At 40.5% G+C, this 72,089-nt stretch overlaps 2 protein-coding genes across 4 annotated transcripts; both read right to left on the bottom strand.

The window, feature by feature from the left end:
- Nucleotides 1-5,135: 5,135 nt before the first annotated feature.
- ctbp1 (C-terminal binding protein 1) lies at nucleotides 5,136-22,442 on the bottom strand. Of its 3 annotated transcripts, none has more exons than XM_062523927.1 (9): nucleotides 22,176-22,442; nucleotides 17,787-17,941; nucleotides 13,934-14,078; nucleotides 13,016-13,222; nucleotides 12,393-12,607; nucleotides 11,817-11,947; nucleotides 11,455-11,576; nucleotides 7,983-8,097; nucleotides 5,136-6,588 (listed from the first exon to the last, which is right to left on the bottom strand). In XM_062523927.1, the coding sequence occupies exons 1-9, from the start codon at nucleotides 22,213-22,215 to the stop codon at nucleotides 6,369-6,371; spliced, it is 1,350 nt and encodes a 449-aa protein (XP_062379911.1). In that variant the 5' UTR covers nucleotides 22,216-22,442; the 3' UTR covers nucleotides 5,136-6,368. The 3 variants fall into 3 exon arrangements, with proteins under 3 accessions (XP_062379911.1, XP_062379912.1, XP_062379910.1); XM_062523928.1 differs by having other exon boundaries at nucleotides 5,136-6,555; nucleotides 11,455-11,582; nucleotides 22,176-22,439; XM_062523926.1 differs by having other exon boundaries at nucleotides 11,455-11,582; nucleotides 22,176-22,438.
- Nucleotides 22,443-24,240: 1,798 nt separating this feature from the next.
- brcc3 (BRCA1/BRCA2-containing complex, subunit 3) lies at nucleotides 24,241-35,291 on the bottom strand. The gene is made up of 8 exons (XM_062524948.1): nucleotides 35,088-35,291; nucleotides 33,019-33,139; nucleotides 32,827-32,913; nucleotides 32,642-32,730; nucleotides 32,509-32,564; nucleotides 31,049-31,180; nucleotides 25,053-25,096; nucleotides 24,241-24,815 (listed from the first exon to the last, which is right to left on the bottom strand). Exons 1-8 carry the CDS (start codon nucleotides 35,190-35,192, stop codon nucleotides 24,667-24,669), a joined length of 783 nt encoding a protein of 260 aa, XP_062380932.1. The 5' UTR covers nucleotides 35,193-35,291; the 3' UTR covers nucleotides 24,241-24,666.
- Between the last annotated feature and the right edge of the window lie 36,798 nt (nucleotides 35,292-72,089).

Below are 72,089 nucleotides of genomic sequence, written 5' to 3' on the forward strand. Positions count from 1 at the left end.
TGTGGGGGTTATCTGTTTTCAACTCTGGGGACCTGTTTTGTTGTGGGTATCTTATGTCTGGCTTTTTTATCATATATTTATTTGTTATACTGTATGTATTATATTGTGTACTGGAACTTACTTACTTAATATTTATCTTCCACTGTATATTTTGGTATGATTTTTTTTCATTTGGTATTGGTGGGCTGTCTCTTTAATGCCTCAAGGACAAGCGTGTGGACACAAACTTTCCTACCAAAGTGACTGAGTTTCAGCTGTCATTTGGTTGACAACTATACAGTAGATTGAGTAAGCAAATCAAGCAAATCGATTTTTGATTTTCATTTTTGGGTTGATCTGGACATGTTTTGAATTATTGACTTGCTGGATGATCCAATCATGACCCACTTTTGAGTGTCTTGGCAGAGGCAGGCAGATTTCAATTTTTTAGTTCATGACACCATGCAAAATAACGAGGTTCCCAGGCCCTTTGGAGGAAAAACAGTCTCACAACATCACAGACCCTCCACCTTACTTAACTGTAAGCATGGGATTCTGGAGTGTTTGTTGCCAAAAAGCTCATTTCATCAGACCACAGAGCAGAACTCCAGCCAAAGTCCTGGTAGCATCTGGCAAACTCCAGCCACTTACATTTGTAATTAAATGACAGGAAAGGTTTTTCCCCTGGCATGCCTTCTAAATAATCTATTAGCATGGAAGTCGTGTCTGATAAGGTTTTTTTTTTTAGACTTGCTGGTAAAAAATACAGACTTGCTGGTAATACATACTCTCAACAGTTGCCAATTGCAGCTAATGAAAGTAGTTCTATCAATCATTCTCAAGATGTTAAAATGTTTGGTCGAAGTTTAAACTGTTTCTGAGGTGGCGACTGATGTCTGGCCTGGTGCCACCAGTTGATAGCTTTAGTTGATAGTAAAGTTGATAATAGAGATGTGATATACTGTAGGATCTGGAGGCAAATTCTCTTTTCAAAGGGCTAGGGTTAGAAACAGGTGACACTATTGGGTATTCATAATGAAAGAGCTACCTGATGGCCTGTTGAACTGTTCAGAAGCGTTCCAGAAGTGACATTTGTAAAACATGCACTTTGTGTATATTCGGAGCAAAGCAGAGCATAGAAGCGTTTATAGAAGCGCATAGAAGGAGTATCGGATCCATCAACACATTACACAGATGGATGTTGTGGAAATCAGGATCAAAGATTGAAAGAGACATGAGCCACCATTTATAATGTGAAAAGTTAAAATAAACAAAACTATATAGACACTGAATCTAAGCAGTTCTGAGAGCCAACTGATTTAGTCACAGTGTATAGCATTGAAGTTGAAACTGAATGTGAGTTGGAATAATATAACAGTGAAAACAACAATGAAAGCTAAAGTAAGTAAGTAGAATCCTGTTCTACAGTATTTTCCCAACTCAGGTGGCCAATAATAAGATTTTAAGTAAGTAAACTTAGTGTAGGTACCCTCATGAACTCCTGAACTCTTGTGAGTTTCCTCATTTATTTCACTGTCATGCAGTTCAGGAAAAAATATTTATGGATACTGTGGCAATGTTTCAAAGTCATTGACTTCTGACATGAAAAAAGGACAACTTTGTGCAATTAATACTTATTTACTGTAACATAGCCTCTAATGGGGCTTATAAAGATATAAACAAGTTGTTCCTTTCATTTGTGTATTGTTTTATTCATTTTCCCTCTCTTAACACCTAAATCATGTTACCATATTCTGTGGGTATAGTGAACACTGCCAGGCTTTTCCATTAATTCAGGAAAGGGATGTCTGGAAATTCTGGCGTTGGATAGAGTCTGTGGTTGAGAAATTCCATTGTGGGAGAGAGGCCGCTATTGAAAGCTGACTGCTTCCAAAGATCACACTAGCAAAGGAAATTCAAAGATGCTACAGAAAGTAATAATAACTGATGCATAAACCATAATCTGTGTATCAAAAATAACATCACATGCTCAATTAGGGGAAGTCAGAATGCAAATAACTAGTCTAAACTGTACAGTATGTGCTCTTTTTCATATATGGGTCAAGGTAGTTCTCTTTAATTGTCCTCAGACAAACGCCCAAATAGCATTTGGATAGCTACACTGACTACAATGCAGGAATTTCTTTTGTCACGTAAAGAATATGCGTAAAGTGCCAATCGAGCGGTGCTTGCAAATGGTAGCCTACAATATGCCACTAACATACATAATGTGGAAAAGTATTTTTCAACTCTTAAAGAGCACTCAACAGCTTGTGGGATAACTCATCACATTTACCACTGATAAAAAAAATGGATAGTTGGCTAAACTGATGTATTGTATATCTGCCATTCACATCATGGCCCTATATCATTTGAAATTTGAAATAACAGTTGCAAAAATCTAGTTACCATCAAAATATTCTAAAAAGCAGTCAAACCTACATGCAGAGGCTTTCATTGCTTTCAGAATCCAATGATCATGCTCTAATTTTCAGATATATCATAACATGAGATTTGTAGCCTACAACATTAATATTTTCCATATGGTTAACTGAGCCCATATATAACCTTTTGGTTATGTAACCTCTTCAATATCTAATCTGATTTTTCCTACAATTATTTCAGTTCAGTCCACGGTGACTGTGACAGCAACGTGTGGTTACCTTGCAGTGTTAAAGACTATTATGCCATCATGTGGTATCAGAGAGTATCACAGGTACTGCAGTGGCAAGCAAATGTTTGGACCCTTGCTGTTGTATAGGTTAGTGAGTAAGGAGCAGGAGCCATATAAAATGAATAATGACAACATAGCAGATGAATTGCAGGGCTTGTAACACATATACAAGAATAACTGATGAGTTGTGCCACGTAATAAAATGCTAAACTTTATGATTCTATCACTTCATCTGAAGAAGGGTTAGTTAAACAATACAAAAATGTGTAGATCCAGATCAGGATGTTAAGGTCTAATCATCATAAGCAAATTATTTTCATGTGACATAGGCCAAATGTCTAAACAGTACATTCTCACCTTAATTGATTAGACTAGATATTTTATTTTTACACACAAAAATGTTGATGTTATCATTTGGTACAGTAAGAAGGTTCAATTCCAGAGTGAAACAGGTACTGTAACAGGCATTACAGTAGGCAATGCGGGCGTTTTAACCTCAACCCGCTAACATTCTCATTGGGGTTCTCTCACTCCGAGGCTGTCAATCACCTACAAGTGCACTTGTCAACTATGCCTCAGTATAATGCTACAGCAGAGAGTGTGGTGGGATATTACAGTGGTAAACATGCCCCTGTCAACTTTTTTTAAAACATATTGCTGGCATCAAAATTAAAACTAACGTATATTTTCCATGAAATAGTACAAAATATATATATTTATTTTCAACATTTCATATGTCGTCTATGTCCATTTTCCTGCTTAATATGGGTTTACAAGACTTGTAAATTATCACATTCTGTTTATATTTGCATTTTACACAATGTCCCAACTTTTTCTGATTTGGGGTTGTATCTAACCTTTGTTCTCTGCAGGAGAATGCAAGACGTTAACCCTCTCTGCTTTATTTACGTTTGATTCCGGCTCTTTTTGGCTGCTTCAGAATGTTTGAAAGAAGAGGAATATTTTGCAAACAATAACTTTACACTCAGCATGCAAGTATTTCCCATCAGGATTGGTGATTGGAGGTTTCTGGTCAGTGATGTCACCTAAAGATGGATTCTTATTGGTTAACATCTCGTGTTCTCCTTCAGGTTAAATACATAGCCTTAGGTTTGTATAATCCTGTTGAATCCTAAAATGAAAATCCTCTCACATTTTTTGATGCGACAAATAGAAATGGCAGCCTCTGGTGGTCAAAAATAGTCCAAACTGTGACAAGATGAGACATAAACATTAACGTTTTATAGATAATAGATCATTTAAATGATATTGTACCTCCATATTTCCAAACAAAAACATTCATATCCTTAAAAGGGATGATTTCAGATTATCATAATTAAAGAATATATTCATGTGGAATCCAGCCTTTAATAAGTAGATTTTTAAGCCACATTTTCTGATGCTATTTATTTTGATAACTTGAGAGTAGCCTAGATACATTTTGCATTATATTTATACTGTGTTATGTATACACCAGACTGTTCTATGTGGAAATATTCTTCCATTTTAATTGTTGAAAATGTGCTTGATATTTTAGTTCTGGTGCCATGTTTACTTAGTCTGGTTTTCACCATACTAAACTCAATCTTTTAGAAATTAGTCTGGCAAGGCTGCGCTTTGTTTCTACTGCACTTTGCGTTGCTTAAGTTTCGTTTTCAGCACGTCACCAGCCAATAGCGTGCCAGGACTGGAGTATGGCCGTTTCTGATTAGAGCCAAAGGTTCTGGCAGTAAACAGCGAAAATAGATCTGTTAGTTTCCAGCCTGAGCTGCCGGGCGAAATTCTAATTCCCCGAATGTTCAGGCAGGGTTCACCCAGCCTAATAGTTACTCAGTTTACAGGCCACTTTATGCTACCTTGAATCACCTAAGGCCTTGAAACTGCATCCGTCCCACAATTATTTGTTTTGCAGCAGAAAAAACAAGTATTATTTGTATTGAATGGCCACAATATGTTTATTTAAAAATAATGGGTATGGGTACAAGTAGCTGTACAAGATTCCCCATCACACAGAAAGACACACACACACACGCGCACGCGCGCACACACACACACACACACACACACACACATACACAATCACACACACACTGTAAAAGTGATTTTAACTTAATATTACTCCATTTGTCTAATAGCCTACTTGAGATCTCCCCATTATATTGTTCAATTAATCTTCATGTGAATATGAAGTGTGGAAACTATAGCCATAGCCTTAAAAGCGAATAGATGTCTGAGACCTTGGCAAAAGGTTATCTTAGAGCTCAAATCTCTTGGTGATGTCCAAACATTTACATACTCCTTTCCCTTTTTCACTAACATTTTACAAAACAAAGATCAGCAATCAGCTCATGTCACTAAACCACAGAAACATTTTGACAAGTGATGCTTTGGACTTTTACATCCCACTGTGTATTAGGTGTCATCTCTCTAACTTCAAGTTGTAATTGATTTCATTTGAAAGTTCATAATTACACACAAAACATTTTCACTGATGTTTTATTTATTTTTTTAAAATAATTCATACAAATGCATACGGTCACAAACACCTCTTTTTGGAGTTTGTTTAACAAAAAATAATATTTCATATTTGTGTGTGTTTGTGTTTATCTGAATGTGTTTGTATGTCTGTATATGTATATACAGATAGATTGATAGATAGATAGATAGACAGATAGATAGACATGTATTGCTAGCCTACCACGTTACCAGGAAGATATCAATGTAGGCAATATAGTCTGCTGCCACTATTGTTTGCAGCAAAATGCTATTTATTTAACATGTAACAATAAATTCACACATGGACAGGCAAGCATGAAGTTGGCTTTGCACAATACTTTTTTTTTTTATCAATGATGTATCATTTCACAGAGAAAAGAATACATGCTCCTTTACGTGAATAAATTCACATTATGAATATTTTTCACTCAATACTAACAAATCACAACACTCTAAATGGCTTCGGGGCCGGGGAATTATTTTCCTGAGAAGATGTGCAAAAACTGCCTCATTTGGGCCTTGCTGGGGAACATTAAAATATACAGTATAAAGACCCATCCACACTGTCAATTACACCTATAATATAAACATAACATAACCTATAAATGTAAAAACAAAAAAACAATAGTTTTAAATACAGCTCCACTTCATAAAAACGTCAATGGGTCACACCCCACACTACAACGAGAGCAACATGAATGATATTGTTGGGGATCACTTTCAAAGAAAGTGTGTTAATGACAGCTCATAACACGAAGGACATTTTTTAGGCTTGCTTCTTTGTTGGTTTATGTGGACGCTGATATAGTTACAGTTGCAGTTACCATCATAGTTATCATTGTCAGTGTGGCTGGGCCTTAAAATATATATTTTTTCAACGTTACTAGAACCAATAGTTGGAATTATTCAAAATAAATGTTTCAACTGTATGTAAACCAGGGTACATTCATGTTATGTAATTTTGTTGAACAAGAATCCAAGCGACACAACAGATAAAAAATGCCCACTGTACTCAGACAAACTACAAAGTAGGGTTCTTTTACAGAGACTATTTTCTTTTCACTCTGAATCCGAACAATTCTCATTTTTAGGTGATGAAACAAAACAAGTCACTATTAGACCAAGGTAATTCCATGGTAAATGTTGCCAGTTGTTCAAGTTCATGACTTTGTCCTCTTCTTTAAGACAAATAGTCAAACAAGCAGCTTTAGCAGAGAAGCTACAGCTGCTCATTGGGGTGCTGTTCTCTGTCAGGCTCAGATTTGCCTGTATTTCCGGGCGATGGGGCATGTGGTGGATGCGTCATTGTTGGCAAGCTGTGTGTGATGGGCACAGTGCTCGGAACAATTCCCTCAATGGGTGGAGGCAGCCCTCCAGAGGCAAGGCTTCCTACACCAGGCGGATACCTAAGATTGACAATATAGCTTTGAGGAGCAAAGCTTTCAGAGAAAAGGGTTACATGACAAGGATCCACACGTTTGTATTGGAAGTGAATACTGTATACAACATGGCAACGGATCATGCATTTTTTTTTTTACCAAAAATATACACATGACGATGCAGGGAGCTGAACACCTATGTGACAAGTAATTTTCCAATTCCAATCAGTGATGCTTACTAATAGATCACATGAATATAAAAAAATATAGTGAGTTTGTGTAGATAGATATGATACACAGACTTATTTAGTTTTTAGAAGTCAATACATGTAATATTAATCCACAAAACGTTGTGTACTTACATGAATTTACTGGCCTCATGATCCAATATTAAACAATTGTAGTGTGAAAATGTAAGTCAAAATCATCCCTGCTGTAACTGGTCTGAACTACTTTCACAACAATGGCTACAATCAATCATGCATCTCAAGGAGCTGCTGATCAGTCCTGCACAACAGTTTACTCATTTCTCCAGACAACCTTCTTGCAAGAAAATCCAAATTCACCGAGCAGAACCACTTCAGCAATAGCCTGGTAATACCAGAATCACAACTTTCTCCCACTTGGAGAAGAGTCTGGCTTCTCAGTCATGACTTAGAAATGTTTCCAACATTGTCAGGGACGCACAGTAGACTTGCGTTAACTTTGGAATCATTGGTCCAGCCTAACCAATCACATTGAGCAGGGATTTCTAACATTACTTCCTACTTCAGCTAACCTTTCTAAACTAATAATAAACCATATCAGCACTCAGGAAACGATGTATGCAGGCCTACCTTTACTATACATAAATCTACACATTACTCCGACTGCAATTTATAGGCATTGCTACTACTGTTTACCACAGCCATTTTTGATTTCCAAACTATAGCATCATCCCCTCTGGTCGCTGATTGGCCCGTCACCCTTTGTGCCCAGGGGGAAGGTTAGAGTTGTGTGGTAGACTAGAAGCTCACTGAAAGAAGATTCTAGGTGGGCATAGCCAGGCTACTGAAGTAATGAAGAATGGCCCAAAATTCTTCCCAACTATTATAATGGTGCCTTGTTATGCAACCTGGAAATATGTGATTGAAACGATTGTGTTTACCTAGTACAAATTAAGAGGTTGGAGTCTCTTTGGATTAAATCGTCCACTAAATCCCTGTCACTGCATTGGAAGGAGAGGTTCACATACTTTTACACACTATGGTAGTTCAATTTTGACTCATTTGGTCAAAGAAATAAATCCAAAATATCCAATCTTCTGGAGATTTTAGATTATATTTATTTTAGATTTTCAGAAATTTTGAGTATTAAGGGGTCCGGTTCACACATTTTCTAACACAACTGTATGTGTAATACCATACCCATTAGTGTTACAAACCAATATGCCTGTGGTTATTTGAGAGTATTACCTGTATGCTCCATTCAGTTCTGGATGGATTGTAGAAGGATCAATGCTTGCCCAGTGTGTAGTTTGGTTCAGAAATTCTTTGTTAACACAGTTCTTCAGGCTGTCCGGAATGCGACCTACAAGACAAAAACATAAGTGTAATTTTAGGACGAAAACATACGATTTTTACAAGGATCGTCGCTAGACGTTGCTGAGCACTGTCGAGAGGGAAAAAATGACCAACATCAGTACTACCCAACTGGAGTTGCTGCAGAGTTTTGTTGTGTAAGGGCCCTGTTCATGTTACACAGAACTTTTGACAACATTTTGAGCAAAAAGGCACATTTAGATTATGCCCCCAGACCTTGCATTGTAGCTCATTGGGGAGCACTAGCCATTAGCTGCAGCTACTCCAGTTCAGAAGCACCGATTTTGGTCGTTTTTTCCCCCCTATCGACAGTCTAGTGATCAAGATCCATATAAAAATTGTCCAGATTTCTCCTTTAAGAGAAAACAATATAGCCTACAGTGTGATTGAACTTTTTAAGGAAAATTTTTTGGACTGATTTTTATAGAATGGATTCTGCAACTGGTCATAATAGCTACTATGCACCTGTAATTTGCAACAGCGTAAGACAAACACACACCAGCAGCACTGATCTGACTTGCAACATGCAAAGTAGACTGTACATTACCTATAGCCTGGGTATAGGCCTACCCATGCTGCCTTGTGCACGATTTCATTTGCCTCAGCTGGGATAGCAAAACGATGATGACGTCTGAGCAACACACCGAAGCTTGTATTTTGGTTAAGAACCAAATCAGCTTTTATTCAAATCTATACACCTATCACTAGTGAGAAATGTAAGGTTCATTTATCAAATGTTATTTTGAAGTATTAAAACGCTCTACATACAGTCATCTAGTATAGTCTATTGATATGACTGGCTAGCTTATGAGCTACGCACAGATGCATTTGTTAGGCATCCATAGTACCCAATAAACGGCTTTGGGCATTTGTAAATCATGCCTCAAATACAAGAAAATTAATGTTTGGTTCCCAGATCATCTCACTGAGATGTGGTGGCGATAGCCAGGCTACATAACCTAAGGAGAATTTAATAAAGGCAGATACTACTTGCACCCGGGTGGAAATAATGAACATTACTATTTACACCATCCAGGCAGTGTTAAGGCACTGTTGACTTAAAGGGACACTTCACCGATTAACATTAAAGCTGCCGTCGGCAAGCCTTCAAAATTCCGAGTCTAAATTCGGAAAATTCAAACTGATACAACTTTCAGGTCCCTCCCCCAACCTCTCCAAGCTCCAAACTGCCCCCCAAACCCCTCCCCCTCTGTAGACGAGGTTGTTTACGTGAGCAGCAGAGTAGCAGCGGTTGGATAGCAGCGTTCACACGCTGTGACTGACAGGTAGCGATTCCTCTCCCCTAACGTGATTGGTTGAACAAAACCGGGAGCGCTCGATTTTTCCAAGCACGATTATAGGCTTGAGAGGGAGCTAGAAAATTCGCGATTTTTCCTAAACAGCCTATTTATGATGTAAAATGATGATTTTTACATCATTGAAAGCAGGAAGTCCAACATTGAAATCCGTATTTCTCCCATTTCAATGCAAGCTGAGGGAATGATGCACGACCATTCAAAAACATGACTGGTTTTCTAAAGATACAAAGCTTAATGCTAATCGGTGAAGTGTCTCTTTAAAGGCACTAATACTACTCCTAACCCTAACCCTAACCTTAACCCATGCCTAACCCCAGCGCCTTCCAGGCAGCACTGCCTTGAAGACAACGTTGGGGGCTCAAAACACCAAGAAACCTTTCTACTCACAACTACTGAAGCCTACTTCTACTTAACTGTACTCATAACTGAAATAAAACTAGTCAATTTTTGACAGGTTCAAAAAGCACAAACTCTTATTTGCCGCGAGGTAACGTCATCTAAGAAAAAAGAAGAAGTAGTTCTTTGGCAAGCAAAAAAAGACATCTCTTCAACTGAGATTTGAACTTTAGACCCTGGATTGACAACCCGATCGCTTATCCGCTGCACTGTACTAATGTTTGAATGACTTGTTGTGGTTGCTAGGTAACGGTAAACAAACTAAAAGATCGTATTTTTTTATTTTGCTTACAAACGGATGGCTTTACCCGTTCACTGAACAAAGTTTATGGAAATTTAGGACCACTTTCCCATCTAAAATATTGTCCATTCCACTATTTACACCCGGGTGCAAATAATCACTCCGTTTAATAAATTACCAAAACCATTCCACTATTCCAAAATTCTAAAAGTAAACATGGATGTGTCCACACACGGATAGGAGGTCATGTATTAATTACGTCCTTCAATATACAGTGGGTATAGTAAGTATGCACACCCATGCTAAAGTTGACTAAAAAGAGGAATATAAAATCATCTTTTGAGAATTGATTGTAATACCTTAATTCAAAAAATGAGTAAAAATTAAACCGCTAAGGACATTCATTTTCTTTGTGATTGAAGAATGTATCGTAAATAGATAAATGTTCTCACTTAAATACAGGTTGCATAAGTATTTGACCCCTATGTTAAATTCCCATAGGAGCAGGAGGATTTTTTATTTTTAAAGGCCAGCTATTTCATGGATCCAGGATATTATGCATCCTGATAAAGTTCCCTTGGCCTTTGGAATTAAAATAGCCCCACATCATCACATACCCTTCACCATAGCTAGAGATTGGCATGGTGCTTTTTCCAGTTAGCCTATTAGCCTGTTTGATGCTCATTGAGCTCAATGAGCATCAAACAGGCTAATAGGCTAACTGGAAAAAGGTATTGTATTTAAGGAAGGTACTGTATTTAAGGAAGAACATTTATCTATTTACGATACATTCTTCAATCACGTAGAAAATTAGTGTCCTTAGCGGTTTGATTTTTACTCATTTTTTGAATTAAGGCATTACAATCAATTCTCAAAAGATGATTTTATATTCCTCTTTTTAGTCAACTTTAGCATGGGTGTGCATACTTACTATACCCACTGTATGTTCCTTTTGTGTGTGTGCTTGTGTTTGTGTATGGAAAACATACTAATGGACAACAAAACCTGTCAGCTACTGTAGTAAATATTTGTATTGAATTCATCTGTCATGAAACCCCTAGTCTAGTCTTTAGTTGGTCAGTATCACTTTGTTTAATAATGTACATGTTTTAGGTAGGCCGTATAGTCGGAGGGTTTGTCCATGTGAACCTCCAAGAAGATATAAAGGATGAATGAATGAGTATGTATCACCATTCACCATCGCTATGGGAGGGTTTTGCGCATGTGTATCACCAAATATATATATAAGCTATTTTTCACTTTCTGTTTTAAACTGAAACTGATGTCTACAGGTATAATAACAAGTATGACTGACTCAGTGGCTGTAGAAGGGAGAGGAAACAAAATGTCATCACACCCCAAAAAACTCTTTTTTTAAGGCGCTGGTTACCTGTAATTGCTCTGCGGATCTCTCTAGCTGCCTCTTCTCTCATCTCTATGGATGCCTGCTCGCTGTACCAGGCTGCATGGGGTGTGCAGATCAGATTTGGGGCATCCTTCAGTGGACCTTGACTGAAGCTGAGAAAGTGATGCTTACTGAATATAGTGGCTTACAAATACTTTTGGACTAAGATGAGGAAAATATATAGTGAGTATTAATAAACCAAGCTGAAAAACTACTAAACAAATTCAGTAATTACACAATTTGGAACACAATAAAACAAATGCCTTTATATACATTACGATTTGAGACGCAAAAGCAAAGCAATGCAATCATGTCATGACATACATATGATATGCATGTACACTCACCTGAAGGGCTCCGTCTCGTGGACATCAAGGGCTGCTCCACGTATCCTTCCCTCCTTTAGGGCTTGAGCCAAGGCCTTCTCATCCACTAATCCCCCCCTTGCCGTGTTCACCAGGAATGCACCCTGTCGCATCTAAACCACAGATAACAGATTTGATTGTGCATGCAGATAGGTGACCTCTGTTACTGTTGACTAGATAAGCTGACTATTCACACAGACACCGTAGTAGTAGTAGCAGTAGCAGTAGTAATTAGCTGCAATAAAGCTCTGATGGGGGAGAGTTTTCATCCTGAAATCCTGAGATATACGTAGATAGGGTAGAGTGCCCTAATGTGAGACACTTTTTGCTTTTCGGTTATATTAGGCTACAATGTGAAGGCAGCACATTAAATCCACATCTAATTTTGATCGCAGGACCCTACAGTTTTAGCTTTCCCATAGTTTCACTGACATTCATTAGTTTGAGGCAGAGTCCCAGCCACTGGAGCTTCGGTGCCCCACATTAGGCAGTGTCCCACATGAACACAATTAAGCATAAGTCATTTTATATTGTTCAGTTTGACACCACTTCCAATACCTGCTTGATGGTGAAGTCATTGATGAGATGATGGTTGTGCTCATTCAGACTGCAGTGGAGTGTGACGCAGTCACTATGGAAAAGAAGATCTTGGAGGGTGTTTACTCTTTGTAAGCCCAGGGCTCTTTCTATCCCATCTAAAAGGTATGGGTCATAGAAAATCACATTGAATCCAAAGGCCTTGGCTCTCAGTGCAACTGCCTGACCAACACGACCTGAAGAAAAGATTAATAGAAAATCAGGAATTGAATTGAATAAGTGAAATCATGAATTTGGATTAGTATGTTACATTCAGCTTACAGTGTTTATTATTCATGTTGCTTCTAATACATTCCAGTTCCTCCTTTACAGAGCATTGTATTAAAGACTTGAGGCAAGGAGTGATTGTCACATATTAGGTTTCATCTCACACTGTAACACAGCACAGCCTCCTCACTAAGAGTATTTCAGTTCAGCTGCCTCCTAGCTCCTATATTCAGTCTGCCGGTTTGTGGGTTGAAAAACAGAAATCACCAGCATGAAATTGTCTTATACATAAGTAATGTTAACATATGAACCTTAAGTCCTTTTATGGTCTGGAACTTGAATTTAAAGTGACACTTTATGCTCTTTTTTGTACTGACCAAGACCAATAATTCCTAGTGTCTCTCCCCGGATCCGCGCAGCTCCTGACGCCACCTCCCGGATTTGCTCTACACTCTGGACCCGAGAACCCTCCCGCAGAGTCTGATGCAACCATGTGGTTCGTCTGTATAGGTTCAGGATGTGACAGAGGGTGGAGTCAGCTGTCTCCTCTACAGATGCAGCTGGCATGTTACATACGGCAATACCTGTGTAACGAAAAAAAATAATATAGTTGACTGACTCTCAGTTATGACTGACACTCAATTAATTACAAATCATCACACCAATACTGATGATATTCTACATTAAGAGTAAAAGGATTCACCTGACCCTTATGAGAGAGGAAATTGCATTATTGGACATGTGGTACAATCTTGCAGTCCTATAATCTTGAATCAACAACCGTCCATAGCAGAGATAAGTAACTTGAGAAATATGTGTATGCATATCTGCTGTGTCGAAAACTTAATTCAGGGTTTCTAAAGATTACAAGTGACAACTGCCCTTGATATGTCAATTTCATTTTCAACTTTATTACATTTTAAAATAATGACAGAATAGAATATATACTTTTTTTGATCCCGTGAGGGAAATTCAGTTCCCTGCATTTAACCGAATTAGTGAACACAGCAGTGAGCTGCCTGCCCAACCAGCGGCGCTCGGGGAGCAGTGAGGGGTTAGGTGCCTTGCTCAAGAGCACTTCAGCTGTGGTGGACTGGTCGGGGATCGAACCGGCAACCCTCCGGACACATGGATACCTTTTATGTACATTTCTGCCAAGAGGACAGACGGTAAGATCTACAAGATCTCAAATTAAATAATTAGAATATTCAGCATATTCAGCATATTCTCCATGGGCAATCCTGCACCTTGTCCTAATGCAGTAATTAAAGAAACGTGTGACAAGGCTCATTTACCTAGGTCTCCTGCAGACTTGATATCAATGTTGTCAAAGCCACTTCCTATGCGGACAATAATTCGAAGTCCTTTGAATTTCTCAAGGTCCTCTCTCATGAGTGTGATGGTATGATACATTAAGGCACCCACAGCCTCATTGAGTACCTGCAAAAGAGGAAGACAAACACAGGCGTGTCACACATTTGCAGACAGCATATCTATTACTTTATCTGTTGAAATCCACAATGTACAGTAGGAGCACAACTTTAATTAAGTGTAAGAAAAAGGAGAAAAAAATCCTCCACGACCAAGGCACTCCACAAGTTTAAAAGCCCCAGCCGCTACGCGTGGGCATTTTGAGGTCCTTGTTGGACATGTCTAGTTTGAAATAAAGACATTTTAAACTTGTGGTGTGCCTTGGTCGTGGTTTCTCCTTTTTCTTACACAAGCTATTTACCTTGGACCAAAGAGCACCCAACAACAAGCAGCATCAAAAGAACAAAGAGAACTGAGCACGCCACTGACCCTGAACAACTTTAATTAACTATTAACAATTCTCATAGGTTGTTCTCTGATGTTAACATAGAAGGCATACAACTTTGGTCCGTCAAAAATATGCTCTTCTGTCATTTTACAAGTCCATTTACAACCACATAATTAGACTGTGGTATAAACAACCCATTTTAGCAGATATCTAGTGCCCCCTCCTGGTTTTCTGGCAGCCACATGAATGATTAATTACTTAGCAGCCAATAACTACTCACAACAGGCTTCTACCTGAATATTCAACTTGATAATGACATTATGTTCCATTGCCCGTTTACTAGAGGGACAGGCCCATAGAGCCCTTAGGCCTAAATATTGAGCCGCAAATGTTAGAACCAGGAATATGAGGAGGAATCAGATACTGAGGAAGAACAAGTCCCTCAGAGACTGGAATAAGTTGGCTTATCTCCCTCAACAATGGAATTCTCTTCTCTGATTGGCTAATGGGGTGGCCATTAACTTCGTATAACCTGCTACCTTCGAAGTAGTTCCCGTATCACACTTGAATATTAATTCGCCAAACTCGTTGCGAAGTTTAAATGAACTGTCACGTTGCATCCAAGCTGAAATACAGACGTGCAGAACCATAGTAACATTGTAGCATATGACGGAGGTGGATTGTAGCTAGTTGGATGCCATGTAGGCTATAAAAGTAGCGATCTTTCAAAGTTAAAGTTAATCAGAATCCTGGGAAATGCCCGCTTGACAACGGCAGAGATAGAACTAACGACTGGCTTTTGGCCGTAGCAACCAGCCATTTAGAACTAACGACTGGCTTTTGGCCATAGCAACTATCCATTTAGAACTAGTAACGGCAGTTTTGTCCTGCAAGTAGAAAGTTGATATGTGGCGGAAAGTAGTCCCACAGTCAAGACCGTTTTAGCGATGTTAACGGACGCAACGGTGGAATAAAACTATGTTCTAAATATACAGGTTATGAATACAAACGGGAGATAAGCGGGATAACGGCCTTCGAGGTCGACCGGTTCGATGGAAATAATGGCACGGCGGAGGTAACTCCGTCTCCGTGCTTCGCACGTCGCCGGAGTTCTAGACCTCCACCTAGCCATTATTTCCATCGAACCGGTCACCTCGTCGGCCGTTATCCCTTACTTATTATATGGCTCTCTAGAATGTTGAGGGAGCTCCCATTCACTTTGAATGGGCCTCTCAACGTTCTACCGGTCCGTTATTTAAGCAATATAGCACGAGTGGGAGTGGGTTGTTGCTGGATATTCCCACGGGTGTTGTTCGGCCGTAGCCTCGAGGCCGGAGGCCGAGTGGCGCAGGCAACAACACCCGTGGGAATATCCAGCAACAACCCACGACCACGAGTGCTATATTGCTTTTATACAACAATTCTACCACTTGTTTTTTGCGCTAATTTCCCATTATAATGTAAACGTTTAAATCGCTAAAACTGTCTTGTTTGTAGAACTACTTCTCTCCGCCACAAATTTCGATTACTTGCAGGACAAACTGCCGTTACTAGTTCTAAATGGATGGTTGCTATGGCCAAAGGCCAGTCGTTAGTTCTAAAAGCACGTTGCTATGGCCAAAAGCCAGTCGTTAGTTCTATCTCTCCCGTTGTCAAGTTAGCTCGCATTGCGTCTGGTTAGGACATGCTTTTAGCTTTGAAACGTCACTATTTTGCTTAGCCTACATGCCATCCAACTAGCTAATATCCACCTCCGTCATATTCTACGTTCTGAGCGTCTGTATTTCAGCTTGGATGCAACGTGACAGTTCGTTTTACACTTCACAACTTGACATTGTATCGCGGAGTGATTCATTATTAGCTGTGAAAAGTCTGAGTGGATTATCGTGGGATATTTCAACTCATGGAACGTCTCTCGGCCAATCAGAAACAAAGAAACAGCTTCTTAGAACCCAATTGTTGTATAAATCTGCATATTGACCGCTCCGAAGGTATAATGACCGCTGCCAATGGCAACGGGTTCACTCCGCTAGTTGTTGCGGAAGTCACGACACGGTAGCCAAGTCATTGCTAAAGACACATTGAGATAAGTTGATTTTCTCGTTTTGGCAAGTAGCCATATAATAAGCGCGATAATGTATAGAACGCCGGTCATTATCTGAAAATAATTCCCTTCAGTACGAAGCAAAACCCCTCCGCTGCGCGTCGGGGTTCTGTCCGTCCTGTCGGGAATTATTTTCCGATAATGACCGGCGTTCTATACATTATCCCTTACATAACCATACCACTTTGGATGCTCACCCTTAACAGTAGCCTAGCCTACAACTCTCACAAGCAAGAATAATAATAATCTACAAAAAAATGTAAAATTCTTTACTGTCCAACAACCTGGGCCAATAGTTCCATATGGAGTGAGAACACAAAACTGCTCCTTTACAATCACTGCATTATGTGCAATGCAACGTCCCCCCCTATTAAAAAAATAATCAAAAAAACAGTTTGCTTTGTTTTCTTAGCTTAGCATGTGTCAAGCATGCTATTGGGTGTTATATTTACTGCCTATGGGTTAAGAGCACACTAAGGGTTATCCACACTACCCACACTTGTTGACTGTGCATGCTGTTAATGTTTTTCAAGAATCAAAATTATGCGTAGGCCTATTAATGCTTACTAAGTCTACAGGTTGCCATTAGCCATTGTTTACTGTATCTAACCTAGCAAGTAGCAACAGTAACATAAGAAGGCAGGACTTCCTGTAGCTGACCTTTGTGGGCTGGTGTATGTGAATTTTGGGGTCTGTATACCAAAAGTGCAGTCCCCATGTGTTATGTAACATTGGCTCTTTGTTCATTTCAAGTTGTGGGATTTGCATGTGAAAGAAGTGACAATGGGATTTTAAGTTTACTATGTACAAATATTTAAAATATGTAGAATATTTCATAGCCTGCCTGACACAGCGATAGCCTATAGGCTATGGCAGAGGCAAAACATGGCAAGGGGTCCTTCAGGGACAATCTCCCTTGATATTCTGATATGAGTTGACCAAATGTGGTGACAACATATAGTATCAAAACACACAAGTGTAGAAAACAATCTTGCTCATACCATAGAAGATATTTTTAATCTTTTCATGAATATTTTTATCTTTTCATGAAAAGTCACATATTGGGTCCTACTGTAGGTCCCCTATACCCAAATCACAAATATGCCAATCTTATGGAGAAATCCCAAATATCAGGTTCTGATATTTCACATTACATCACATTGCAGTATATCAGAGCACATTAATACACAGATGTGATTTACAATGTAAAAAAATGAACATGACAAAGTTGTTGTAAAATGCTATACTCAAGATATTTAAAAATATGATATAGTCTGTATTTTACCTTTTCATGGATCTCCTGGGTAGACTGCGCATCACAAAAGGCCACTGTGGCTACATCCTTTAAGATGGGCATCTCAATGGTGCAGTCCCGCCCATCTAGCAGGGCCACTAGTGGTCGTGGGTGCATTGGTCCATTCATTATAGGGGGTCTAATACCTATACAGAGAGAGAAGGGAAACTGAACTCAGTTGACAGTCTACAATACATCTAGAATCTTTCATTTCTCATTTAAGGTTCTTTAGCGAACATTCTCATTCAGGCGACACATAAACATAGAAATAATGGGTGAGATACAGCCAATTGGGCTGTAAATATTGTACAGCAACTTAAACTACTGTACATGAACTGTTAAATGTTGTAATGGCAGATGATCTCATCACAAGGACTGGGAGTATCATCAGTTTATATACATTGGGAATTAAACCTTAAGTGGAGCTGTGTACCAGTAGTTTACTTTTTGTCTAGTTTATAACACTCAAAAATTACCTACAAATGGAAACAGATAGTGAAGAAACAACTGTTATGACATAGTGTTAGACTGCCTGTACTCTGTTGCCCAGATATCCACTAAAGTTCAGAAGCAAACCAGCTGGCACTGGGTCCGCTCTCTTGTGATACCACGTTCTGCCACATGTGGCACTGTAGTACATACAATGCAAGTCAATAGAAAGGGGTCATCAAGAACGTAATGGAGCACTCAAAACTACATCTCGCACCTTTAACCTAGGTAGTAGCACCTTGTATTTCTAGATGAGTCCCAATGTCATTATAAAATGTCATTATGAAGTGTGAGGATATTAAAAAGCCATGTGAACATTATTTAATATTGTCAAAAAATATTAATATATATATAAAAATATGTGATAATGATCAATAATGTATCACACTCACATGGTAATTCAGGTCTATTAATATATTATATCTTTTTTTTCTCTGATAGATAGCTATATGACCAACCTTGCATGTTTAAGTGCATTATGCCCTGTATGAAATGTACTCTGCAAACTCTTTACCACATATTTATTGTGCAAGTGTGGCATGTGAATCCAAAACATATTGTACAATTGTGCAATGGACATGGGGCATGGATAATTAGTTTGACCGTCACTATCACAAAGGGTAATACATGTGATGTAATACCACAGCATAACTGACTATGATGCTCAGCTAAGAGGGTATGGTAATGTCAGCACCTCTTGCATGTACCACGTTTTCTCCGAAGACACAGACATAGTTGTTTACTTTAATTACAGTGCATGAAAATGCACTGTACTGTTCTTCCTAGGCTTCTTATAGTTATTATTATTCCGCTTACCACTTTTTCTGCATGCAATTCAGCTTCAACCGTTTAACTTAGAAACTTCACTCAAACGTTGTAACGTAGGTGTTCAATAGGAGAGGGCTGCTATGTATTTTTCAACTTTGTAACTTTTATATTTTTTCAACTATGAATTAAAAACTAACTAATTTTACGACATACAGTATATCCTCTTTTCGTCAATCTACGGTTTTGGTCTACTTTTCTACCTCGTGCACAAGCAGACATAAAGCTGATTTAAGCCTCGTTTGAATAAACGAGGGCAAGATGCAGCTAACTTGAGTTAATGGAACGGCTTAAGCCTCAAGTGAAAGTCCACGCTAGTTCAAGCGAGGCTATGTCTGTTGCGCGCCGCCATGTTTAGCAAGGTTGATGGAATACCCCCTGGTAAGCTGGTCCGTGGCTAACTAGCATAGCTATGACTAGCATTAGCTGCACAGCCTCATAGAGTGAGTGAGTCTGAAGCTAACCAAAGCCCATTTCACACAACAGGGTCGTTTATGAGGGTTAATTCCGAAAGACTGAAAACTGAGTTCTGAGCTATAATTTAGCACACATAACCAGTTCCCGAGCAGTTTTGGTTGGTTGGTTGAAAAATTACATTTTCATGCACTCGTAATTCCCTGGAATTACTTACTCTAGTTATGGTTACTATCACCTTTGTTATCATAAATGTTGAAGTTGGGCTACAGCTGAAGATTTTGACAATTCAGATCTAAGTCTAAACCACAGTGGGATATTCATAAAAACTTGACAGGCTGCATTTGAGTAAGATAAAGCCACATTAGGTTTTAATATAATAACAAATTCATGTGCATGCTACCTTATGAAAGCACCTACGCACTCTATTTTCTTATGTGATGTTAAAAAGCATGTGTGGCAGTATCTTAAAATGCCCTCCCATTATTAGTCTATTTTATTTATCCCCTCACATCTAAGCATTCATTAGCCTACATGAATATGATTGGCAACAAGCAATCTTTCTTACAAACTACTGCAACTTGAAAAAAAGACATTGTGCTTACACAGTCACATCCTCATGCTCAATCTCAATGTTGTTTGTTTTTTAAAATTGCCAATGAGACCAAACCTGCTTCCTATTATTGGTGCTGTGTATTTTGTCTCTTATAAAACTATGTCTCTTACAAAACTGTTGCGTTATACACAAATAGGATATTTGTATATGAAACCAAGTGAATCATTTAAAACTAAAGCCATTGTCAGTGTTGCATTCCATAATGGGCAATCCTTCATTCAACCATTGGTGTTTGATAGTTTTGACAAAACATTTTGCCAGATGGGTATATGAGGTTATACATAACATCATAACATTGATTATGGGATGTTAATGTTATCATATATTTGACAACTCTTTCAGGGACATTGCAATTAGAGTTTGCATTCAAAACCAAATGTGCCACATGACAAATTTACCACAACTAAGAGAAATATCCACTGACTCAAACAGAATAATATCTAATCTGTACCCACCTTACAATCAATGCTTCTATGAGAGCAATACAATATTAATAATAATAAGAGCTATGATAGAGTACCTGAGGAAGGTTTGGAGTATCTGCCCTGTTAATGCCTGAAATGTCTGCCTTTTTAAATCCAATTTAAGGTACAGCACAGATTGCAAAACCACTGTGTTGAGTGTTGAGAAATTGTAGGGAAGAATACAGACTCTGATACAATGATAACAGTTTTAGGGATATCTGAAAGGGTCCAGAGGCCAACATAGACAGACGTCAACCAAAACACTCATACTTATGTTTTGAAACATGAAAAAAGGCATGATCGTCAAAACAGTGGCCCACTAAGCTAGTAATATACATCACCTTGACAAAAATCTTTTAAAGGCTAGGTTATTTTATATTCCTTATTGGACAAAACCCATTTACTTGCTCCATCACCAATATGGTTGACCTGCTCAGGGGTGCGGGGTGGAAAAGGACACTTGGGATTAGTCTGCCTGACTAATATTTTTTATTTTCTTTCCTTAGCTTACACGTGAGGAAAAAAGCAAGCCTGCTCACCAGCATAAAAGCAATAGTAGACTGCCAATGTACACCTAGAATGCAGCCATCTTTTATAATTATAAGTGCACAAAGCTGGTGTGACCATATTTCTCATGTTTCCCCAGGAGCACTCTCCCCAGGATTTTGACACACCCCTCCTCTTCTCACATTTTTTTCATCTAAGTGCTCAAAAAAAAATTCTAACACCATATCTCAATGACATAGGTTTGTTGACACACAATACTGAATCACATAGTGTGATATATTTAAAGATGGATTAAACAAATGATTGTTCAGATATTGGATTACGCTCTATTCATATCCACAAACCCCGAAGGTATGTTTGAATTAGCCTGCTTATATGAATATAATAGAACATAGTCGATCTCACATGGTGCCCAAAGACCTATGAAAACCTCAGTTAATCATTCAAACTGACACAGATGTTGCCCATGAAAAACAAGAGCCATGTACAGCAGCTTTAAAGGTAATACGAGTGAAACACAAAACCATACAAGCTGTAAAACACAAACCCTGGTTTCTCGGTGACTAGTTCATTGTTCATTTCCTCAGAGAGAAGAAATTGGAAAGCAATGAAGGCTGAAACAGCAAAGAATATTCCCAGAGCTCAATGCACAAGAAATCCAGTTCTACAGAGTACCTGCTGAAACCTCTCTAGTCTTAAATTTTTTTTAGATAATGTGCATTTCTATCCTTCAGGTCATGCAACTGAATCAAATCTGAACACTACACTATTGCTGTACCTATTCTTCATGATAAGACACACAACACAAATGAATAAGAAGAAATACTCAAAGCACAATTTTCTGAGTATTTTCTGTGGGCAAATGGTTAAGATGAAAGATAATGGAGAGAGACAGAAAAGATGGGGGAGGGGAGGAAGGAAAGGAAGAAGGGGGAGGGGTAGACAGAGTACTGTACAATACGCACCCCACACACATACACACACCACAGACAAATATAGGAGAATGTAGATCTTAGATTAGTTGCATGCGTGGAAGTACTGGAAAAGGCAACGGTTAGTGTTTACCTAAAGGCAAGCCTTTGTTCAGCAAATGCGAGCTTCCCATCTTTTTTTCTACACCCAACAGGAAAAGAGTGTGTCACTTCAGCATTCAGAAAAATCCACAGCATATGGCGGCTACTTCAATTTTCTTATTCTTTCCCCCTGCCCTTGAGTAACAATCGTACACACATGCCCCCTCCCTCTCTCTTTTTCCTGTTGTCCACTCTCCCTCCCACTTACTCTCGTTCTCTCTCCCTCACGTTCTATTTCGACTCCTTCAGCCTGACAAACACGCATGCACACACAGAATGCAAGTGTCACTGGGAGTGAGAGTGAGAAAGAGAGAGTGTGTGCGTGTGAGAGAGAAAGAAAGGGGGAGGGAGGGATGTAGATGGTTGCAAGGAAAAGAGAAGGGGAATGAGGTGGAGCTTATGGCACCCCACACAAAATTGATCTTTTGTTTCCTGTGGAATCATGGAAAGACAGGGGAGGGAACAAAAGAAACCAAAATAATCTCTTGAAATGCACCTTTTCACACAGTTTCTCATCCACTTATATTACAAATGAATGTTAATCCTATATTCACACCAAAAACATGATAGGCCTTTTTTTTTTTTTAAATCTGTTGCAAAAATTTAAATGTATGTATTTTAGTCCAACACACAGTTTTGTATTTCACATTTTTGGAATTATTTTGAAAGAGCAGTAAAAATAAATAAATTAATTATTAACTGACTAAAAATGGGAAAAATCACAGTTGATACAGTAGTTCAATTCATATCAATGTGGCATTGGTAGAATTTCATGGCAGGCACAATAAGTATAGATTTTTGCTCTTCACAAACAGCAGATTGTCAATCACTTCCTATTGATTATCCAGAGGACTTTCAGTCCTTCTCTATAGGATCAGTGTTCCAATCCATTCATTGTTTTTGGTGACCATCTACTACTTACCATGCGTGTTCACATTGATATTTTCACTTTCATGACTGTTTTTCATTTTTGTTTGTTTTGAGAAGAGATAGCAGATGTCTATCTACAATTGCTGTATTTAAAGGCAACTCCAGTCCTTGTGGGAAAAAAAGCTAGTCTTGATCCAGTGCTATGAAGAACACTATTTTGGCATTTAACCTTAAAATTACAGCTTGAAAATTATTCCATTGTCAAAGTCATTGCCAATGCAGGTCTGGAATGTCTGATATTACATGTCGCTTTGGTGGCCTGGGCAGGAAAAGTGACCCTTGTCACAGGACTGTCACGCCTATAAATAAAACAAAATCAAATAAATAATAAGAAAGTGTACCTAAAATTGTAGAGGGGGAAGGATAGAAATGCATAATAATAATAATAATAATAATAATAATAATAATAATCAGCTCTATTGGCCAAGTTGTGTATACAACAAGAAATTTGACTTCGGTTAACAGAATTTAAGAATAACTGTTTGGCAAACAGTGCACTGTAGCGCCGCTGCCTACCAGAGGGAAGAAGTTTGAACAGGTTGTGTCCAGGATGTAAGGAGTCGATAGAGATATTTGTTGCCCATTTCCTGACCCTGGACCCGTACAGGTCATTGATGAAGGGAAGGTCAGGGAGCTAGACTAATTAACCCACGTCCAGTCAACAGTGGGCTATACTGTAGCAAACAGAGTTAGTATCCTCTCAACTAACTCTGGGCTAGACATCAAAAATGTGAGTGTGGTCCTATTACATTAGTTAAATTATATCCAAATATACCATTCAAATCAGGTGGTACCAATTATCCCAAATGTGCTATTCTGTGATGTCAACATTTGTTTTTTGTTTTTTTCAGGGGACAAGCTGTTATTGGCTTTATCAGGCTAGTGTGGCTACAAACACAGCAAGTTTCATGTATACAGGTGCACTGAAGTCATCAACCTAGGACCTCTTACAGAAAAAAAAAACCCTGTTTGACCACACTGCACTTAATATTTTTGTACTAATTTTGTAAGTCACTTCACATAGGAATCTGCTTAATACTTAAAACATAAAATACCAGATAATACACTGATGTAAGGTTTTCAATAAATAAGCTTTTGGGTCAAATTCAATAAAGGAAGGAGATACATAAATCAGTATTGGTATTTTATTAGCAATTCCCATTAATTCCCATGAATTACAGTCTGTTTAATTGTAAGCACACATATTTACTGATAAGCCTCTAGTCATAAAATATTGGTATATTGAGGCAGAGTGAAGCAACAGTGGAGGAGAAAGATAAACAAGACTGTGGGAATACTGGCAGTGTGAATAGAGCACAATATGGCTTCAAAACATAAGTGGATACAATTAACTTTTAGAAATCACAAAAAAAAAAAAAAAATTAACCAATTTTCCACAAAATGTCAATCACTTTGCCAGAAGATCTGTGTAATGAGATAATTTTAAATTAATTTATATACATCCTTAAAAGTATTAATCTGTACAAGTGCTCCCTCATCAAATGGCACAAATCAAACACTTCACTCCATGCATTCCCAGTCATGCATTTCCATTACAAGGAGGCAAGTTCCAGGGTGAGGCGCTCTTTCTCCTGTTGCAGCTCCAGAACGCTCTGCTTATTCTGTTCAAGACGGTCCTCCAGCCATTGCAGTAGTGGCCCACTCACAGCAGACATCTGACTGCACAGGTTCTTGGTGAACACTACATGAAAATATCATAACAGTATACATATGGGGTCAAGCAGATGCTTTTACAGAAAGTTTACAAAGTACAACATTGGGGAGCAAAGAATTAAAAAGAGAACAGAAAAGGATCATCTTAGGGAAGAGAATGAACCACTTAATTATGTAAATCCAAGGACAAAGTCATCTTGTAATCATTCCTCATCATGATTTAACTAGCAAGAGTACAAATCAGTATACAAAACACAGGCCATACCTGAGCCATTATGGATCTTTGTGATTGGGTCCAGATGGGTTAAGCTGTAGAGAAAGTAATTACATATGTTTTCATGCATTTTATTATTCTGCTATGAATTGACAATTGGTTCATTCTGTGTAAAATCAGACAAAATTCAACACCATCTCAAAGTTTGCTCACAGTTGGTCTAAGAGCTGTGAAATAGTTATGTTCAGTTCCAATGTTTTCATGCCATTCCATTGTCAGTATTAGCCTGGAGACTAGACTCTCTTCTTCGCAGAGAGTCTGGCCTAGCTCCATTGGCAAACGTCTATCTCCTGGTTTGTGGACGCTTGTCTGAAGTTTGAATTAATTGGAGTTCAATCACTAACGTTTGGATCACCACGGGGGACACGACGATAACGATAGGCTAGAAACTTAAATGTAATCGCTCTTGGGAACACCCTCAGTTCACTGATTGGGCGGAGATGCACTTGCCGGAGTAAACCAAGCATACAAGTCTATACCAGACGGAGTATGAAGAGAAATGCAAATGAGCGGAAGGGTAAAGATGTAGGGTTGTTATTCTTCTTGACACTAAAGGCATAAAACAAAGGATCCTGTTCAAAATCTCGATGTCTTAATTGACAATGACCTACATTTCAACTGCCAGCAACTACAGTTGTGGTCATAAGTTTATGAACCCATGCTAAAAATCCAACCTTTAAGGACACCAATTTTCTTTGTGAAGGAATAATGTGTCGCAGTTAAATAAAGAAATATTCTTCCTTAAAATACAGGGGGTTTAAGTATACACACTAGGGTGCATCAAGTGCCCCTCTTTCTCTCAAAAATTCTTCTATGATGGATAATATTAAGCCATTTGATGAATAAACACTAAATATTAAGTTTGGTGAAGAATGATAATGATCTAGGGGTACGACAATGCACTTAAATTTAACAATATTTCAGATTTTATGGCCGATTTTGATTAGTTTCCAATAATCTTCTCATGAAAACAGACGGGAAGGCATGTCAGGAGCATTATGTGCTATCTCGAGGCAAACAAAAGAGGAAATATATGGGATAAGAACAAGAAAGGAGGAGAAGGGAGATGGAAGAGCTGAGAAAATCTCAAGCAGATATAGTAAGCAGTGATATTGTTGAGGAGGTTGAACATTGTCCAGTTCCACAAACTTCTTCTCAAGTTGATCCTGACTTTCAAGGCTTCAATCAGCTACAGTATGACCACGAATAGTGGAGATTGGAGGTTGACGCTGACAAGTTTTCTTTCTCATATGCCTCATCATCATACCCCTTTGAAATAGTTACTTTGTTTTGTCTTAAACCCATTTTAAAAAATATGTTTCCACGTTTATTTACAAATCTAGTTGCACGACATCAAAATAATGAAAAAAAGACAACAGTTCTGAAAATTAATAAAAGGGATAACAGGGTTGGAAAAGTCATCATACCCCTGATTTAATACTTTGTAGAGCTTCCTTTTGCTTTCATTACAGCCATCAATCTGTTTGGATATGTCCATTAGCTTTGCACACCTGGATTGGGGAATATTTGCCCAATCTTCCTTGTAGAATTGTTCAAATTCAGTCAAATTCGTGGGAACGACGATGGACTGCTCTCTTCAAGTCAATCCAGAGATTTTCTATAGGATCTTAATCAGGGCTCTGACTTGGCCAGGCCACTCAAGGACATTCACCTTCCTATCCTTAAAGGGATATTGTGTAAGATTGAGAAAATGTCATTGTGGCATTCTCCCATCTAGCGGTTAGGGATTATATCGCAACTACGGATCACAACACCAAAGATCTGTGGAGTAGCCTTTCGCTGCAGCCTGCAGGACAAGCAAGTTGGATATCCAAGTCGGCCATGTTGAGTACATCACATGCACAAACGTGAACACAGCAGTGTTTTTACTGACGGAAGAGGAACGTTATGCCGGAATACTTTTATGCTCATTACTTCAACTATCAACGACATTACTTCGTTGACCCTGTCGCACAATGATGCACTGGTTAAAATATTTACGATGTTACTTGCATGTTGTATAACATAAGATAAGATAGATACGGTAGATAAAAGCGGTGTTATCTTGTCAATTTAACTTAAGCTGGCGAGATCATTTCACTTTGATGAAATTATGATAATTCTCTCTGCACAGTTTTAGTCCTTGCAAGAGATACTGCTAATGTTCAAAGTAATACTTTTATAGCACCATAGCACAGAAATGGCATGTGCAGAAAACTCTATGTCTTGTATTCTTAAAGGTGAGGTCCAAATACATGCATAAGCCCCTTTACTATCATGTTAAATAACATGTATAATGTTTCAATGTTTTCAGCACCCAACACCCTTCAAAGGTTGTCCTGCCCAAGACAAATATCTAGAGGAGGGGATCTACAGATGCCCGTGCTGCACATTTTCAACAGGCCATGAATACACATTCAAGGGCCATATAAACAACCACATGAAACATGCTGTACATAATGGAGGTAGGATTTTAAACATTGTTTTACACCAGTATATTCTATAGAGTAGAGTTGTTGATGTGTGGTTTTGTTTCTGTTTCACAGAATACTACATCTGTAAGTGCAACCGACCGTGTAGGTCAACCGCACACTTTCACTGTTTGTACTGCACACACACAATTATACAAAAAGACCAGGTTACATAACTTACATTACATGTAAATCATGTTCACCTGCCTCCTCCCTCCATCACCTGGCCTCTGCCGCTTGAGCCACCACCACTCCAACACCATCTCCTGCCTCCTCCTCCTCCCTCCTTCACCTGGCCATCACCACTCCAACACCATCTCATACCTCCTCCTCCTCCCTCCATCACTTGGCCATCACCACTCCAACACCATCTCCTACCTCCTCCTCCTCCCTCCATCACTTGGCCATCACCACTCCAACACCATCTCCTACCTCCTCCTCCTCCCTCCATCACTTGGCCATCACCACTCCAACACCATCTCCTACCTCCTCCTCCTCCCTCCATCACCTGACCTCTAACTGTGCGTTCAGACCAAGACCGTCAAAAGAGTCAAGAGCGCCGGAAATCATTAATTTTCTATGGAGAGTCGGCGTTACTGGCGTCAAAAGCGTTCTGGGTGTGAGCGTGGCTTCATGAGCTTCACGGGCATCAAAAAAAAGTTGAGCCTCAGTTAACTTTATGGTAATGAGCTATGACACGGTTCAACGTCAACTAATCAGAATGTCAAACTCGCAGGATTGCTGCTTGTGGTTTGTCCGAATGTTTCACGTCATGGCTTTGACGCTTTCGGCGCCGAACTGGGTTGTGCGTCGAGCTATGAGCTTCACCAGCGACTTTGACGCTTTTGACGGTCTTGGTCTGAACGCACAGTAATGCACCACCACCACCAAAGAAAAATCTATCTGTGATGAGTCCGCATTGTGGCATCACAATAAACCGCAGAAATGTGAAAGTTCACATTCACAGAAGACACACACCTACGACCCTTGAAACCACTGCAAAAAAACACTTGAAATCGCAGTCAGTGGATAACAAGAAAGGGATTTTTGCAGTGGCCACTGCACACCAATTCATGTCATAAAAAGGACCAGGGGGAAGGATCAGATGACCCAGTGTGAGCTGGATATTTGCAGAATGAATGGCGAATTTGCGGAACGCTAAAATTGTCGCCATTTTGAAAGTCATCACATCCCGTCTCATGCCTATTGCCCACCAGTTGGGAATGAAACCCCTCCCTCACAGAGGATGTGCTGCAGGAGATGAGAAATGGTTTGGAGAGGACAAGCAGGCCAGATGTTTGAAACAGCAGAGGGAGGCCGCAGATGCAGGAACACCCCTGTCCTGCAAACTTAATATCTGTGGTCCATCTTTCAAAAGATACATTTCCGTTTTTGAGCCTACTATATCCTACAGTAGGCTTGTTAGAGTCATTGTTGCGTATTGTTGCGTATCCTGCAATCAGATATCATGGCACTGTCCATGTGCAAAACCAAGGCAGTCATGCATGCCTGCACAAATACATTGCAAAATGGCACTTGTATCAATCTGAACCAGAGCTCTTTAGAAGGACAAGGAGTGTGGACCAAGATGATTGAGGAAGCTTCAAACAGTTTCTCTACCGAGGTTGAAGGTTCTGAAGAAAAAAGCCATTACCCACCAGAGGGAAATACTGTAGAGAGAATAGTTCGGTACATTTACAGCTACAAGAAAATGCCATCGGTCCTAAAAAGAGATGTCATCCCAGAACTGTTATCCCGGCTGAAACATTCTGTACTGAATGTTCAGATTCAACTGTTCTTGGAGAATCAGAGCTCAACCAAGGCCAAAATCATTTCGGTGACGAATGTAATTGAAGGTTTGTAAAATTTTCATGCAAGCCTGCCATTTCACACTGCTTTCTGCAGTGCTTGTTTTCAGATAACGATTTCGATTGTCTTTTCACTGTACAGAAAACAATGCTACACATGTGGTATGGTATACCGTTACCAGGAGTGGTCAGATAATATCATCACTCTTGATCACTTCATCACTTTCGGTTTCACTTTGGAGTGAGGTTATTACTGCGCCGAGTCTAAGTGCTCCCAAGTGGTATTCCGCCACACAATATAGTTATCCCTCTTACCTGCTTAGAAATGCACCACGTTTTATTGTGTCTCACCACACTTGGTCGTGTGACTACTCGTGTAACTGTACTGCGACTGTTTGGTCGCTTCTAACTTCATCTCTGTTTGGATCCTAATGAATGAACTGGGCTAGCTAAGTGCTATCAAAGTAGCGCCGCGCGCCAGAGCCAGTGAGTGCACGCATCGAAACGTGAGAGGTATGAATCAACTTTTAAGGGAATAACATAGTTTAATATGAAAAAACGGTGAAGTGTTCCTTTAATGTTTTGGCATTCTGTAAGTGAAATTAAAATGAAATTGAATAAAATGTTCTCTCTGTTGGTTGAAAAACGCCCTCAGTGCATCGCAAGAATGTTCTACCGAAAGACATGTCTGTGAAGTGATACATGGTTTATGAATTTGACTACTTGTGTGTGTTATCTGATTGCAAAGTTTGAATTTAGTGTAGCATACAGGGAAAACTGTAATACTGACGTGATCAGTGGCAGCTAATATATATATATTTTTTTTTTTTCTGTAAAAAAAAAAAAAGCCTCATCAGATAAACGATTTACCCAGCTGATCTTTGAGATTTTTGACTACATTTACCATCATTTGTTCCATTGTACAAATCATTCATTGAAGATAGGCATCCTGATTGTTCTCCAATTGTATCACTTCCTTTCAGCCTTCAAAATGCATGCTTAACCTGTTGAGGAGTGAATTATTTTCCAAGTTCCTTCTAGAATTCAATGCAAACGATCTATAGTTTCAGTGTTCTGTATAGACCCCTGCTGAGCCTACGTCACTACGTTCGCTGGCGGCAAAACAACCATCAACTGCCATCAGCGACAACGCTAAACTCCTCCGATATGTCATTGTATTGTAAATCTTAGACATGACCATTTGGGACATAGTTATATATCCAATGATCTATACACCCGCCACTTCTCCTTACTGTATACGCTCGGTTTTTCAATAACGTAATTATAAATATCTGGCCATTCAACGGAGGGCAATCTTGCTACGTCTTCTTTCCATTCACTTAGAATGGGGATCTGTCAGAATGATCCCACCTGATAACGTACGTTTTTTCAAAGTTTTTTCAAATAATCCTCCCAATCCCGTACACTGAGTGTATGTACATACTGTTTTATATCGTTAGCCATTTCATCAAAGGTTAATTACGGACTAATTTTAGCCGCATTACTAGTGCTTTTCAATGGCCGTCTAACTTTTCTGCCGCCACTGACGTCACGCCACTCCGAATGTTTATCCGTTGTGAAGGGGTCTATACAGTCTGTGGGGAAAATCTCGGAGGGTAATTGTCTCATCATAATGCGGAACTCTCTGTTCACCGAACATTCTAATCACATATTTGTGACCGTACCCCTCAACAGGTTAAAGACATACCTGTGGATCCTTCTGTATGTGTCCTGTTCCTCTTGGCAAAGGATCCTGGGGAGTTCTACAGCTGATTCCAGGCAGACTTTACCAATGGCCTCATGTGGTACGACATGAATTGGAATCTCTATTCTCTCATACCTACAGGAATTCCATCAAAAGCAGATTGGTTTATTTGATGTCATCAATTATACCATACAGCATGTTAGACTAATAACTTCAATAATAAATAGTAACTTAATTTGACTGTAGAAAGTACAACAAATAACGTGCAGCAATGTGCAGTGTTGCTGTGGGTCAGATTCATCCATTTTCTTTATGCCGTTCTTCTACACAGCTTTGCATTTAAGCAAAACAGCACGAGTGAGTGTGGGGTTGGTAAGGGATGTGCCCACAGCAGTGACGAGGCACCAGCATGATCATGACTGCAGCTACACTGTTAAACCATAAGGTATGATTGGCTGCTAGCGGTGTTAAAAAATTGCAGCAGTGCGGGCTATGTTCTGTGCACTTCTTGAGAAGCCATTTAAAAGCATGACAGCCACAGAACAGGCACAACCAACATGGGCACTGGTATCTACATGGGTGTTTGATCAACAACAACGTCAAAAGTATGATAGCTAAAGCAGATTCATCAAACGATATCAGAATAATATAAATAGATGCAGACACAGCGTTAGCCACCTTTATCACAGAGTCACTCAACCTCTGCCCCTCTGTAGCCTGTATCTCACCTAGGTGTTTTTGTTGTTTAATCTCCTTTGAGTTTGTGTCACTTCTGGTTAGTGGTTTATAGATCCGGAAGTTATTTTCTCACAATTTATCACAATATATTGTTTGTGGCGTAGATTTCTTTATTTCTTTCTTGCACATTTCGTAAATAAGCAGGTCAGGTGCAGTAATATCCTCACTCCAAAGTGAAACTGAAAGTGCAAGAGTGAGGATATTACTGCGCCGAGTCTACGTGCTCCCAATTGTTATTCTGCCACACAATATAGTTATCCCTCTTACCTGCTTAGAAATGCACCATGTTTTATTTTGTCTCACCATACTTGGTCGTGTGACTACTGTATTTTAATAGGGAAAACGTGGAGGTGTTTGGTCGCTTCTAACTTCATGTCTGTTTGGATCCTAATGAATGAACTGGGCTAGTATAGCTAAGTGCTATCAAAGCAGCACCGCGTGCCAGAGCCAGTGAGTGCATGCACTGAAACGTGAGAGGTGTATCAACTCATCTTAGTTAAGGAAATAACGTAGTTTAATATGAAAAAACAGTTAAGTGTTCCTTTAATTGCTGCTTTATACCAGGTTAAAAGATAGAACACCTTCGATATAAGTCTTTTCCACTACACTGAATAAATAAAGGGGGGACCAAATACAACACTTATTGGAAAAGACAACAAGAAAGTTTCTCTTCTCAAAACATGCTAGCGGTTTAATGCAGAAGATTCTGGAAGCAATGTACTCACTCTGAGCCTTTCTGTGCCTGGACTGACTGGAAACAGGTGTAAAGCACTCTACCTGTCTGAAAAATACAAATTGAGTGATTACTGAATATTGAGTGATTATTTCAATATATGAATGATTCATTTTATCACTCACTTTAGTGTTCTTGTCCTCAATGAAACAAGAAAAAATAAGTCCCACAAATCCTTGATCCATCATCTGATACATTGCTTGGGTTCTCACATCTAGAAATTAAATTATGTCATTACATTACATGCATTGATAACAACATTATGCATATTGACAAAACGAGCAAAACTTTACAATCATCAATAGCCTACCAACGTGTGATGGCCAAACTGTGATGTGTGGATGGGAGTGGTACCATCCAACAACTCTCACTGGGCGTCCAGTGATCTCCGCTAATCTGTATGTTGGATTTAAGGAGAAACTGCTGCTTTTATCAGTGCTAAGGCCCGGTGATTAGGCAAAAAACACTATCCAAACAACTTTGCCTCAAGGGTAAAAGGATATTTCTGCCTCGGTTGAGGCAGCAGAGAGCTGTTCAGGTGAGATTTCCACACGATCTTTCCGTTTATCTGACCGCCGCAGGATGATCACAGAGTGAATGTGTACAATGCGATTTGTATCAACCTGAAAAAAAGAGGCATACGATCATGTGAAAAGTATGACAAACTAGAAAATCACTGAGAGAGCGCACACCTCTGCCAAATAAACACATAACCGCCTCTTGCATCCAGAAGGTGATACGGATTACTCCGTTTCATCCTTGGGTCATTACCGACTTGTCATCGAAATCCATCCATAACTTTTTTTGTTATCTTGCGAACAAACAGACAAACAGACAGACGAACAAACAAACCAACAAACAAACCCCGATGAAAATATAACCTCCTTAGTGGCGGTAATAATTATGTACTGTATAGAATACACTAAATGGTTGTGTAATTAATGTTAGCAACTGGATTAATCCAGCTGCAGAAACAAAGACATGTTGAAGTTATACAGCTATACTAATGCATGACCAGCATATCCGGCGTCATGCTAGCCTTCATTATTTTGTTGTATGATTCCCACTAGTCACAGACTTGAGGTATAAATTCACTGTATGACACTCATGCTGTTGGAATATTCTATCAACCATTTTAATTTGATAATATGGAATAAAAGAATACCATGAATGAAAAAAATCCATTCAAACACTTAGCCATCAGCCCCCAAGCCATGTCTATTAGTGTGATTTTTGCTTATCTCAAACTCAGACATCCTACATTAAAAACATACACTCTCATTCATAAAGAACTCAATTTAAGGGAAAACCACAATTTATAGAAAGGATTACGAGGAAAAATTACCGAATTACAAGCAAGGGATCATCTAGCCTATGTAGACATTACATGTTTCATGTCTAAGAGATAATGCACACTGACTGCATTACAGGGCAGAGCTGCAATTGGGAGAACTATCTGCTAACTGCCATGGAATGCCTGCGTTTTGTCTCTCAAAAAGCAGATGACAAAAGTGTGTAGGGCAAAAGGCCAGCATTTCAGACTTTCAACACTCCTCCCAGCGACAGTGTTACAGTGCGGTTATTCAAAATCCCAATGTTATTTTTCCCATAGGAAGGATAGAAAGATACTGGATCTCAAGATAGTACCCTGGAACAAGATATAGGCTATTCAGCAAGATTAACAGAATTAGGCAACATGGAAAGATCTCATAATAACGGTCAGCCCCCAAGACTGTGCCCACTGCTCAAATGTATGGTCATCGAATATCAGATTAATTACATTAAAAAACGTACCTAAATATTATCACAATTTATGCAGGAACGAAGTTTAAAAAGAAAAACACAATAAATCAGATGGATTAGAAATGTAATTGGTAAAGAAATAGATTATAAATAAATTAATTCGACGGCGGCTTCTTTTCTAATATATAATGAGCTATATAAATATTTCCTGGCCAGCAGATGGCGGCATGGCACCACTTCAGGCCTTATAAATGGCGTCATCTGGTGGCCGTGAAACGCAATGGCGTCAATTTAACAGGAAATTATGATAGAACATCTTGTTGTTCCTTCCTAATTTCTTTATTAAAAGTCATTTTAAGGTATGTTTTGTAATTATTCATTAGTCACTATCATTGACATTAGATACATTTGAGCAATGGGCTTGAGTCTTAGAGCCTGACATTTTTCATAAGATTTCTCCATATTTCTTCAGCCAAGTTATTCTTGCTTGTACCAAAATGTAGTTTATTATCAAAGTGAAATGTTTGTTGGTATAAGTCAGCAGCGTTAGTTTGAGCACATTTTCTAAGTACCCTACTGTTTGTGGAAGTAAATGTGAGACGTTAAAATCTCAGAATAGTTCTCCGGATAGCGTGACAGCGGTTGCGTCGCCTACAGGATAATATATTTAGGTTTCCAGAACTGACTGGGCTCAACGAACAGTATTTTCACAAAGACTATAGTATGACGACGGTAGCAACAGACTGGCGAAGAAGACTGTTCAATTTGAACAAGAAACCATCAACAAATAGCTACTAGCCTATGCCATAACCATAAAGTTAACGTTACCTCTCCAATGCATAGTCCCATAACCTCTTCCTTCTCCGTACTTAAGGCATGGTTCATACAGACAAGAAAGGCGTCTGATCCGAGATAAACTGCGCTAACAGCCATGATAATAGAAAAGAGAGTAAGAGACTAACTGATTTTATTCGTAATGCATATCAGAAATCATTTGATACCACAGCAGTCGCTATGTCATACGCAAGTCTTCCGGGGTGTTAGTAGTGTGAAACTAGCGACAGTAAAGAAAAATCCAATATGGCCGCCATTCGCGTATCTTTCAAAATAAAAGTCAGAACATATTCATTGCTTTTTCAATTCATGAGGACGAAAATTATTAATTTAAAACTGTATTGCGTTACCAAAGGAAGGTAAAGTTAGAAAATAATTAAATAAGACATTTAAATCGAAAATACACCTAAGAATGTTATTTAGAATGTATTTTTGAATGTGCCTATATCTACCTTATTGCCTAGTGTTAAATTAAAACTGTGAAGCTGATAAAACTATAACGTTGTGCTTATTTAGGCTAAAAGGTGGGTTTATAACATGCACTATAATATTGCAGATATCTATAGGCTACCAATTCCGCCTTTGTGGGTACCAGGCCAAACTTAAGTGTACCGAGTCACATAATGGCCTGCCATTGACACACACTGTTGAACTTCAAATTGTGTGGCTGTGAAAACAATAAGTTGTGCATATGTAAAGGGGGGGTGAAATGGAATCCTTAGAAGGTCTACTTTCAGAAAATATATAGATGTTCATACCGAATTCGCCTTTGTGGGTACCAGGCCATACCAAGGGTGTACCGAGTCATATAATAGGCCTGCCATTGACATACACTGTTGAACTTCAAATTGTGTGGCTGTGAAAACAATAAGTTGTGCATATGTAAAAGGGGGGTGAAATGGAATCCTTAGAAGGTCTACTTTCAGGAAATATATAGATGTTCATACCGAATTCGCCTTTGTGGGTACCAGGCCATACTAAGCGTTACTTTGACACACAGCTGTTGAACTTCAAATTGTGTGGCTGTGAAAACAATAAGTTGTGCATATGTAAAAGGGGGGTGAAATGGAATCCTTAGAAGGTATACTTTCAGAAAATATATAGATGTTCATACCGAATTCGCATTTGTGGGTACCAGGCCATACCAAGGGTGTACCGAGTCACAATAGGCCTGCCATTGACATACACTGTTGAACTTCAAATTGTGTGGCTGTGAAAACAATAAGTTGTGCATATGTAAAAGGGGGGTGAAATGGAATCCTTAGAAGGTCTACTTTCAGAAAATATATAGATGTTTATACCGATTTCGCCTTTTTGGGTACCAGGCCATACTAAGCGTGTACCGAGTCACATAAGTGTTACTTTGACACACAGCTGTTGAACTTCAAATTGTGTGGCTGTGAAAACAATAAGTTGTGCATATGTAAAAGGGGGGTGAAATGGAATCCTTAGAAGGTCTACTTTCAGTAAATATATAGATGTTCATACCGAATTCGCCTTTGTGGGTACCAGGCCATACCAAGGGTGTACCGAGTCACATAATAGGCCTGCCATTGACATACACTGTTGAACTTCAAATTGTGTGGCTGTGAAAACAATAAGTTGTGCATATATAAAAGGGGGGTGAAATGGAATCCTTAGAAGGTCTACTTTCAGGAAATATATAGATGTTCATACCGAATTTGCCTTTGTGGGTACCAGGCCATACTAAGCGTGTACCGAGTCACATACTAAGCATTACTTTGACACACAGCTGTTGAACTTCAAATTGTGTGGCTGTGAAAACAATAAGTTGTGCATATGTAAAAGGGGGCTGAAATGGAATCCTTAGAAGGTATACTTTCAGAAAATATATAGATGTTCATACCGAATTCGCCTTTGTGGGTACCAGGCCATACCAAGGGTGTACCGAGTCACATAATAGGCCTGCCATTGACATACACTGTTGAACTTCAAATTGTGTGGCTGTGAAAACAATAAGTTGTGCATATATAAAAGGGGGGTGAAATGGAATCCTTAGAAGGTCTACTTTCAGGAAATATATAGATGTTTATACCGATTTCGCCTTTGTGGGTACCAGGCCATACTAAGCGTGTACCGAGTCACATACTAAGTGTTACTTTGACACACAGCTGTTGAACTTCAAATTGTGTGGCTGTGAAAACAATAAGTTGTGCATACGTAAAAGGGGGGTGAAATGGAATCCTTAGAAGGTCTACTTTCAGAAAATATATAGATGTTTATACCGAATTCGCCTTTGTGGGTACCAGGCCATACTAAGCGTGTACCGAGTCACACAGCTGTTGAACTTCAAATTGTGTGGCTGTGAAAACAATAAGTTGTGCATATATAAAAGGGGGGTGAAATGGAATCCTTAGAAGGTCTACTTTCAGAAAATATATAGATGTTCATACCGAATGCGCCTTTGTGGGTACCAGGCCATACTAAGCGTGTACTGAGTCACATACTAAGCGTTACTTTGACACACAGCTGTTGAACTTCAAATTGTGTGGCTGTGAAAACAATAAGTTGTGCATACAGTCTGTAAAAGGGGGGTGAAATGGAATCCTTAGAAGGTCTACTTTCAGGAAATATATATCATACCAAATTCGCCTTTGTGGGTACCAGGCCATACCAAGGGTCTACCGAGTCACATAATAGGCCTGCCATTGACATACACTGTTGAACTTCAAATTGTGTGGCTGTGAAAACAATAAGTTGTGCATATATAAAAGGGGGGTGAAATGGAATCCTTAGAAGGTCTACTTTCAGAAAATATATGGATGTTTATACCTAATTCGCCTTTGTGGGTACCAGGCCATACTAAGCGTGTACCGAGTCACACACTAAGCGTTACTTTGACACACAGCTGTTGAACTTCAAATTGTGTGGCTGTGAAAACAACTAGATGTACCGCAAAGCGCTACACAATATGACCGCCGCTCAGTCCTGCAGATCCAATCAGTACTTGTTTGTTTGCTTTTGTTTGAATTTTATATCCAACCAATGGTTATTGGTTATTTTATTATGCACGCGAAGTCGCGGGGAATACGAACATTCCATCTCCTCACAGAGCGAGAGGCTCGTCAGTCCCAGGCCGGAGCTGACAGTGAGAGGTCCCGTCAGTATGTGCTCCCCTGGTGATTAGTGGAGACTAAGGTAGAACTGCTGCCTACCCGGCCCACGAACAGTAGCTTTGATGTCTTGAGGAGACTATTGAACCGTTGTTCATAGGCCCTCGACTTTTCAGCTCGACGCCATGGGTCATCTGTTGAAGGGAGTGAATCTATCGTTGCCTCCGGACAATTGCGTTTCCTCCAGTACTGAGTTAGGGTATCCATGGTGCCCACTATCAGGAAACAAGAAATTACTGCAGGATAATCATGTTGGTTGCTATGGAAACGGTCATACATGCTTAATTTTAATGGTTGCTATGTTGGTTGCTATGTACATGGAGGTTTCATGTAGTTGACTGGAGGCATAGTTGATGATAACTGACAGTTGAAATGGTTGAACAGTTAAATAGTTGAGTAGTTTCAATGGGTAAATGATTTAATAGTGTATTATTGCAGTGAGGACTTTTATTTGAAACAGTCGTGGACAGAGGAAACAGTTTAATGTATGATTATGCTACATAACAGAGATACATTATACCCACCATTGTATTCAGGAGAAAGAGCCCCTTAAAGCAACACCATGTAAGTTTTGCTCTCGGGGTCCCCCTACAGTTGGGAAACGGTAATTTCTTATATATGTCGTAAAATCTGTCACGGTTACACCAGAAGCAAGTTAGACATAGCGTACAGTATAGGCTAGACTTGAGGCTGCACATTAAATATTAAATTATGTGGTAGGCCTAGCCTACTACGATACCAGTTATGTGATACGTTTGTAAAACTAGGCTTTCAGCTCAGGTCTGTGCACGTTCTCGGTATTGGGATGATATTGGTGATTGTTGGTCAATTACTTATTTAAAAAAAAAAACGATTACGATATTTATGAGCAATAGCGTAGCCTAATCTAGGGTGGTCATTTTTAGTGTCTTTATAACATAAAAAAAAAAATCGATGGTCACCAGATATTGTATTCTATGGTATTCACGTCCATAGTGGCATATATTTGCACGCCCAAAATGTTTGAAGAGGCAGAGCTCTTATAATATGATGACAGAATCTTACACGTGATAACTTTGTTTTTCAAGATAATTGTTTGGTCAGTAGCCTATAGGCGGTAGATTTACACGTTGAGCTATAACTAGCACACGTAACCAGCTCCCGTGCAGTTTGGTTGGCAGCATGATGACACTAGAATCTAGTGACTAGATGACAGAGCTAGGATACACGTGCTTTTGTTGAAAAGCCGATTTCTGCAGGAGGAGTTCCCACGTCTTGGGCAAACTCGGACTGCCTGCGTTGCGTGTGAAATGTAGGCTATAGCTATTCCAGGTAGGCTAGCCCATAGCATGCATTTCAGCATATCATCATATGAAAATAATTTCATGGGTTTTATTTTTTTCAAACGCCAAAAGATCACGTAGCTCATGTTTATAAGGCATCAACTGTCTATTCAACGCTCGCACAGAATTTGAGGAAGTGCCGTAAAGCAGTCAAATTTTGTAGTTCTTTGGTTCGTACCGGTTCGTACCCGAACCCCAAAAGGTTGAAAAACTCCATGGTGTTGCTTTAACATGGTATAAAATATAATAAAGTTGAGGAGAACACATATCTTTTTTTTTTTTTTTTTTTTTTTTTTAATGTAACCCCCTAAAAACTCATAAAATACCAATTTATCAAGATTAATCTAAATTCTGTTGTAGATACAGAAAAACCTAGAGTGTAGGCTATTTGAGACTCACAATATTTTACATCACCAAGGCTACTCTTAATCACAACCAACCATAACTCTTAGTCTTCTGCCTAAGTAGGCCTGTACTTGAGGACTCACAGCTTGGAGAGGCAACATCAGCGCTCACACTTATTTCAACTTTCAAGCAAACATTGATTCATGAACATAAGTAAGGAGATATGAACACGTCTAAACAGCATACACACACATATACACGTGGATTGTACTGCAGTTGCAGACAGTTGGAAAAAAATGTCACTACGATATAGCTAGCTGCTACACATCCGTGATAAGGAGTCTCCAGGTATGTTGTTGTCAGTCAAACAAGCTAAGCAACCTAGCTGCAAACAACTGTATATTGTGCTACTTCTTTCAACGGAATAACAGGTTTATTTGACAATAAAATACCTTTTACGTGTAATTGACAAAGTTAGGAGTCCAGACGACGCCACAGTGACATAAGCCAATGCAAGCAGCCTTTTCTGGTGCTGGTGCTAACTAGGGATGGGCGATACCACACTTTTAGGATTCGATACGATACCGATACTTTTTCTTGCATTTTCATCAATATCGATACCGATACTGATTAGCAATTTTTGTCAGTAAAAATATTATTACATTTAAGACAAATCACAAGACAATTATGGACCATTTAACATTTATTATGGCCAATGCATAGTAAAGTAGAAAATAAAATAAATAACAGAAATATGAATTAAATAAATTAAATACGAACAAAAACATACACTTTCGGCCCCAGCCGTGGCGCAACTGGCTGGGGCACCTGCACCGCACGCCGGCGACCCGGGTTCGATTCCCGCCCCGTGGTCCTTTCCGGATCCCACCCCGACTCTCTCACCCATTCGCTTCCTGTCTCTCTCTACTGTCCTGTCAAAATTAAAGGCACAAAAGCCCAAAAAATATACTTAAAAAAAAAACAAAAAACATACACTTTCACTTTTATAATTTCTCAAAAAAAGAAATTAGAAAAAGCTAAAAAAAAATAAATAAAAAAAAACACCAACCACTATCATCATAACAATGTTATGTTTGTAACCTCTTTAGCCTAACACCTCACTGAGGCAATAACACGAGGTCATACAGATCATAATGACCAAAACATCACAAACACATTTTCACTTTTCTCAAACAAAAAGAGAAAAAATACCAAATTTGGTATAAAAGGCTAAAAGGGAAAAAACAAAACCATTATATCATAGCAATATTATGTTTGGAACCTCTTTGTAGACTAGACCTACATATAGCCTAACACTAAAAAACACACATTTTCACTTTTCTTATTTCTCAAAAAAGAGAGAGAAAATAATACACATTTTGGTAGAAAAAGCTATGCTATGTTTGGAACCTCTTTGTAGTACATACAGCCTAACACTTCACTGAGGCAAAGAGGTCTTAAAGATCATATTAAACTAGGATTTCCTTATCCTATAAACCTGCATAAGAAAGACAATTGTTCCCTGAGAAAATAAACTTAGTCAAATGAACTAGAAAAATGTCTGACACCATCACACCTTTAGTGCACTTAAGATATCTTCACACTTTACTGAATTTTCAGATTACTGTTCAGAAAAAGGATCATATTCACATTTTCTGCTTTGAGACGATTGTGAAGCGAAGAGTCTCTCTGATGGAACAAACGTTGCAACTGTTGTGAGGTATGTTTTCGCGACTTTGTTCAGCAGTGGAAATGTGGCTTCATTTTTTCTCCACCAAATCAAAGGGTCTTCACTCCTTGGGATCACCTTTTCCTCCATGCATCTTCTCATTTCAATATATGCATCTGTGTTTGCTGTGCGTTTGTTCTGAAAAGCCTCAACCCGACTGTCAAACTCCCGCCATAATCCCTTGGATGATGAACACTCAGCAGGTGACCCTTGTAACCCTTGTGTCACAGTTGATGCAGTCGCAGCAGCTTCATGTCTGGTTGACTGTGTTTCAGCATAGGCCAGGGCTTGCATCTCTATGATGAGCCTTGATTTAATCATGTCCACATTTGCAGAATCACAGAACACAATATTTCTGAAGCGAATGTCCAAAAAGGTGCGTGGTTGTGTTCAATGTTTTGGCCTGAGGACATCAATGGCCTGCCTGATGTGGGACCCGTTCATCACTTGGGCACATGTTGTTTCTCCCAAGAACACACAGTGCTGTTGTGATGGCTTGTTGTTGTTCACAAAGTCTGTCAATCATCTACAACACTGAGTTCCATCTAGTATCCACTGATTGGATTAGTTTATGCTCTGGCAAGTTCAACTGATTTTGCACTTCTTTCAGTTTGTCAGTCGCTTTGGTGCTGTGGTGGAAGAACCAAACAATAGCACTGCATTTCTCCAAGCTTGATTCAAGACGTGTGTCTGCCTTAATGGAGTCTCTCACAATGAGGTTGAGCGTGTGAGAGAAACAAGGAATATGTTTCCAACCAGTTTTACGCACAGCCAGACTGCTTGCTGATTGTAGTCCTTTACTGTCATATGTGCTTGCTTGTACAGTTTGGGAATTTCACTTGTCATCACTGATTTCCGAGGGATATGGTATCGGGGTTCCACCACCTTCATAAAATACCGGAAACCTTGATCCTCTACGATTGAAATGGGTTGCAAGTGGGCCTGCACGATAAATCGCTTTAATCGCGATCTCGATTCACCCGTGTGCGATTTTTCATTGATTTCTATTCACATTTAATTTAATGAGTCATTTTATTCATGCAGCACAAACGCTAATTTCTTCTGTGAGTTTTAAACTTTTAAAACGCTCCCAAGCGCTGCTCTTCCTTAGCCCGATTGCCATCGACTTGAAAGGCTCTACGATACTTTAGTCTGACCAAGAGCCTGTGCTAACACGGTTTCTCCAAGCGCTGGTTGACCCGCCTCCGTTAATGGGGAAATGAACTTTAGACATTCTAGCCTGTTATCACGGGTCATTTATTTCTATTACACATTTTACATGAGAAAAAAAACGAAATTTGCATGATTTCGATTCATTAGATTAGATAGTGTGTTGAAGCATCATTTTCAGAACTATTTTGATGGACTCGCTTAACCAGAATGCACTGCGTGGATCTGAGTCATTAGCTCCACCCACTATAGCACTCAACGACGCAGCCTTCACCTTCTTTTGCCGCTCAACCTGCTCTCAACCTGCTCTCAAATCTCAGCCTTCGCCTTCTTTTGCCGCTCTCAAAAAAAAAAGATGACTAACTTGTACCGTATGTGGATGCAAGGACAACAAGGCCACTGGTAGTTAGTTTTTACAGTTTACCTCGCGACCCTCAACTCTGCACCCAGTGGCTAACGGCAATACATTTTCCAATTGACACACCACCATCAGAGTACGCAAAATTTAGAATATGCAGCCAACATTTTCGTCCGGAGGACTTTGAATACTGTTTTTCAGCCCAGTTTTTGGGAAGTGCCGTGCCACTGGCCAAAAAATTGAAGCCAGGTGCGTTACCAAGGAGCAGCTCAACCTTGACTAGATCGCCATCCACCTTCGACATCGTTTTGGAAAGTCTATGTGAGGAGCCGTCTGTGCACTACACGACATAACACCGTCCACCTCCACGCTTCAGGTAATGTAAAATGGTCAAAATGTCGAAAACATAATTTGCCGTAGTCATTGCTTATTCTGTGTAACTACGGTATATTATAATAAATAACATACTACGTGGGAAAAAGTTATTATCATGTTATTACTTTGAACACGAACCAAACAAGCTAACGCTCGCTCATCCTGTAACTGCTACAGATGTCGCCTAGCTTGTGACATAGCTAACCTAAGCTAGGTAACTCTAGCTAGTCTAGGTACGACGCTGGCTACTTGGTACTGAGAGCGGGTGACCAGATGTCCCCGGTTTTTGTTGCCTTTCCCCGGGAAAATACAGAAAAGCCACCTATGTCCCTGTTTTTTGAAGATGAAACTTGTATGTATTTCAATCAGATTGGTAGTCAAACTGAAAATGTCTACATTTTTCCACCTTTTTTTTGTCTCAGACATCTGGGGCCGGTTGCACCAACTGGGGCCGGTTTCACTAAGATAGACTGTGACTATAACTTAGACTAAGGGTATAGTCAGACTTAGCATAGACGTCTAAATAATAGTGTTGTACAAAGCAGTTAAGACACCGACTATCTTAAGTAGGACTAGATGCAAAGAATTGTGGGTAATCTGGGTATTTTAAGACTCTTTTCAAAACAAAAAACATGGCCGACCGAGTGGACACTAACCCATGCACTAACCACGTAGCTTTTACTCACTCAGAGAAACTGTGCATTTTGGAGGAGTTTAACACTTATAAATACTTTTTTGTGTCATGCATAGTGGCTAGTGTGGTTATCGTTGCTGGCTAACGTAACAGATAAATATTTTGCTCCCGTCTTCTCCTACCCATGTTCTATCCCACTTTAGGCAGCGTAACGTTAGCTGACTAGGAAGCTACGTTACTTCCACCAACCTACCAGTCCGCATGCTCTCTTAATGTGTGCATAACACGTTTGAGGTCGTTTACATTTTATTCGTAAGCAGGAACATACATTGTTGCCTTAATCTAGCCAGGTTAGTTTAAAGCAGACGCTGTTGACTCATAGGACTGAAGCCCTACATTAGCTAGCCATGCTAGCCTGCTTTCAAATGGATAAGCTGACGTAATTTAGCACCTTTTCTGTTGTTATCATGGTGATATAGCCCTTTAGACCCACGTTAGCCTGGGGGTGAGGTGTCTATTTTTTTAAGTCTAAAATTAGATAGTCTCAACTTTTGTGAAACTGGCTTACTTGCATTAGACTGATCTACAAAGAAACATAAGACCTATCTAAGCCATAGACCAGTCTAAACTACCTTAGTGAAACCGGCCCCTGGTCTTTACTATGTCTGGTCCTCTGCTAAGTTGGTCTTTGTTAAGACCAGTCTTTAGAATTCAACTAAAGTCGGTTGCACCAGCTGAACTTACGCCTGGTCTTAACTACGCCCGGTCTTAGCGATGCGCGTCCATGTGAATGCCTACGGAACAATGACAACTTGCCTGTTTTAAAGATTCTCTGCTGTCAATCACGTACCTCGTTCGGAGGAAACAACGGTTAACGTGAATGACGTAGCCTAATGCGTGGAAGTGGCACCTATTTAACTCGCTAAATAAATACTGTAACTTAACAATTACTGTAGTTCCTTCTCATTATGTCTTGATAGAATAAGCAAAGGAGACGCATTATAGCTTTATCTTTTCAGAGATAATGGCTAATAGGCTGTGGCAGAACAACACTAACTGGTAGAAGCGTTATCTGCTCCGTAAAATGCAGGTAAAAAGTTTACATAGGCTAGCCTACTAGGTTATGTAAAGAGCTAGACCCACTGGAATACGGAATAATGTCAGCGAACCAGCCACGTTGTGCTAGGAATGCCGTAACAAGGCAATTATCTAACAAATGTAACGTTAGCTTACACGGTTTAATTTTATGCACTAAACGTAATTGTAGGGCGGGCTAGATAGGCTACCTATGCTTTGAAATGTTTCCAAGTGTATGGTTATCCTATTAGGAATGTACAATAAGCTGTTAATAAAGGTTTTTAATTCGTGAATGATACCGAAAGCCCCTATAAATGATTGCCCGGCTGGCATAGTGAAGTGTCAACCTAAAACGAGTGCTAGCTGGCAAACAAGCGAGCATGAGAATAATAACAATGTAGTGTGCGCTGTAGAAAACGCGCTGTAGAAAACGACTGTGAGAAGTGCTCAAATGTTGGTCTTAAAGGGATATTCCGCCATTTTTGGAAATACGCTCATTTTCCACCTCCCCTCGAGCAAAACAATCGATATTTACCTTGTTCCCGTTCATCCAGCCATTCTGTGAGTCTGGCGATACAACTTTTAGCTTCAACCTAGCATAGATCACTGAATCGGATTAGACCATTAGCTTCTCGCCTGCTAGCTTCATGTTTAAAAGTGACTAAGATTTCTGATAATTTTCCCATTTAAAGGGATATTCCGCCATTTTTGGAAATACGCTCATTTTCCACCTCCCCTCGAGCAAAACAATCGATATTTACCTTGTTCCCGTTCATCCAGCCATTCTGTGAGTCTGGCGATACAACTTTTAGCTTCAGCCTAGCATAGATCATTGAATTGGATTAGACCATTAGCTTCTCGCCTGCTAGCTTCATGTTTAAAAGTGACTAAGATTTCTGGAAATTTTCTCATTTAAAACGTGTCTCCTCTCAAGTTAGAAAGTGCAATAAGACCAACTGAAAATGAAACCTGGCGTTTTTCTAGGCTGATTTGACATGGAACTACACTCTCATCTGGCGTAATAATCAAGGCAACTTGCACACTACTGGCACTACTATTGCTTGTTGTCTATGGGGACTATTTTCAGATGCTGCGTACGATATCACTGTGCCTATGGTACGTTTGCAAGTTGCCTCGATTATTACGCCAGATGAGAGTGTAGTTCCATGTCAAATCAGCCTAGAAAAATGCCAGGTTTAATTTTCAGTTGGTCTTATTGCACTTTCTAACTTGAGAGGAGACACGTTTTAAATGGGAAAATTACCAGAAATCTTAGTCACTTTAAACATGAAGCTAGCAGGCGAGAAGCTAACGGTCTAATCCGATTCAATGATCTATGCTAGGCTGAAGCTAAAAGTTGTATCGCCAGACTCACAGAATGGCTGGATGAACGAGAACAAGGTAAATATCGATTGTTTTGCTCGAGGGGAGGTGGAAAATGAGCGTATTTCCAAAAATGGCGGAATATCCCTTTAAAACGTGTCTCCTCTCAAGTTAGAAAGTGCAATAAGACCAACTGAAAATGAAACCTGGCGTTTTTCTAGGCTGATTTAACATGGAACTACACTCTCATCTGGCGTAATAATCAAGGCAACTTGCAAACGTACCATAGGCGCAGTGATATCGTACGCAGCATCTGAAAATAGTCCCCATAGACATCAAGCAGTAGTAGTGCCAGTAGCTGCAAGTTGCCTTGATTATTACGCCAGATGAGAATGTAGTTCCATGTCAAATCAGCCTAGAAAAACGGCAGGGTTCATTTTCAGTTGGTCTTATTGCACTTTCTAACTTGACAGGACACACGTTTTAAATGGGAAAATTACCAGAAATATTAGTCACTTTTAAACATGAAGCTAGCAGGCGAGAAGCTAATGGTCTAATCCGATTCAATGATCTATGCTAGGCTGAAGCTAAAAGTTGTATCGCCAGACTCACAGAATGGCTGGATGAACGGGAACAAGGTAAATATCGATTGTTTTGCTCGAGGGAAGGTGGAAAATGAGCGTATTTCCGCAAATGGCGGAATATCCCTTTAAGAACTTACGCCTACTACTGAGTAGGCGTAAGATTTACGCCCGGTCTTAGCAAAAAGAAGGCTTAAACCTAGATGGTGCAACTGGCGTATCTATCAGGTTGGACTTAGAACGCTGAGTTAAGACCGGCGTAGTTTAAGACCGGGCGTAAACATGTTGGTGCAACCGGCCCCTGGTCACCTTATAGAGCATAAGAAAGTGTTGAAGGTGGATATTAAAGAGACCCTATGCAACTTTTTCATAGTCATAAAATCGCTCAGAAATCGTTGTTTTGCTTGACTGACCAGTTTCATCGAAAACAGTAACATTTCCTCCCGCCCCCAGTGTCCCTATCCGCTATTGCAATCTTGCAGTTTCTGCAGGAGATGATCGCTCATTGTTTACATCTGGAAGTCTGAGATGCGTAAGGAACAAGAAGAACCACGCTTGCAATTTATATATTTATATATAGTGTGGCAAGAGCAGTATTTTGGATAGCCTGACTACGCCACTCTGGGAATTTCACCCAGAGGAATATTGCTTCAATGTTAACCAGGTTTACTAATGGCACACAAGTTCGTTTTACTAAATAGAGAGACGTGGGTCCATAATAATATGTCTTTTATTTATACAAACACACACACACACACACACACACACACAGGGGGGAGGACACTGAGGCTTACCAGTGGAGGAGGCTATAGCTAGGGCAAGTTACATCTATTGCAGGAATCACCCAAAGGCACACGTGCTCAGGAATCACGCACACAGCACAGCAACATGATTTAAAGTGAGATGACACACTGAAAAAGGGACGCCACCACCACAAGTACTGCCCCTCCACCTTTGGCGCTCAGCTCCTAGGAAAATAGGGAAGACAGACCTAAAATGAATGACACACGAATATACAAAAAGATTGACACAACTGACACAAGCTACATACTGTACATAAACACATAATTCGGAGAGGTCGCAGCCATCTCGCTAGACGATTACCAGTGTGGAAGACAGACGTACATAATTCGGAGAGGTCGCAGCCATCTCGCTAGACGATTACCAGTGTGGAAGACAGACATACACATAACCGCACATACACTCAACAGTCCAACAAGTGGCGCACATTGACACTAAACCAGTCAATTGGCTCAGATAGCGCATCAAGCTAGGCCAAGCGACACACAACAGCAGGCAAAGCAAGGGTCGGCAAAGCAGCAGTGTTCCCTTCCCGTAAGCGGGGGTGTTATTGTAGCTCTGTGAACCTCAACTTGCAGCTCCAAAGGGGAGGTAGCAACCCATTCAGGTAGCTCCCAACAGCATTCCACCCACTCCAGCTGGTGATCGCCAACTGCGTTGCGCGAGCTAGCATCTTTCAGACAGCAGACCCACGGTAGAGGATCTGAGGAAGCAGGGCTTGCACTCCGTGTCAGTCACACGTTTATCACACTGCCACCTGACTTTTATAAAAACCACCCTGTACCCTGATTGGCTGACAACTAATTGTTTGACAATCAGCAGGGGTAGCCTACCTGATGGTGCCCACAGTATACCATACTGCTACATAGCCTATATACTGTATGTATAAATATACACGCTAAAGCTGTCTGGGAAGCTCTGCAGAGAAATATGCAAGCATAAAACGAGCGAAAATTAAAAACAAAACCGAAACCAGAGATAAAATCACCAATCCTGCATAGTTCCTCTTTAATAGCAAAAAAAGTCATGAAGCTTGGTTGACTTGGTACAATGGTATTATTCAGTCATACCAAATCCAAAACTACACTAAATATACAGTAGATTCACACTAATCATGTAACATGTTATGGAATGAAACACAGTTATTTAAATTAATTACCTTCTTTTAACAATAGAAATGGTTTTGTACAGGCAATATCATGTCATTGACCCAGATGTTCTTATATTTATTTGTTTGGTATGTAGGTGTTTACTGTGTTGTCTTTCTGCAGCAGAGAACCACTCGACCTTCAAAAAACCCAGCAGTGTTACTTGACATAGATATGGATACCAGCTTTTCCAGCATCGAGACTTTGGAAGCTACGCAAACCACTTACAAGCCAGACACAGACTGTACCTCTTCTGCCAGCAGTGTTACAGACGAGGACACTGCACAGATGAGCTGGCAGGAGAAAAAAGTTTTAGTCTCGGAGTCTAAAGTACTCAAACTTTTCAAATTCTGTCAAACCTGTGGCACCTACATGGAAAAAAGAGAGGTGTTCTATGTTGGGTCCCAGATGAGGGTCAAGTGGGAGTGTGCGGAAGGTCACAGTGGAACTTGGACATCATGTCCTTCTGAACGTGGAATGCCACTGTCAAACCTCCTCCTTGCTGCTGGCATACTTTTTACTGGAAGCACATTTACCAAGTTGGAAGAGACGGCCAAACTCATCAATCTTCAGATCTTTAGCAACAGCACATTCTATGACATTCAAAACTCCTACTTGCATCCAGTGATTCAGGCTGAATATGAACTACAGAAAAGCATTGTGATGGGGAAGTTGCTCATGGAGCAGCAAGATGGAGAAATGCCACACCTTTGTTCTGATGGCCGCTCAGACAGCCCTGGGTTCAACGCAAAATTCACAACATATACTTTCATGGCTGACCCCAGCAGGGAAATTGTCCATTCAGAGTTGGTCCAGGTATGTCACATGAATCAAAATTCAATCAATAATAACACAATGATGCACCGCAGCAAACACGGTTATCTAACGTTAGCTTATCTAACGTTAATGGCACACGATATCGGTGCACCATAGCATAGTCGGTGATGTGGTAGTCTAGTTAGCTGTAGTGGGTATACTGTGATGTAGTAGTTAGCTGTAGTGGGTATGCTGTGATCAACCCAAAATGTTAATACGTATCCTTGCCTATTTTAAGTAGGTAAACTACTTATTATGGGGATGGTATCACACAGATTACACCACTGCTAGTCACTATGACCTTTGTGCAGAGGGAACCGAGATGTTAACTGTAGCCACTATGTGCTTTGTGGGGTAGATAAACTGTTTAAAGTAGTTTGAATAGGCATTTTTGTCCCAACTCAGTTCATTAATGGTGTGTAATGGTTCTCTTTTCCAGACTGGTGCTCCAGCTAGAAGATACTGTGCCATCAAGTTTCAGGAAATGTTCAAGCACCATGAGCATATGTATAGTGTGTATTGTTATATTTCTTTAGATGTTATCTGTATATACTTAGGTCTGTTCACAATAAATAGTTTTATACACAGTGACAGTGCATAGTGTTCTGTATCTGTTTCAGTCTTCACTGTTTTGAATGTCATTGATTTGGAAAAAGCCTCATGCGTAGCAAGCCCATTGGCAGAGCTACTGCAGCGTCGGCCATCATGCCCAGTGATTTTTGACACAGCAGAGATGTTACCCGCTTTCCGAGCTGAAACATTCTGATTGTCATTTGCAAATTCATTATTCGCTCTGGAGACAGGCGGATGCACATTTCCCTGGAATTTAATACCATCCCCAGGAAGGTAGCTGACTGAGCCAGTGTGAGGACACTCTTTGCGTAGTTCACAACAAAACCCAGTCTCTCTAAATGAGCCAATGTCATTGTTGCATGAAGAGAAATGTCTGCCTCTGAATTTGCTCAGAGAATCCCGTCGTCCAAATACATGTAAATCCGCACCCCCTGGTGGCGCAATGGCGCCAGTGCCGCCTCCAGGCATTTTGTAAAAACATAGGGGGATAACGCTAGTCCAAAGGCTAGGACTTAGAACTCGTATGCCCGGCCTTTGCACGCAAAACGTAGAAATTTCCTGTGTCTGAAATGTATGGGTATGTGAAAATAGGCAGATTTCAGATCCAGGATTACAAACCAATCGCTTGGCCGAATGTACCCGACCAGGCGCTGTGGAGTGAGCATTCGGAATTTTCGCGTCATTAAATGTTTGTTTAGAATGCGAAGATCGAGGATTGGCCGCCAGTTTTTGTCTTTTTTGGGGACCAAGAATATCGGCTGTAAAAGCCCTGTGCCATCTCGTGTTTTGGAACAGTCTGACTAGCTCCGCTTTGCAGGAGGGAGTTTATCTCTTCCTGCAAAATGTGTGCTTGAGCCTCCGGCACGGTAGACTCTAATATCCCCGCAAAACGCGGAGGGGGGCATGCAAAATTGATCACGTACCCTTTCGTGACCGTTCTCAGAATCCGGGGGCTTACGGTGCACGCACGCCAAGCCGCCTTGTTCTTTGATAATGCGGGAAACATTTGTTCCGCGTTCACTCCCTTTATTGCCACATGAGGGAGAGTTAGAAATTTGGACTCCTGCAAAGCACTCGTTTGAGCTGCGGTGCGTGAGGGAGTTTTGACCGTCATGCACAGCGCCTCGTCGGCATGCTGCGTTATGTTTGACAGTGTGTGGGAGGGGGAACAAAACTCTGTTGGACAGGGTGGACATTTGTATGGGCATATGTATGGGCAAACTAAATGTGTTTTTGGACAGTGTTCTCTGGCCCTGAACCGGGGGAGAGAAAGCATCTTTGGTGGGAGAGGACAGCAGGTCTCCCACGTCCCCCTCCACTTGGCGCGAACCCTAGGGCTGAGCCGCTCGGTCAGAGGAGCTTTGGCTGGCGCGTTGTGCCTGACGGTTGTCACGTCTTCTCAGCTGTTGCTGCTGCTGAGGTACCTGTGGCTGGCGGAAAGGATGTCTGTTCCAGCTCCTAGGAAACTGAGCCTTCGGTGGAGGTGCGGGAGCGTCACCACCTGCCTCTCGCTTAGGCGGCTGCCGTGGTCCATCAGGACGGTAGGGACGTCGAGCTGCCTGTGGCCATGTCGATCGTGGGATGCAAGCCTGCAGCGCCTCACGGTTTTTCATATCCGCCTCAAACTTCGCCGTCATGAGGGTGACCACCTCACCGAAAATCCCTCGCGGGTTAACCGGTGTATCGAGGAGGGGACTCTTATCTGCGTCTGTGAGACGTGAGAGCGATAGCCGCAAGTACCGCTATGACACGATCAAAGCCCCCATGCTACGCCCGATGGCCTGTGCTGCACATCGAGTAAGCCGGAGAGAGAGGTCGGCGGCTTTCCTCAATTCAGTCACGACGTCAGGGTCCACCCGGGACTCGGCTAGCTCCGTCAGTAGCTTTGACTGGTATCGTTGCAGCAGGGCCTGAGTATTCACTACACACACCGCTTGCCCAGCGGCGAGGTAGGCTTTTTCGTTGATAGCTGTCTGCTGCTTTCCCGCACGTGAGGGTAAAGCTGGTTTCTTTCCAATCCTCATGGTTGGGGCCGCGGGACTGAGACAGCTTGCCACCCCGTCTTCAACAGGTGGAAAATGGTATAGCCTAGCTCCCTAGCTTTGTCCACCTCCATGAACGCATCGAAGCCACGAACTGGAGAGCGAGCAGAGAGGGGGTTGTCCCAGAATCTCGTCAACTCCTTGTACACGTCTGGAAAGAGGGGAATCGGCACGGGACCCGGGGAGGGTGGCGCGCTGAAGAGCTCTCCGTCCAGCAGGGAAGCCACTCGGGCGGGGGGGGGCAGCAGCAGGGACGCGCAGGTTAGCCGCGGCTCTCTGAGCTAGCTCACGCAGCTCGGCTGCCAACGTTCTGTTAGCCGTGGCCTGAGGCTCGGCCACATCCGTCTGTGCTGGCGGCGGGCGCTCACTCGCTGGATCCGCGAATTCGTCCACATCATCCTCGGAGTCATATCCGAAAATGAAGACATCTTCAGGCTCCAGAGGGAAGTCACGAGGGAGAGTTGGGGGAGGGGCAGATGGCCGGCCCTAGACTGTCCAGGGTCATGGGAGCACGAGGCTTGGGGCGCCGGTTGGCTTAGCTCCATGGCGTCCTCCTCGTTGTCCTGCTCGGCAGACGGGGACGGTGTGTCGGCGTCTGCGACCGGGACCTTCCAGTGCGCCGAACGCTTCCTCACCTTGGCCAAAGGCAGGACAGCACAGGCGCGACACGAGACGTCTGTTTCCAGCAAAGCCGCCTCAGCATGAGCCTGTCCTAGGCAGACGAGACAGCGGCGATGCTGGTCGCCTTTCACACGTGGGTGACCACAATCTTGATAAAGGCGTGACATCCTCGGTAAGTAGAAAAATCCAATTCAAATCCAAGTAGAGAACTCGAAGGCACTCAAAGTTAGTGTCGATAACACTAGCTTAACCGAGTAAAAAGCCTTGCAAGAAGAGTAGTAAATTGTTGAAATTTCGTATGGGATGCTTGCAATGCGAAGCAAGAAAGAGGAAGTAAGATGGCCGTCAGGGGGTTTTATGGGCCCACCAGAGGGCGGGCCCTGGCCAGTCTGAAGGGGCCATCAGCCATTCAGCGTGATCGTATAAGTGAGCTTCGATTGGATGTGATCTGGCGATCAAGTCCCATGAGTAATAGGTCGCAGTTCCTGCGACAGGGAACTACCCTTTCATTTGGTAGCTTGTTCGTTTACATAGTCATAAAACTCACTGTTCGGTGGATCTTAGAAAAACAGTTAAAATGCTGTAAAACATCTGGCAGTATGGAGCGCTCTGCACTGAAAATGGCTGGCAGCCAATGAGTTAAGGAGGCTATGAAAGAAAGTTTCACCTGTCACATGTTGATTTGATCACGCACTAAGGCTGCGTTCAGACTGCCAGCCAAAATCCGATTTTTAGCCCATTCCGATTTGAATCGGATGTCACTTTTGTAGTCTGAACAGTGACAGGTCACATGAAATCCGATTTTCCAAAATCACATCCGGGAGGTAGTTTCATATCGCATTCGTATCGGATATGGGCAGATGCGTCTCAGTCTGAACAGCTCCCAACACTCAGATCCGATTTGACTGTCCGTGACGTGACTTAACGTGCGTGACCTATTTCGAGTTGTAGAGCAACGTAACGGCTACGTTATGTCTTTTGACCATGTTATATTAAACGTGACCTAACAATACTCAATGCTAGAGCATTATACAGTCTCTGCTCTGTTTCCATGGAAGTTGCAAGAATCCACATTGTTCTATTAAATGGCCTTAAATAATTAAATAGCCTTCCAACAGTTTGAAGCGGAGCTTGCCACTGATTAGTTTCGGTTTCTGTCACGCAAATGCGCACACGTATGCATGCATTCAATGAACAATCACCTAGTTGTATTGTTCTATGTTTAATCACACCAAATTAGCAAGTATTTCCTCCTGTTGGCAGAATTTTTTGTTTTCGTTGCTACAGCAACCTGTCAGATCTGTTACTAATGTGACCTAGTCTGAACAGAGCCATATCCAATTTGGACACTTGCTAAAGGCAGTGTGAACAGTCAGCCCTAAAAATCGGATATGAGAAGGAATCAGATTTGAATCAGATTCGTCTGCAGTCTGAACGCGGCCTAAGTGTCCCGGTTTCAGAGAAATCTGAGGGGTATTTCACAAAAGCAGAATTAAGACATCCAAGATAAGGGACAAAGCCAGGTTTGACATAGCGTTGTCTGCTAAACTCGTTTCACTAACGCCAATCCAGGATGAATAGGAGCGACTATGTCAAGCCAGGTGTAAGTTATTCGAGATGTGTGCGCGTTCTCGTTTCTCCCTGTGTTGTTTCCTGGAGTTGAAAGGATGGCCTGTACGATAAGCACTCAGCTGGCTGCACATACACCCGGCCACCACAATCGAATCTTATAGCTGAACTATAATACCAGGCACCTACTGTCAGGTTAGGTTACGCGCCGACCTCTGTGATGTCAATGACCTAAGACTTCTATGTATACAGATAAACCCCGGACTGTCTAGAGGAAGGTGCTCAAGTCTTCCAGGAGAATAACCAGGCTTTTTAGTATACAGTATAAGAAGGCAGTGGAACATCAAGGCCCTGACAGTTAACTCACACGTAAAACATTCGGTCTCAGTAAACAGCTGAAACTCAGGTCATTTATAAGAGGTGCTTAGTTTCAAGGCTTAAACTAAGACTCAGAAAGAATAGAAAAGAATCACAGAAGAGAGACGTTATCTTTACCATCCTGTTTGGGAAGTGGTAGCCTCGTCCCAAAACAGAATACAAGCTGAAAGAATCGGACGTTGGATTAAAATAGTTTTATAATTCAGCATTTTTAAATACAGCAAAAATGCGGCACAATACAGCTTGTTGGTTACAATATGTAGGAAAAAGATAATTCCATTTTGTGGTGAGAAGGAAAAACAAAAGAAACTAGAAATGCAATTCCAAGGAATTACCAGTGCATGAAAATGCAAAAATAGATAGATAATGTAGATATGGTTACTAAGGTGTAGCTAGGGTAAACATGGTGGTTGCATAGTTTACAGAGAGTTGATAGTGTGAAGGTAGACAGTTTAAAGATGAAACATTCCAGTTCTAACTTAACTAATGATTTCTATTCATGTTAAAATGTTGATTAGCTAACTTAACTAATGATTTCTAGCAGTTACGCTAAAAATGCTTATTATGCTAGCAATGCTAACTTTACTAACAATGCTAACCAGGTTGATTAGCTAACTTAACCGATGATTTCTAGCAGTTATGCTAAAAATGCTAACTATGTTAACAATGCTAACTATGCTAACTAGCTAACTTGCTAGTGAGGACTTTTATTTTGAAACATTTGTTGCTAGGGTATCCATGGTGGCCACTATCAGGAAACAAGAAGTTACTGCAGTATAATCATGTTGGTTGCTATGGAAACGGTCATAAACGCTTAATTTTAATGGTTGCTATGTTGGTTGCTAGGTACATGGAGGTTTCATGTAGTTGACTGGAGGCATAGTGGATGATAACTGACAGTTGGAATGGTTGAACAGTTCAATAGTTGAGTAGTTTCAATGGTTAAATGATTTAATAGTGTATTATTGCAGTGAGGACCTTTATTTTGAAACAGTTGTGGACAGAGGAAGTAGTGAAACAGGATCTGTAGTCTTAATGAGATTGTATGCTTAAAGCCTGAGACAGAAGGTGCCTCTCATAGCGTTTACGCGTCCTCTCTCGCTCCTCACTGATCTACATAAAGAATGATGGAGCGGCAACAATGGGATAGTCTAGCCCTTCTTCTATCTTTCTTTATGTAGATCATTGAGGATCGAGGAGCGAGGGAGGACATATAAACGCTGCTTGAGAGGGACCCACAGTAAATACTTTAAAAGTTGTATGTAGATAGTCTAATTAATGTTGATAGACAGAATGTTTAATGGATGTTGATAGGCAGATTGTTTAATAGATATTGATTGACAGTTTAATGGGTGGATGAGTGAATGGTCTGAAGAAGATGAATGGATAGAAGGTTGGATGGAATGTGCCTTATATTCTTGTTAAGAGAGACACTGATACAGCTCTCTGAGAGTAGTTGACACAGGTGTAATCAATTTAACTGGCTAGTCTTAAGAGAGCCAGAGTAGGCTACTCTTAAAGCCTGAGACAGAGTAAATAATTTAAAAGTTGAATGTAGATAGTCTAATTAATGTTGATAGACAGAGAGTTTAATGGATGTTGATAGACAGATTGTTTAATAGATGTTGATAGACAGTTTAATGGGTGGATGAGTGAATGGTCTGAAGAAGATGAATGGATAGAATGTTGGATGGAATGTGCCTTATATTCTTGTAGAATGGAGAGACACAGCTCTCTACTGAGAGTAGTGGATACAGGTACAGGTGTAATCAATTTAACTGGCTAGTCTTAAGAGAGCCAGCCTGAGACAGAGTAGATTGTTTAAAAGTTCAATGTAGAGCGTCTAATTGATGTTGTTGATAGGCAGACTGTTTAGAATGGGTGGATGAGTGAATGGTTTGAAGAAGATGAATGGATATAAAGTTGGATGGAATTAGGAGGACTTATTTTGATACTGTTGCGCACAGAGGATACAGGGGAACAGAATATGTAGTCTTCAGAGAGGAGCCTGAGAGAAACTGACAGTTGGTGCCCAGGTGGCTGACCAGCTGGGGTAACATTCTAATTGCTGCCGTGATGTCATAATGAGCAATGTTAAGTCTATGGGGGAAATGGTGATAGTTTTTAACTAATAGTTTAAAAAGTATAAAAGTTACAAAGTTGAAAAATACAAAGCACATATGGCATAAGCAAGACCTACGCAACAAAGTTTGAATGAAGTTTCTACGTTAAACGGTTGAAGCTGAATTGCGAGCGTTAGAAGAAGAAGTTTAACTAGAAATGCAATTCCAAGGAATTACCAGTGCATGAAAATGCAAAAATAGATAGATAATGTAGATATGGTTACTAAGGTGTAGCTAGGGTAAACATGGTGGTTGCATAGTTTACAGAGAGTTGATAGTGTGAAGGTAGACAGTTTAAAGATGAAACATTCCAGTTCTAACTTAACTAATGATTTCTATTCATGTTAAAATGTTGATTAGCTAACTTAGCTAATGATTTCTAGCAGTTATGTTAAAAATGTTAATTATGCTAGCAATGCTAACTTTACTAACAATGCTATCCAGGTTGATTAGCTAACTTAACCGATGATTTCTAGCAGTAATGTTAAAAATGCTAACTATGCTAACAATGCTACATTTGCTAACAATGCTAACCAGGTTGATTAGCTAACTTAATTGATGATTTTTTGCAGTTATGCTAAAAATGCTAACTATGCTAACAATGCTAACCATGCTAACTAGCTAACTTGCTAGTGAGGACTTTTATTTTGAAACATTTGTTGCTAGGGTATCCATGGTGGCCACTATCAGGAAACAAGAAGTTAGTGCAGTATATTCATGTTGGTTGCTATGGAAACGGTCAAAAACACTTAATTTTAATGGTTGCTATGTTGGTTGCTAGGTACATGGAGGTTTCATGTAGTTGACTGGAGGCATAGTGGATGATAACTGACAGTTGGAATGGTTGAACAGTTCAATAGTTGAGTAGTTTCAATGGTTAAATGATTTAATAGTGTATTATTGCAGTGAGGACTTTTATTTTGAAACAGTTGTGGACATAGGAAACAGTTAACAGGATATGTAGTCTTCTAAGAGACTGTATGCTTAAAGCCAGAGAAACTGACAGTTGGTGCCCAGGTGGCCGGCCACCTGGCGTAAGATTCTAATTGCTGCCGTGATGTCATAATGAGCAATGTTAAGTCTATGGGGGAAATTGTAATAGTTTTTAACTAATAGTTTAAAAAGTATAAAAGTTACAAAGTTGAAAAATACAAAGCACACATCGCGTAAGTAAGACCTACGCGACATAGTTTGAATGGAGTTTCTACGTTAAGTGGTTGAAGCTGAATTGCGTGCGTTAGAAGAAGAATAATAAGAAGTTGAAGCCTAGGAAGAACAGTACAGTGCATTTTCATGCACTGTAATAACTAGAAATGCAATTCCAAGGAATTACCAGTGCATGAAAATGCAGAAATAGATAGATAATGTAGATATGGTTAATAAGGTGTAGCTAGGGTAAACATGGTGGTTGCATAGTTTACAGAGAGTTGATAGTGTGAAGGTAGACGTTTTAAAGATGAGACGTTCCAGTTCTAACTTAACTAATGATTTCTATTCATGTTAAAATGTTGATTAGCTAACTTAGCTAATGATTTCTAGCAGTTACGCTAAAATGCTTATTATGCTAGCAATGCTAACTTTACTAACAATGCTAACCAGGTTGATTAGCTAACTTAACCGATGATTTCTAGCAGTATTGCTAAAAATGCTAACTATGCTAACCATGCTAAATTTGCTAACAATGCTAACCAGGTTGATTAGCTAACTTAGTTGATGATTTTTTGCAGTTATACTAAAAATGCTAACTATGCTAACAATGCTAACTATGCTAACCATGCTAACTACCTAACTTGCTAGTGAGGACTTTTATTTTGAAACATTTGTTGCTAGGGTATCCATGGTGGCTATCAGGAAACAAGAAGTTACTGCAGTATAATCATGTTGGTTGCTATGGAAACGGTCATAAACACTTAATTTTAATGGTTGCTATGTTGGTTGCTAGGTACATGGAGGTTTCATGTAGTTGACTGGAGGCATAGTGGATGATAACTGACAGTTGGAATGGTTGAACAGTTCAATAGTTGAGTAGTTTCAATGGTTAAATGATTTAATAGTGTATTATTGCAGTGAGGACCTTTATTTTGAAACAGTTGTGGACAGAGGAAGTAGTGAAACAGGATCTGTAGTCTTAATGAGATTGTATGCTTAAAGCCTGAGACAGAAGGTGCCTCTCATATAGCGTTTACGCGTCCTCTCTCGCTCCTCACTGATCTACATAAAGAATGATGGAGCGGCAACAATGGGATAGTCTAGCCCTTCTTCTAGCTTTCTTTATGTAGATCATTGAGGATCAAGGAGCGAGGGAGGACATAAACGCTGCTTGAGAGGGACCCACAGTAAATACTTTAAAAGTTGTATGTAGATAGTCTAATCAATGTTGATAGACAGAATGTTTAATGGATGTTGATAGGCAGATTGTTTAATAGATATTGATTGACAGTTTAATGGGTGGATGAGTGAATGGTCTGAAGAAGATGAATGGATAGAAGGTTGGATGGAATGTGCCTTATATTCTTGTTAAGAGAGACACTGATACAGCTCGCTGAGAGTAGTTGACACAGGTGTAATCAATTTAACTGGCTAGTCTTAAGAGAGCCAGAGTGTAGCCTACTCTTAAAGCCTGAGACAGAGTAAATAATTTAAAAGTTGAATGTAGATAGTCTAATTAATGTTGATAGACAGAGAGTTTAATGGATGTTGATAGACAGATTGTTTAATAGATGTTGATAGACAGTTTAATGGGTGGATGAGTGAATGGTCTGAAGAAGATGAATGGATAGAATGTTGGATGGAATGTGCCTTATATTCTTGTAGAATGGAGAGACACAGCTCTCTACTGAGAGTAGTGGATACAGATACAGGTGTAATCAATTTAACTGGCTAGTCTTAAGAGAGCCAGCCTGAGACAGAGTAGTTTAAAAGTTCAATGTAGAGCGTCTAATTGATGTTGTTGATAGGCAGACTGTTTAGAATGGGTGGATGAGTGAATGGTTTGAAGAAGATGAATGGATATAAAGTTGGATGGAATTAGGAGGACTTATTTTGATACTGTTGTGCACAGAGGATACAGGGGAACAGAATATGTAGTCTTCAGAGAGGAGCCTGAGAGAAACTGACAGTTGGTGCCCAGGTGGCTGACCAGCTGGGGTAACATTCTAATTGCTGCCGTGATGTCATAATGAGCAATGTTAAGTCTATGGGGGAAATGGTGATAGTTTTTAACTAATAGTTTAAAAAGTATAAAAGTTACAAAGTTGAAAAATACAAAGCACATATGGCATAAGCAAGACCTACGCAACAAAGTTTGAATGAAGTTTCTACGTTAAACGGTTGAAGCTGAATTGCGAGCGTTAGAAGAAGAAGTTTAACTAGAAATGCAATTCCAAGGAATTACCAGTGCATGAAAATGCAAAAATAGATAGATAATGTAGATATGGTTACTAAGGTGTAGCTAGGGTAAACATGGTGGTTGCATAAATTACAGAGAGTTGATAGTGTGAAGGTAGACAGTTTAAAGATGAAACGTTCCAGTTCTAACTTAACTAATGATTTCTATTCATGTTAAAATGTTGATTAGCTAACTTAGCTAATGATTTCTAGCAGTTACGTTAAAAATGCTTATTATGCTAGCAATGCTAACTTTACTAACAATGCTAACCAGGTTGATTAGCTAACTTAACCGATGATTTCTAGCAGTAATGCTAAAAATGCAAACTATGCTAACAATGCTAAATTTGCTAACAATGCTAACCAGGTTGATTAGCTAACTTAGTTGATGATTTTTTGCAGTTATGTTAAAAATGCTAACTATGCTAACAATGTTAACTATGCTAACCATGCTAACTAGCTAACTTGCTAGTGAGGACTTTTATTTTGAAACATTTGTTGCTAGGGTATCCATGGTGGCCACTATCAGGAAACAAGAAGTTACTGCAGTATAATCATGTTGGTTGCTATGGAAACGGTCATAAACACTTAATTTTAATGGTTGCTATGTTGGTTGCTAGGTACATGGAGGTTTCATGTAGTTGACTGGAGGCATAGTGGATGATAACTGACAGTTGGAATGGTTGAACAGTTCAATAGTTGAGTAGTTTCAGTGGTTAAATGATTTAATAATGTATTATTGCAGTGAGGACCTTTATTTTGAAACAGTTGTGGACAGAGGAAGTAGTGAAACAGGATCTGTAGTCTTAATGAGATTGTATGCTTAAAGCCTGAGACAGAAGGTGCCTCTCATATAGCGTTTACGCGTCCTCTCTCGCTCCTCACTGATCTACATAAAGAATGATGGAGCGGCAACAATGGGATAGTCTAGCCCTTCTTCTATCTTTCTTTATGTAGATCATTGAGGATCGAGGAGCGAGGGAGGACATATAAACGCTGCTTGAGAGGGACCCACAGTAAATACTTTAAAAGTTGTATGTAGATAGTCTAATTAATGTTGATAGACAGAATGTTTAATGGATGTTGCTAGGCAGATTGTTTAATAGATATTGATTGACAGTTTAATGGTGGATGAGTGAATGGTCTGAAGAAGATGAATGGATAGAATGTTGGATGGAATGTGCCTTATATTCTTGTAGAATGGAGAGACACAGCTCTCTACTGAGAGTAGTGGGTACAGATACAGGTGTAATCAATTTAACTGGCTAGTCTTAAGAGAGCCAGCCTGAGACAGAGTAGATTGTTTAAAAGTTGAATGTAGAGCGTCTTATTGATGTTAATAGGCAGACTGTTTAGAATGGGTGGATGAGTGAATGGTTTGAAGAAGATGAATGGATATAAAGTTGGATGGAATTAGGAGAACTTATTTTGATACTGTTGTGCGCAGAGGATACAAGGGAACAGAATATGTAGTCTTCAGAGAGATTGTATGGTTAAAGCCAGAGAAACTGACAGTTGGTGCCCAGGTGGCCGGCCACCTGGCCTAAGATTCTAATTGCTGCCGTGATGTCATAATGAGCAATGTTAAGTCTATGGGGAAATAGCTCAATGTTAAATCTATGGGGAAATCGTTTTTTAATTCATAGTTTAAAAAGTATAAAAGTTACAAAGTTGAAAAATACAAAGCACACATGTCATAAGCGAGACCTACGCAACAAAGTTTGAATGAAGTTTCTACGTTAAACGGTTAAAGCTGAATTGCGTGCGTTAGAAGAAGAATAAAAAGCCTAGGAAGAACAGTACAGTGCATTTTCATGCACTGTAATAAGAAGCCTAGGAAGAACAGTACAGTGCATTTTCATGCACTGTAATTAATCCAATAGTTGTAGTAATTCCATTTTGTGTTGAAAAAGGAAAAACGTAAGAAATTAATCCAATAGTCGTCGTAATTCCATTTTGTGTTGAAAAAGGAAAAACAAAAGAAATGAATCCATTAGTCGTCGTAATTCCATTTTGTGTTGAAAAAGGAAAAACGAAAGAAATTAATCCAATAGTGTCGAAAAAAGCAAAGAGTCCAAATGAAATCTCGTTCAGTGATCTCCCTTGTCCGGGTGTAAGGCCACGAGCAGCAGGTGGATGATGCGGAGTTCCGATGTTCACTGAAGCACTAAGTCCCGCATACTTGGTTTCGCGACGACGTACGGAGTTCACATAATAACTATCAGGAGCTACAGAGTAACACAACACGTAAGACGAGGAAAGAAGAAGAAGCAGCCCCGATCTTTCGTTGACCTGCTACTTATAGTCCTGATTTTTCCGTGACCCCATGGTCCTCCCCTACACATTCCGGGGCCGGACCATTGGTCCGACATCCCATTAGTCCGACATCCCATTCGTCCGAAAATGAACCATTCAATAGAGATACCATTAGTCCGACATCTCATTACTCCGAAAAAAAGAGAACCATTGGTCCGACGTCCCATTAGTCCGACCATACACAGTAGAGATGCATGGATGACTTGAAACTGAAAGATGCAAAATTCGCAGAAAAGAGGAGACATCTTTTTTTGCAGCATTGTGTGTCTAACAACAGGTGGAAATGTGCTAGCCTGTTGTAACAATCAACCGTTTACCTTCGGCTGTGTTAATTAAACGCAGAAGGGTTTTTTTGAATGACTAAATATGAATGGCAATAAACAGATAATTCTGAGAATGAAGTAGGCTACAACGTAGACTACACATCTGAGTGCGTCTCTTGATTATAACAATGAAACAATGTCGCTTTCTTCGGTTTAACAGTAAAGGAAGACACACACCAAACAATAACCCAGGTCGTGCACAGCGGCGCTTTATATTCACACACAATTAAATGTCCCAAACAATCCCAAGCGTTGCAATTCCCCCTTTCATTCAGTCCTGAAAATAAACCTAAAAGTCCAAACTAAACGAAAGATGTCCTGTATTTTGCCAGGACCGCACACAAGAGTCAATAATCCAATCCAGGAAAACTAAAGGGCCGCTGCCGACAAAACGTCCCGCAGCAATCAAAAAAATATAATGCTCAGAAAAAAGGGAAAACGCGATTGCTGTCTCTCTGCTAGACCAAGCAATATGAAAACACAGAAAAGCAATCTATCTCACCAAATCTGGTGAATGCACCAGCAGTCCCCGAATTCGGCTTTTTCTCTTCGTGCGCCCTCTGTTTGGTAACGCAACGGTCCAAACTGCGCACAGCGTTTAACTAATGTGAAAGTACGTTTCCTCGGTATTGTTGTTAGTTTCAAACTCGAAGGAAAACATTTACAAACACTCGTTGCCGCAGCACTGAGTAGGCTAGGCCTACTGGCGCCACAGATTCAAAATCTCACACGCACTTGCTACCCTCTTCAGACCGCCCCCCATCATAGCGCATTCGGGTAAGGTGCGCGGGTGCGCGTGCATATAAAAAAAATACATAGAAATAAGTAGGCTACATATACATACAATGATATTACATGAGAACAGAGTTATTATATGCAATTAAACAATGTAATATTTAAGAAATGGCACCTAAACCAATGTGGCAGTGTGTTGTGCGACATTTTGGGAAGCCAGGACTATGCACAAATTAAAACGAGTTTCTGGAGTGAAACTTTGAATTTAGTCAGACCTGTGTGATAGAAGAATATGGCAAGGCTCTATTTCTAGCTCATATCGAGAAGAACGCACGATGGAAATAACTGTGACTAACTGTGGATAACTTGTAGCCTAGAACATAAAGGTAAGAGTTCATTGTCCTATACGTTTAGCTATGTTGGAATGTAGGCTAATTTGTGGTTTTGTATACGACTGAAACACGTTTGCTTCGATGTTCGTTTGCAAAAATATAAAACACATCTCATGCTAGATGAAGTTCATCGCGGGATGTGAGCCTGGGTCACCTGCATGACAGTCACGCACCCATCCACTAGCCTATGTCCCTGCTATTGAAATCATACTACAAATAGCGTCACATCACTCTAACTGTAAACAGTGGTAGACGGAGTTTTTAGGAAATAGACCAAAGTCTGGATTTGTTTATGTATTGTATGGTCGGACTAATGAGATGTCGGACCAATGGGCTTCTTTTTTTCGGACCAATGGGATGTCGGACTAATGGGATCTCTGGTCAATGGTTCATTTTCGGACTAATGAGATGTCGGACTTATGGGATGTCGGACCAATGATACGGAACCACACATTCCTGGGGCGGTGCCCTCTTCACAGAACTTGATGGAAACTAAACTTACTTCAGAACATTCTAGACAGTCAAAGGCACACATCTCCGGGTTACAGAGCGGAGTTTTACATACATTCAGTGTTGACGAGAACATTCTAGTTGAGACAAAGATGCATTCAATATCGGCATTTACAGCAGTGGTCGGCAATAGGCGGCCCGCGGGCCAGATGCGGCCCGCAAGCAAAAAACATCTGGCCCGTGAGATCTTTTGAACCAGAGAATGAAAAAAAAAAAAAAAAAAATTAAAAATCGGACTGCCAGTCTCAAACATGATCTTTATTTTGAAACGTAACTTTCCAGAACAGAAGAATTTCAATCAATCTAAATGCTTAGATATTTGTTTCATCTGAATACGAGTGAAGCACGCAGCGAGGTGCAGCGTGAACGCACAACATGCAAAATCAAATGAAGTCAGTGGACAGCGCTGGTTCTCAAATTCCAAGCTAGTCCCTAAAACACATGTTGTCATTCAAACAACGGACATAGGCTTATGGTGATAATTAAAACACGACAAACAGGCAATTTACGCACATAGAACTGTGAAAAGTAAAACACGAGTTTCAAACATTAATAGCGTGCGTGTTATTTAGGAACGCAACCTTTAAATTAGCATGCTTACTTTCGTGGTGCCGTCTTGTACTCTGCATGCAGAGAAACCCTTGTTAGTTGTTACAGATCAGGCATGTGGGCTTTGCATTAATACAATTAGGGAGGATGAAGGCATAGTTCTCTGTCCATTCAAAGACACAGGCATATAATAGCGCCCCCAATGACCAGTCGACAAATTTAACCTACATCAGCCTGCTTGAATGTCTCTGCTCTGTCATTTCAAGAGCGCCTATAATTTTTACCTCCTCCGATATTAATTCATTAAATTAGCCATTGTTTTGGTTGTGAACTTGTGGCCCGCTATGTAATGGCTCGGAAAATATCTGGCCCGAGGCCAAACTTAATTGCCGACCCCTGATTTACAGGTTTTAACACACAAACAGTTTACATTTGGTAACAGGCATTACACTTTAAGATGTAGCATACATATTGCATTCTATTGAGAGTAGGCTACTTGGTTACATTCAACAGTGTAGGCTACTTAAACATGTTGGTTGGTTATGTTCAAACATCGTAGGCTACACATGTTCATACCGAGTATGTTAATGATAAGTATTTCATTGCATTTGGTTACATTGTCGTGGTTTATTTAATCAGGTAAAAGGCATGTCTTTACTGAAGGCACGTAAGTCGTTTTATAGTATTTTCATACATTTTTATTTTCACACATTATTCCCCAAAACCCCATATCTAACGTAACCCTTCTTGTATGTTGTATTGGCGCTTTCATATAGCATAACATTTTCACGTTGTTCAGTCATTCTGTCGTTTATTGGATAAGAATTTCATAGCGTCATTCATCCAGTCTTCACAACTTTCAGTCTCACACGTTCCTCATCACCAAGCGTTCATTTCAGTCTTTCGGAGCTATTTGTTCAAATAGGCCTAATCACACACACTCTTCAACAGTTACGCACATTCCTTCTCTTTCATTCAAACTGGCGCACTTGATTCAATAGTGGTTAGCGGGACAACGGTGTACTATATGGTTTCTGTTACGTTACTTTCTTTATCTACTTAAGCAAGGTTTTCAAGGCAGGTGTCTCTCCTTGAGAGGACATCTCACATCTGGCTGATTTGCGCTAACGCAAAAGCAGCGAAGTGGGCGCGAATTCACGCATGCGTTCCGTGCTCCATGGGTGGGGCCTAGGAGACACGACACTCCCCCAAATAACTCACGGTTGGAATAAAAAAGACGCGAAAAATAGCGTCTTGCACACAAAGTGAACCCGCTTTTTATATAGACTAACAACGAGGTAAAGTTTTACTTCTTTGGATGGGGAATCATGATTATTTCTGTTACGTAGCGGGAGTAGGTGTGGCAGACCAAGTGAATGCAAATGTACGTATGCACCCACGTGTGAGAGCTTCCTTGTCTCGGCACGCAACGTCATTAAGAAAGCGCTTGCCTCCGCAAAAATGCACAAAGTATGATTATATATAGCTTTATTCTGTCTTTAAACCAAATGAGTAGAAAACACCTTCGAAATATGTCCCCTCCACTTTCAATCAACTACTACAGTAGGCTATTCATCAAACGTCAGTCAAAAAAAGATGCAAACAACGATTTTGTAATTAAAGGTTGGGTACGGAATTAGCAAAACGGACGGCAGAGTTTGAACATATACAACCTCAAGTCCCGCCCTCCATGCACGAGCGACAATTCAAATGCGCAGCGCGAGAGCGAGCCAGGCTAAATGAAATGCCATCCTGGCGTCTACAGCACTATGAGCTCTAGTCTCCATACAATCACTCACATCAACTTCCCCAATTACATTCTTTATTCACCTCCAAAGGGTTGTAGTACATATGGTTCAGTAGCCATAGGTGTGTATATTTGAACAGAATCTGGTTTGTTCTTACCAGGGCGATTATCTCCTGAAATATCCGAGTTTAGTGCTGCCCCGTTGGTTCGCCTATTCCACCGTAGCTCCAAGCTGTTAAGTTTCGATTTCATGTTTACAGCACTCTTCGTGTCATGGTAAAATGTAATTTTTGCTACATAGCTTATTTATTGCGTGGGTGATTGAGTTTCCGTAGGTATCCGCTGCCTTAGTTAGTTTGTATAGAAATGAAGTGACACATACAACAAGAGGGGAACATGGACGTGCAGCAGCAGGCAGTTGGTTTCGTTTCAGCACTGACTCGCGGTCACCAGCTTTCGAAAGGGTCGCGCGCGGTGGGGAGGGGGAGTAGGAAGAGGAGTAAGACGTTAGATTGACGAACGAGCTGTGAAATGATGGTATGGGGTGAGGAATTCTATTGGCTGGAGTTTTTCGAGCCCTGCCCGTTCCGCAGATGATTGACGTGTTTAATTTCCATTTCAGTGCTTCCAACTTAGTGGCTATAAGTGGGTTAGGAATAGGATTTCAAGTGATTTTGCAAAAATGGCCAACAAAGCTAATTCCATACCCTACCTTTAATTATAAGGCCACCATAATTTAAATGATATCTAAATGGTATTGGGAAGACATTCTGTTGTGTTTTGCGAGTAAATGCAAGTAGCAAATAGTATATAAATGGAATACAGCTCTTTCAAAAATCGCATGCAGGTCTGATTTGAGTGACAGCTAGCTGAACCAATCAGATAATGTAATTACCATTAGAATTAACTTATCTTGGCTGTTAGCCTGGTCGGGAGCAGGCTAGCTTCAGAGAATAAATCCCCATGGTAACTTTTGTGAAACCGAGTCAAGGGTAAATTCATCCAGGATAGCCAAAAAATCCTGGCTTAATCCCTTATCTAGGTTTTGTGAAATACCCCTCTGGTCACCCTAATTTTGGACCAACATGCCATGGCATGTTTCAACCTGTAGAAGGCGCAGAGAGCAATATCTCCAATACAAAATCATGCGAAATGTTAGCCTGGAAAACCAGCGCCAACTGCTGGACGGCAAAATGTTTTGCCTGCATTTGGGTCTGGCCTCGGACCATTGAACATTTTGAAAACACTGCCCTGAATCTGGCAGATGGCAACTAAACCAATCACAACGCAGAGATGTGTTTTGAATCAACGCGGGCGGGGCAGAGGGCTCTGGGGCGGGGTTTTGAGGGAGCGTTGGCCTATAGGCACAGACACGGTTTGAAAGACAACGGTTTGTGCTCATCAACAATGTTCCGTTGTATCCATTCATCGGGGCCAGACTAAATTAGACATCCAATCCATTTAGGCTGGTTTATCAGGCTAGCGAAATGTAACTTTTTTCCTTTTTGTCGAGAAACACAATTTTTGTCAATATTAACCCTGGTAATAGTATAGTTCACCACTTATGAGTATTCTCAATCAATCAACAGCTCAAAAAACATATTTTAGGGTGCAGTTACCCTTTAAAGGCCAGCTATTTCATGGATCCAGGATATTAATGCAGTTCCCTTGTCCTTTGGAATTAAAATAGCCCCACATCATCACATACCCTTCACCATAGCTAGAGATTGGCATGGTGCTTTTTCCAGTAGGCCTATTAGCCTATTTGATTTGCATTGAGATCAATGAACATCAAACAGGCTAATAGGCCTACTGGATTTTAGTTTTACTCATGTTTTTATTAAGATATTGAGATCAATTGTCAAATGATGATTTTATATTCCTCTTTAGCATGGTATCAAATACGTTTTCTCCCCATTGTATATGTAACCCCTTCATAAAGGAGAATTCCAGTGTGATATTGACTTAAAGTGTGTTGAAACATGATACTGAGTGTGAGCGTTTGTCTCAGAGCTGATCTCGACCTGTCCCCTGCACTCAGAAATCTGCTGCTAGTTAGCCGATGCTACCAACAGGTTTTCAATGAGGGTGCCTCGGGCATCGGCTTAGCCATGCAAAGAAATCACTGTCGCGATAAGCCGATTGACGAGCACAAACGAACAGGAAGGATAGGGGAACATATTGCAAACATTTTGAGCTTTGTTGATACCGTGTACTCATCATGCTCTTGTAGACAGTGTACTGTAACTATATATTTCCTATGGAATTACTTTTGCAATATGTTCCCCTGTCCTTCCTGTTCGTTCGTGCTCGTCAGTCAGCTTATCGTGACTTGATTACAAGATGGCGGCCAGCGGAGAGATTCTATGGAGGTACTGCTTGTAAACGGTCTTTTTCAATAAACTTGCTGTGCACTTCCAAAGTTCTCAGTATCTCGTTTTAAATGTCAGGGCCCTCAGAAGTCCTGGTCCTAACCATCCCATAATACTACCATTTCATTTCGTATTATGGTCTGGCATTTCTTTGCTCTGAAGCGCTTGCAGGAAGCGGGAAGTAACGCCCAGTTCTGGTTTGAATTGATTGGACAGCTCTCACCCAATCGGCGATAGTTACTCATAACAACATAGCGCAGGCGTTTAACGTCATCGTCACGAGCGCCCTCCCCCTTTCGCCCCCACCAACCCGTCTCTTCGTTTATTGGCTGCTTTCTGGAGGGGGGGCGTTCTGTTACAATTCTACCGAGCAGAATGCTCCACAGAGGAGCACGGCCAGACTCGTAGTGGAGGCAATCCTTGGCCGGAAGTACGTGGATGGCTCGCGAGGCTAACTTTGAGCCTCATAAATGGTGTAAAACAGTGATTTATAGAGCTCGACAGTCCCGCCCCTCCTCCGAGAGAGCTGATTGTCCGGATGTAAATTTGTCATTCATTTCTCTCATTGACGTCTGGAAAAATCTGTGTGTAAAGAGTTTTAGACCATGCCTTAGGCTAAACAACTACGGCGTGACTCATACTTATACAACATATCATTTTGAGCAAAAAAACTATCAGAAAAACGAAGAAAAGACAAAGAAGACTGTGTACATATCTTAAATTCCGAGTTAAAGAACTCAAATTCTGTGATTTATACATTTAATACGATTTTATTTTATTCTCCAGTTGTCAATGGATAAAATTGTATTGGATTCTTACTTCCGGACAAGGCTGTGGGCGGGACTGTCGAGCTCTATTTGCTAACTAGCGGCAGATTTCCAGAGATGTATAGTAACGAAGTAGAACTACTTCGCTACTCTACTTAAAGCGTAAGTTTGGCGGAAATTGAAAAAACTGTGTTTTTCTGAATGAAAATACATCAACTAAGCCACGGAAGAAGCATTTTTCATTGATCACACAGTACCGAGCTAGCACGGGCAAGAGCTCCAGCCCAAAATAGCAAACAGTGGGTTAGCATAGGGCTTGCAGCCATACGCTTTCAAATTCGCATTTTTAAGCCACTATATTGCTCAAAACAGCGCCAAACCTCGTCAGCTACTTGCTCTAGGTGTCTACACATAAAACGAAGCACCAATCAGTTTGTAAACGTTGGAATAGTTTGTATACAGTTAGAATTAGTTCTAGACAGCAACCCTATCTGAAGCACAGAAACGTCACGCGAGATCCACAGGAGCATTGCGTGATAATCACGGACTTTCCTTCATGAGGAGCTGGAAGGGGTAAGTGTTCATAACAGTCTTCTTTTATAAACGTCGGGTTCGTGAACCAAGTTATTGGTGCTTCGTTTTATGTGTAGACACCTAGAGCAAGTTGCTGACGAGGTTTGGCGCTGTTTTGAGTAATGCTAAAATGTGACTTTGTCTACCCTTAGTCCCTTCCGACAATAGTTCCCGTGCTTCCGTGTGAGATCTCGCGTGAATTTTCTGTGCTTCACGCATCCCTGAACTTGAAAACCAGAGCCCATCTCTGTTGAAACTTCCTGTGCAATCGCGAAATATGCTTGCCAATCAAAAACATTTACGGTTCCTCCAATCATCAATTTTTTTTTTCAATTTAATTTCGCTTATAGAGCGCCAAAACATTACACATGTCTCATGGCACTTTACAGTGTTAAACATTCAAAGAGAGCCCATGGGTAACATGGGCAAGGAAAAACTCCCTAGAATTGGAGATACATATAGGAAGAAACCTCAGACAGATCCACGACTCAAGGGCCCAACCCATCTGCCTGGGGTCAGTTACAGTAAAGTCATTTGTAGTTTGAAAGTTACAATGACAATGAAAGTTCACATAGTCCAGTGTAGGGAATAAATTGTCCATTAGTAATCCATTATTTAGTTATTTCGGAAAGTGATGGGTCGCTAGGATGCGTGGGCCAAAGATTCGGGCAGGGAACCACAGCAGGCGATGGTAGGGCAGTCATAGGGATGGCGATGGCAATGGCGATGGTAGGGCAGTCAGAGGGATGTGACTTCAGGTGTGATGAGGGACAGGCACAGAGATGGTTGATGGCTGGTAATGGTTTACCTCACAGGTGAGGTATAGGGGAAAGGGAAGAGAAATAGAGTGTGTTATTAACACCAACCATCATGACTTACAGTAATACTAAGTATATCAATGGTGATATAAATGATTATACTATAGAGGGTTTACAAAACACTTTTACACACCTCTTTTGTGGGGACCGGTGCATCGGAATAGGTTACCCAGTTAAACCCGAAAAGAGAATCCCGCACATCGTCCACCACGCATGCAAACATCCACCCACCCACCACGCACGCAACATCCACCCACCCACAATGCCCCCCCCCAGGCGAACCCACACACCACATCTGAACCGCGCGCCCAAGTAGCATGGCCGAGCACCCCGAACCAATCAGAATCCGCCCACAGGCGGCGCCACCCATCCACAAATAACCCCCCAC

This window comes from Sardina pilchardus, chromosome 21 (assembly GCF_963854185.1).
Source record: "Sardina pilchardus chromosome 21, fSarPil1.1, whole genome shotgun sequence".
Taxonomy (NCBI): Eukaryota; Metazoa; Chordata; class Actinopteri; order Clupeiformes; family Clupeidae; genus Sardina; species Sardina pilchardus.

Coding starts and splice junctions, on each gene's coding strand:
- ctbp1 (XM_062523926.1), bottom strand. CDS start 22,215: ATGGGAAGCTCGCATTTGCTGAACAAAGGCTTGCCTTTAG. Junction 14,079..17,786: donor CCCAGGAGATCCATGAAAAG/GTAAAATACAGA, acceptor CCTCTTTTGCAG/GTACTCAATGAGGCTGTGGG. Junction 12,608..13,015: donor ACTAGGAATTATTGGTCTTG/GTCAGTACAAAA, acceptor TCTTTTCTTCAG/GTCGTGTTGGTCAGGCAGTT.
- brcc3 (XM_062524948.1), bottom strand. CDS start 35,192: ATGGCTGTTAGCGCAGTTTATCTCGGATCAGACGCCTTTCTTGTCTGT. Junction 33,140..35,087: donor TGGGACTATGCATTGGAGAG/GTAACGTTAACT, acceptor TCTTTTTTTCAG/GTTGATACAAATCGCATTGT. Junction 32,914..33,018: donor TGCCTCAACCGAGGCAGAAA/TATCCTTTTACC, acceptor ATCCAACATACA/GATTAGCGGAGATCACTGGA.